The sequence below is a fragment of the Chenopodium album genome, chromosome 8, assembly GCF_948465745.1.
Source record: "Chenopodium album chromosome 8, dcCheAlbu1.1, whole genome shotgun sequence".
Lineage (NCBI taxonomy): Eukaryota > Viridiplantae > Streptophyta > Magnoliopsida > Caryophyllales > Amaranthaceae > Chenopodium > Chenopodium album.
The window spans coordinates 12,992,024-13,064,112 of NC_137841.1; the positions used below are offsets into that span (position 1 = coordinate 12,992,024).

The following is a 72,089-nucleotide window of genomic DNA, read 5'->3' on the forward strand; positions in this document are numbered from 1 at the left end:
CGAAGATAATTCCGCTTGAAATCACCTCAAGTTGTTTGTGACAACTCTCTGCAAGCTAGGGAGCGCTGTCGAAGATATCCTTGCCTGAAGCTATCCTCATTCGTTGCGATAATATTCCGAGAAAAATTACCGAAGACCCACGCTTGTCGATCTTTAAAGATCGCTTGAACTTTGCTTCCGCTATGCCAGTACGTCGGCGCTTTTACTGCTTTTGAACCTGTACGTCGGTGCCTTCTTAATAGTGAACCAGTATGTCGATGCCTTTGCTGTATAAACCATTAAGTCGGTGCTTTTGCTATATGAACCATTATGTCGGTGCTTTGCAATGAGTCAATGCTTAGGCGCTTTAAGCTAAGTGAGACGATCATTCATTAGGTCGATCACTTTATGCAATTGTAATCAAGTCGATTACTTAATCATGTCAAATTGCTTAGAGGGGCTAACTGGCGTACCAAGGAACCCAAAATCGCTGTAAGTGGTCGAAATGACCACACTGAGTGGCTGAACATTCTGTCGCCACTGAAATTTTGCTGGCGCCAAATTATTGGCTCTATTGCAGGCGCTGGAACTAGCGCTAGGCGCTAAACCTTATCGTCTGGCGCCAAAGCCTGTCGCTTAGCACTAGAGTCAGGATTTCCGTATATATCCCTTTCTTCGTCATTTCCGCTACTGCTGCTTGCTTTTGCTCGAGAAATCGCTGGTGAAGTTCAATTCACTCGTTCTTGCACGTTTCTCAACCGAATTTACTCAAATTTGTTGCAAATTGAAGCTTATTTCATCTACTTTCCCGACCTACCTAAGTTTTCTCCAAACTCACTCAAGTTTTGATGAATTTTGCACATGTTTGTTCACGAATTTCTTAAAAAATCAAAATTTATAATGCTTAATTCACTTTGTTTCTCAAATTTTATGCCATGAAATTGCTTGATTATGTTCATATATTTCCTTAGGAGTAATTTGAGACTTGTTTGACTCAATTTGGTGAAGAAACGAGCAAATCATTATTGGACCTCTTAAGGTCGGGAATACAATGTAGCTTGTTCTTGGTGTTCTTGCTAGCAATTCTTGTCCAATTTGTTATAATAATTACCATAGTATCGGAAGAAATTGTTTGATTGCTTGAAAAATGTCGTGTATGGTCAATTTGAAATTGTGTTCTGTTTTAGTACTACGTACTCTATTTTTTTGCGAACATAGTATCATGCGGCTAGGAAAACCTTAGATACTATAGAACCTTAATTTATAATGATTTTTCACAATGTAGCATGACTAGACAGCGAGGTTCGGGTTCACGGTCCCGAGACACGCGACGGGAGCATGAGCCCATAGAGGAGGACGCCGACCCGTTCACTTCTCTTGGTCCCTTCCCCGAGTGGGATAAGCGGACTCTGTACTTCTCCCCCGTCCACCTTATTTCTGAGAGGGTGCGACGTGGGATCATAGTTGGTAGGACGCGCTACCACGGCTCAGGCTGCGACACCCTAGGCGACCTGTATAGGATGCATATCAGTGTCGATGGAGAGGTGAGACTTCTCTGGGAGTCTTGCGTGTTGACTGCACTGTTTGAGACCTCGGAGGCCATGATTGTTTCTAGCGGGGGTCACCACGTGGCTCGTGCCCTGGTGGAGTTCTTTTGGGACACCACCAACACGTTCCACTTCCCTTAGGGTGAGATGATGGTCACCCCAACCGACTTCAGTCTAATTACGAGATTGGAGTATAGTTCTATTGCGCTGTCGTTCGACAACGAGATCAGTGTCTTCTCTCCTGAGGTTGAGGAGCTGTTGGGTCTGATTGCTATTCGGGCTCATGCTAAGGTAGAGTCCACCCAGTTTAGCGCCAAAGGCATTCGCCGATCGACTCTGGCGGCAGCTTTCAAGGATGGTGCGACCACTCGAGAGCAGCGGGTGCGCATCTTTGTGCTTATCTTGCTGTCAGGGACGTTTTCCCCTGACAAAAGTGTAGAGTGCTGCTTTACTACCTACCCGCGGTCCGTGATCTTCACTTGATCGGGACTTACGACTGGGCAAGCTTAGCCTATGCTGACTTTGTTCGGGCGTTACGAGACTCGTGTTGACACCAGTCCTTCACGGGAAACGTCTCTTTGTCCGGCTTCTGGAGAGTAGTAGTGGTATACTTTATCTCCCATAAAGTTTAGCTCTAAGCTTTGGTTAGCACTTGCTGATACTTTTTGCCTTTTGTAGATCAGGTTCTATGAGTACTTTCCTTCAGTTGCACCGGCGAGACCGTCGCGGCGCAGGTTTCCAATGAGTGCCTGTTGGGGAGGCCGCCTCGTTGGGAGGTCTACTGCCTATGTCTGAGATCAGATCATCTCTGTATGGTTCTTTGTATAGTTAAATACTTTCGTATTACCTTTGGTAGATTCTTATCTTATAGGCGTTCTTTGCAGGAGCCTAACGTGCAGTACTGGCCGTGGATCGGCTTGGTTGTCCCTGGGTTAGCTGCGCAGTACACCGCTGAGCGTCGCTACTTCTTAGGGACATATAGAGCGATTGCATATCTTGGAGAAAGGGTTGCTATTTAGCATTCCTCAAACACTTTCGTCGTTTTTGCTCCTTCGCCGCGTCATATGTTCAATGGCGCGAGGTTGGTGAGCATGTTAGAGAGAGCTGGTACCCCTTGGCAATTTTATACGATCCCTGGGCGGTGGTATGAGGAGGAGCTGCTGCCACTGTTAGCTCCAGCCCCTGTTTTTTCTGAGGAGGTGGCGGTATGATTTTCATCTTTTAGCTTTTGTTAAGTAGCCCCCAAGTAATATTTTAGTGAATTTTATTTGCTTTTGTCAGGCTGGATCTACTGAGTTCGTGCCACCTCGTATGTCCATCCATTATCAAGGGACATACGGGCCGATTGAGGAGATGTTTCCTCCGGCTCCTGAGGATGAGCGCTTCGTGGAGCGGTCGATTCCTTGCCACCAGACTCGAGTAAGCTTTATTTATTTGCAATTTAGTTCATGTATGTTATGCATTGTTGTTGACTTTATTTCTTTGAAAGTTCTAGCGCGAGGTGGTCACGACGATGGTACGCTCGTTCGGATGAGGAATGTGGCTACGTGTCGTCGCGACGACGCCGTTAAAGAGGTAGTTTTCCTTCTTATTTTTGCATTACTGCTTCTATTTTCATTGTTTCTGACTTAGTATCTTCTTGTAGGGTCAGCCTATTCCTTCTTGTACCTGGACGAGACATGAGGTACGGAGATACCCGGCGAGGTCTAGCTCGAGATGTCGTCGTACTGGTTCTGGCGGTCAGGGTGGTCGTTCTGAGGCTGCTCGGACCGAGGCGGTGGAGGGCTCGGGTTCCTCATCTGAGGGTGCACGTGCTGGGCCGGTAGGCCAGGGAGAGGTTACCTCGGCTCTTAGTGGTGGTGGGATGTACGAGGTCCGCTCGTCATCGCAGCAGCCTCCGCAGCCTCAGCCTCAGGGTGACCTTGGATTGACGGGTCCTGAGTTGAGTTTTCCACCTCCCGAGGAGACCAAAGATGGAGCTGGTGGAGAGGTTACTCCTCGTACTACGTAGTTTAATGATATGATGGGCGTCTCTTATCATCTGCGTCCTCCGGCGCCATAGTTTATACCTGTGCTTTTTTTTTTTACTTGTATAGAACTTTGCCTTTATTAGACTCATTTACTAGACATATCTGTATATACATACCAATATGAGTTTATTTATTTAACATTTATTTTTATTTTTTATGTGCTTCTTTGTGTGTGCAAAGAACTGTGATAATTAATAATTTTGCGCAAAAATTCCGTCATTTTTATTATTGATGGAGGGTATCCGACTTTCTCTCCCGAAAAGAAAATGAATATAAAATATTGGATTTATAAAAATCTAAAAAATTAAGTCTAAATAAAATTCAAAAAATATAATTAATATAATTGATATACTTAATTAAGAAAATTAAAAGGATAAAAGATCGTAAAGTCATTGTTCAGACTCGAATCAGCTAGAAAAACGCGGTTTTTGAAAAGCTTGTATGATAAGACACGTCAGCGCCATCTGGCGCCACGCGTTTTGCGTTAGCGCCAGACACTAATTCTTAGCGCTTGGCGCCAAGCTCTGGCGTCTAGCGCTGACTCCGAATCCTTTCCGGATTGAAACTGTGTCGATGTTGTGTATAAATAGCCCTCTGATCAACCGATTTTCTTCATAATTTCAGCAGATTAAATATTGTCTTACTTTTCTTTGAAAAGAAATCAATCATGTCTTTAATCACTAAGAGTTTTACCAACTTCACTCATGAATGGTGTCGGTCTCTAACTGCCAAGGAAAGAAAAGAATTAAACTTTTTCCATATGGGGGGTATTTATGGTGTCAAAGGGGTAGATCTTGATATAGACTTTATTCATACCGCCTTAGAATATTGGGATGTGGATACTCATTGTTTTAGACTAGGGTGTGATGAAATTAGCCCTTTGCCGGAAGAATTCGGTGCTATCTTAGGCTTCCCTGCATTAGATCTTGCGGTAATCCCTAGAATAAATGAATATTATTATAAGGATTTTGAGCGCTTCTTTAATTTAAAAGACAAAGATCTAACAAATATAATAGATGGTAGCATAGTTAATTTAAAAGAATTTGCACGCCATTATTTTGATTGACCATATTCTGAGTCTTTTCATTTTTATAGAAGAAGGGCTTTTCTCTTTTGCATGCTTAACCAATATCTTCTCACTAGCGGTAAAACTAATGAGGGTCAAGCAATTATATCAACTGTTTTGGAGCAAATTGAATCTGGGAGAAACATAATGCCACTAATTGTTGGAGAGACTATGCTTAGTCTTGACGAATTAAAGAGAAATCCAAAAGCACCTTTTCGGGGCTCTCAATTTTATAACAGGTAGAAAAATAATATTTTCAATTATAGAAATCAAAAAAAATATTTTTTCATAGTAATATTTATTTATTTGTATTGAATTTTTTTTTTACAGATGTGGCTAATGGAGGGACTAGAAGTAATTAGTCCTCCCGGCAACGTTGAAAAATACACTCCAAATTGCTTTGTGAGAAGGAAGAAATGCTTCTCGAAAATGGGGCGCCATGAATGGAAGAAGGTCTTTGCCTCTTGCAACTATTCCATTGAGTGGGTCATCCCTTGGCGAAAAATAGAGAAGATGGTTGGTATCAACAAGCAACCCTTCTGCTGTCTTCCAAGCTTATCCAAGATGACTTTTTATTACCCTTGCAGGGTAAAAAGACAGTACGAATTACTTCAAACAATTCCTTCTAGGGATCTTCGTCGTCCCTATGAATTCCCTTTTTCTCAAAAAGTGGAAAAATTTGATGCTTATTGGAGCGCTAGACCTTTATGGGAAGTGATTACCCAAAAGGTTCCTCCTTCCTTGCCCAATGATGTGAAGAAGTGGCTTCTCAAGAAACCTTCAAAGGACATGAAGAAAAATCAGAGTAAAACTGATGTGAAGAGTCGTCTAGGTGACAAAGTGCTTCCCATTAAGGAACGCTTGGGTGAAAAGGTTGAATTCAAAACACCTACGATGCCTAGAAAGAAGAGCTCTATGAAGGATAAAGGGAAGAGAAAAGCTGACACTTCAGAGAAGAAGGCTTGGGTAGAGAAGAAACATGAAGTCCTAGCTAAGGGACAAACTATTTACTCCAAAATTGAATGTAGGTCCTTTAAAGGATGCCTACTAGCTAAAGTCTTGGATGATGAAGAGGATGCAGACAAAAATTGGAAGAGAGCAAAGAAAGAGAAAAAAGATTAAAGCATTGCTTAACTTTCAATTATTAGACTTAGTTTTAAATTTAAAGTTAATTTGTTTAAGCTTTATTTAAATTCCATCAATAATGTAATTTGTTATTTTATTTTATTAATGAAATTTCACCTTTTAAATTAAATCATCTCCTTTAAATTTAATTTATTAAAGAAATGAAAACTGAAAATTTAATTTTCCAGAAATTTTTTCGAGTATAGAAGTCGAAATTTTTTTGAAAATCACCGAAATATTCCCAGGTACTCCCAGAAAAATGGCGCCGCTTTTTCACGACTGGCGCCAGCTGCGGCACTCTAGCGTCAGGCGACAAACATTGTTGTCTGGCGCTAGAGTTAATCGACTGGCGACAGAACCTTTTCTGTGACGCCGATGATTCGTCGAATTTCTGTCAAATATATTTTTAAATCTGGGATAAAAAGTTTGTAAAAAGTAAAGTGGCCACACCTATAAAGGGTTGCCTACGTATCCTTTCTTAAGGAATCAGGCCAAACGTAGCTCTCTTGAGTATCCTACTCAAGTAATTATGGGTAGTATTTTTTAACTTGGTCAAGATTTGCCATGTTCGAGAACTCATTGTCATCCATATCAATTAATTTTGCTACACCTCCTGATAGGATTGTTTTGACGATATAGGGTCAAAACCAATTAGGCCTAAATTTTCCTCTCGGATCTAAGACATTCTTTCTTAATGCTTTTAGTACCAAGTCTCCTACTTTGATGTTTCTTTTCTTGTAACACTCCAATAATTCCCCCTTTTCCAAACCACTTACTTTAAATAAAAATAGAGGAGAACCATTGGCATGTTACCACCACGTGTTAAAACGTTAAGGCTTTATCAAAGTATTGCAGCGGAAATCCAACTTAAATCTTAAAGTAATATAATTTAGAAATCTGTAGACACCCAAATGTGTCTCCCCAAAACCAAACCCAGTGATGAGTACCTTTCACGTCAAGTCATAATCGAATGAAACGAAAGTGTGGAAAGGTCTAGTGTTGCAGAAAGTTTTATTTCTTTTCTTTTCTCTTCTCTCTGTTTTTGAAAACTTTATTTTAAGAAAATAGACAATCCAGTTTGGTTGGTCCATGATATGGGTCCAATAGTGGTGTAGTTGGATGGGGTTTGCAAAGACCTTTCCAACGATATATTATAAGCCCAATTCTGATGAATATTGAGGAATTTATGGCCAATTTACTAAACTGGGCCCGGTTTGAGTTTTAAGTACGGCCCAATGATCTAGGGGAGGGCCTAATATGATTTATCATTCCTAATGTAATTAGGAATGGTTTTGGTCTTCTAGAACATTCTAGAAGGTTTTATCATTCTTAATTCAGTTAGGATTCTTCAGAGTTTTAATTAGATCAAATAGCATTTTCGACTGAGATTATATTATTTTATCTTCCAGTACGGGAAATTTATCAGATTTTCGAAAACGCGTTGAAATCCAAATTGGCGTCCAACCCCAGGCCTTGGCACCTGGAATCAGGATTGGCGCCAGACGCCAGCCATTGGCGCCTGGCGCTAGCCACTGGTCCTGGCGCCAATGAGCCAGGGCTGGCGCCAAGTTAGTTTTTCGATCTTCAGACTCTGTTTTGATAAATTATCTTTTTTGGATGATTTTCTCTATAAATATCGTATCAAAAACTCCGGTTTCAATCATCAACAATCACTTTTTTCAATTACCAATATTCAATTCTTTTTTACATCATCCATTCATCAATTTTCAATAACATTAATTTATGCATTCTTTCTTCTTTGCTTTTTAATACAAAATTCCGCATTCATTAAATCTAGAAACACCTAGCCATATTCGAAGTTGCCTTCGCCCTAGACGTGAAAGGTTTTAATTTCTGAGGGTTTGGTCCCAAATCTATATTTCAATTATTTAATTTAATTGTTTTGTTTATTATTTTCCTTGAAGTTACTAACGTGTGTCTTTTGTAATTAGAAAGAGGTACGAGGCATCCAAGTAAGTACTTTAAAGGTTTAATTGATATTATGATGTAGAAATCATGCTTAGATTGTTATTTTGATTCCTAGTATCATGTCTAGGGTAACTTTAATATCAAGTATGATTAAAAGTACGATGCTTCCTATATTCTTCCTAATATTAATTCATGTTAGTATCATGTTAGGGCTAAAGATTTGATTTTTATTGCTTAGTGACATGCTAGGGTTTGTTATTAATCTTGTTAGTATCATGCCTAGGATCTTGCTATTTCTATTATGCTTTAATATTAACATGAACATGATTATGATTATAATTGTTATAATTTATGTTTATTATGATTATTTATGATTATTTATTTATTATGTTTCTTGATACATATTATTTTATATTGTTATTGCTTGATCACCTTTATTGCATGTTTAAAGGGAATTTGGTACTTGTAATCACGCTTAATAAGATAATTAATAATCTTGTTAGGTTAACTTTGATTATAATTCAAGTGATCGCCAATGATAGTTTATTTGTGCATTAATGTTCAACCAACATAGATTAAACAGGTTTAGGGTTAATCCTATTGATTGTATGTTAGTCAGAAAGCGCACATGAATACGATCAGAATAAAGTAGAGGCCTATTATTAGGGCAGGTTCAATCTCTTTTAGGTTGGATTTGTACCATCATCCCCGAACCCTTATTTGGTTCATGACCTTATGGAGTTGACGATCTCTTGGATCGTTAAGGGGTGTAACCTTCACCTCGTGAACGGTTTACAAGTTCCTTAAAAACTTGTTGGCGACTCTTTTGCTCTATCTTCTTCCCTTTTGGACGCCACCGTACTTTAGTGTATGATCACAGTGGGGTTCAAGTTAGTGGGATTTTAAAGGCTTGAAACTATTCCCTCAGTTTTTGGCGACTCCACTGGGGAGGATTTCTATTTTAATTCCTGAATTTGTTTCGGCAATGATTTAGAATGAGTGGATGAGACTCGAAAAGTTCTAAGTATTTCATGTGCGTAATTTTGATTAACATTGTGTCATATGCATAAAAAGGTTCTCATTGGAAAGACCATCCGTAATGAGTCAAAAACATAAGATTTTTACACGTAGGAAATTTGAGAAATGTCTTTCACAACTAGGACTGAAATAACACCACGCGAAACTGGATGATTTTATTGAGCACAGAAAGCTGCTGAGGCATGTGGGAAGTAGCATCAGGGGCCAGAGCTTGGCGCCATACTTTTAGCCGTAGCGCCAGACGCCAATATTGGCGCCAGACGCTACAGTTAAAAGTTGGCGCCAGTCTCCGTTTGCTGGCGCCAATTTCCCCCAATACCGAGCCAGAAATATGCGTTCTAATTTCGACCGGTTTTTCGTATTGTTTGCTCGATCCTACTTCCTGATTGAATTTTTTCTCACTTTTCTGAAACCCATATGTGTTCTACATATGGACATAACCCTCTGGGAATTTATGCTCTATCTACCCGATTGAACGCTCCTGGCAACAAAGGGTACATCTGAGATGTTGAATTCACCAAACCATGGAAGTGAGTTTTTTCTAAAAACTCGCGGTGTTCTATCCACACGCGTTAACCCTTCACGGTTAGGCTTCTACGCGGTGCATCTGGACAATTAACCATGGACCCTATTTGACTAAACCATATCTCGAACTTTAGAGAACTAGAGCCAAGGTTAGGTTGCGAACTCATTGCATCATATTGTGCCTACTTGCCTAATTGTGCATTATTTGTTGTGCATATATATTCTATGCTCCTCCTAACCGTTTGTTGATTTGTGTTGAGATTAAAATTAATGACTTAAAGAACTTTGCCTAATTAATTAATTAATTAATTAAGTCGAGTCAATAAAGTTTTTTTTTCTTCTTTTAATCGGAATTGACTTAGTACGACTTTAGGCATACCCCAGTTGACTAATAATATCGAAAACAGTCCCAGACCAAGGCTCCAATATTGGTGCCAAAATCTGGGCTGTAGCGCCACTGTATGGTGTGTAGCGCCAGACATTTATTAAAAAGTCTGGCGCCAACCACCATATTGTGACGCCAGTCCTGTCGCTTGGCCGACAGTTCGGATTATTTGTCGAGTCATCACCTAATGTCTAATTAATCAGTTTCCTGTTTAATTCGGTTAATTTTGCTGGCAATAATGCTTAATTGAATCAATATTCGAGTTTAGGCACTAAGTCCCATGGTCTTACACAAGAGTCCAAGCATGTCACTTACACTCAATACACACACCAATACACATGTCTTGACCATGATTAAGGGAGTCTTGTGTGCGCGCGTCATTTTTCGTCATTTTTTTAGGGGGGTAAGTCGGATATTAATCCTCCAAATAAATAATAATACTTAAGTTCCCTAAACACATGTACATTATTGCTCCCTAAAAATATGCATACTTTTTTTTAAAATAAAAGCCATAAAGTCAAACTGATTCGAGTCAAGTAATTAAAACGCAAACTGGCTTAATTTACAGCGCGTGGTCAAGAAAGGAAGGACGATTAATCAAAGATAACCTCTTCGTACAAGTCCAACTTTTTGACAAACCTATAGCTCGCAAGAGGAAGGCAAGAGTTATAATGGCAACTCAGGAAGAAGTTAACGATCTCAAGAACCAACTGGCTACTGTAACTGAGACACTAAAGCTTCTCGCACTTAAGATCGAGGATCCTGCGAAGCAACAACAAATGGACCTCATGCAAGAAAGCCTAAGCAAGTTGTCCAGCGACTACAAGTTTCAAGAACTCACATCCCAAGGGGTCTCGGTGGATAAGGATCTTCTTCCACAGAAGTTCAGTGCCAACGACATCCCAAAGTTTAGAGCAATCGACAACCCCTACTTCCATCTAAGGGCATTTGAAACAATAATGAGTATCAAGGGTATCGATAAGAAAGTTTTCCCTTCTCTGTTCTCGCTATCTCTCGAGACCGTTTGCCAACAATGGTTCTTTTCTCTTGAAAAAAAAAAGATCTCTACCTGGGAATCCATAGCAAACGCTTTCGTTGATAGGTACAAATGCAACGTTCAAGTCGAAACTGACCATAGAGAACTTGAAATCCTCAAATAGAAGGAGAATGAAGGCTTCACATCTTTCTTTAACAAGTGGAGAGAAACCTCAGCTAAAATGATTGAGGTACCAAGTGAAAAAGAGTCCGTGAGATTGTTCATTAAAAACCTCCAAGAAAAATATTCAAAACATCTTAAATATCAAAATAACCTTCATACCTTTAAGGATGTTTATGATATTGGGATTAATATTGAAGAGGACTTAGCTAAATCTAAAGCTGCCAACAATAACTCCAACAGTGGCTGGAAAGGAAAGAAGAACGACAATCCTTCTTCTTCCAAAACCGCCCACTCAAATAATGTTAGCGCCTTTAATCTGGGAGAAGTCCTCGCCATGAACAACCAAGGACAAAAGAAACCGTTTAGGAGTAACTTCACTCCTATTGGCATGAGTTATGACACCGCGTTTGATCGGCTAAATGCAAAAGGTCTTATAACTCCCATTGGACCATTTGGAGATCCACCAGTCGAGAAGAGGTCGCCTAATTGGAACCCCAATGCGCATTGCAAATATCATCAAGGTAGGGGCCATTCTACTGAAAGCTGTTGGAAGCTTAAGGAAGCTATTCAAGACTTAATTGACAGTAACAAGCTGCCTTTGCCTCCTGCCAGTAAGAAACCGAGTATTGACAATGCACCTCTAGCCCACACATTGGCTATCTCCGATGAAGAAAGCGAAGTTGACCCCTCATCTCTCATTAAGCCTGTCAAAGAAACCAATGTCGAAGAGGAAGAAGAAGAGACCTTTTTCGATGTCGAAGATAATCTTCCAGAACCAGCAAATGAGGTAGAGATACGAATACTCACACTGTATCTGAGGGAGACATCGCAACTATTACATGAAAATCTCAAAATTTTGAATGAACTTCACAAGGAATATGATGAAGAACCTAAGAGATAATTCACACCAGTAAAAATGACTTATGAGGCAAAATACTTTCCCTTACAAGTCACCGAAAGACCCAAGAAGAGCAATAAAGTTTATACTCCAATTAGGATCCCGTATGCACAAATGTTTAAAATGCTCTCCGAGAGTGGCAAGGTCAAACCTCTCGAACCGAGACCATTTGAATCATTAAAAAGGACAGATAGATATTACTGTCAATACCATCAGTCAGGAGGACACACCCTAGAAAACTGCTTCAAGTTCAAGGATTTGGTGCAGAAAATGATTGACAGAAAGGAATTAGTCCAAGTTCAACAAGAAGAGGATATAAATGTTAATGGAGTATGGGACGGTGACGAAGAAGATGTCTATCTAAAAGACATATTAGGACATTCACCTTCTGTATCATACACCACGGACGACATTTGGGCTGAAGAAGATTCATCAATAGACGTCCTCACAAGATCCGGGAGAATACAACCTCCCGTTTCAACACAACCTATGCCTACTGTACAACAAGTTCCCATACCTATCATCGAAGACAATGACATCGTTAAACAATTCAAGAAAAACAAAAGTGGAGATGAATGTATGGAAGCTTCTGGCAACATCTCGAGAACATAGGTTGGCTGTGATGAATGCCTTGGATAAAATCGGGATAGATTTTGACACTACTCCTGAGGGACTAGCTAACTTCCTCACGAGTGATCTCCCTAGTCCAATTAATCTAATCACCTTCTCTGATAAAGATTTACCCCCGGAAGGTGACAAGCACTACAAAGCGTTAAACCTCACAGTAGTCTGCAAAAGAATGAATGTTCCCATGACTCTTGTAGACAATGGATCGGCTATTAACGTCTGTCCACTTAGGACTGCGAGGATGCTCGGCATAAAGGATGAGGATTTAACTCCGTCCACACAAGGAATAAGAGCCTACGATAATACTCGACCTCAAGCTCTTGGCTAAATAACTCTAAATGTGACGGCAGGAGCAATAGAACACGCTACTACTTTTCAAGTGGTAGACATCAAAGCCTCATTCAATCTGTTGTTAGGACGCCCTTGGCTCCATGATCTAAAGGCCGTCCCTTCATCTCTCCACCAACAAGTGAAAGCCATAGTTGGAGGAATACCCATCACCATTGATGCTTCGCCAATGAGGATCAAATCAATAGAGAATCCAATCATTAATGTAGAGCACGACGAAGATGATGAAGACCTATGGGGCTTTAACGAAGAAGTCTCCTTAATCCAAGAGGATGAAAGGACATCTCTTTTCCACGACCCCCATTCCAACATGATTATCAACACTATGCTAAAGAAACAAGGACACTTCCCTGGGATGACCTTAGGAAAGAAGAAGGGGATAGCAAAATCGATAGAGTCACCTGGCCTCCCTAAATTAGATATTTTCGGACTTGGTTTCGAACCGACTCGGAAAGATCTCAAGCGAGCCCAGGACAAATTGAAAGCACGTAGGAACGCTCGCATTCAAAAGAAAGCAATTCCAATGGATCAGTACCCTCTTACGCTTAATGGACAGTTTATAAAAGAAGGAGAGGACTATCCATGCCATGAATTTCCCGAACCATTTGTTGTAAATGGCATACGACAACCAGGATTCGAGATTTTCTTGGATTGCTACTTCACTGACGAAATCCCAACTCCCGTCCACAAGGAGAAAGCACCCCCATGCTTTGAATTTAACGTCATGGGATTACTGTTTGGGCGAGAAAAGAATGAGCCAGTTTATGAGGAAGATAACTCCTCACTCATTCAAACGGTCCTACAAAGCGAAAACTTCGACCCCTCAAAGCTAATTACTCCAGCTAAAGGATCACTGCAAGGGTGGCGCAAGATTATCAAGGTGACCACTCCGAGTGGGAGGAAGATATCAATCACGACAGGACAAGGGCCGATGTTTGAAGAATCGTCAGAGTCAGAGTCAGAGTCTGAGTCAGAGTCTTTCCCCATAGGATCTTCTGGGTCTTTAACTATAACGCCTCCCCTTCCTATTTCTTCTCCTAGGATAGTTAGTGATCCAGTCCCTGAGGATATATTACTCTTTGATGTAATGATCTCAGAGTATAATAATATCGCTCATTCTCCTTACTTCTCGTGTTTTTCCCTAACCCAAGATGACGAACATTGCTTAGCTAACGATGAAAAAGATAAAGAAATTATTAAAGCAATGGAAACACTAGAAAAGAAAACACCAGTAATTGAAGAGACTGAAACAGTTGACATCTCAAATGATTCAACTCATAAAAGAGAAGTTAAAATCGGACTAACATTGAATAAACAAGAAAGAACCGATTTAATTAACTTGGTTAAAGAATTTATCGATGTATTTGCTTGGTCATATGAAGATATGCCAGGCATTAACAGAGAAATAGCTCAACACACTATACCATTAATCCCAGGAATGAAACCTTTAAAACAAAAGTTGCGTCGAATGAAACCCAACGTAGCACTTAAAATAAAAGAAGAAGTTCAAAAACAAATAACTGCAGGTTTCATCAAGGTATCTAAATACCCCGAATGGGTCGCCAACGTCGTCCCAGTTCCAAAGAAAGACGGAAGGGTAAGGATGTGTGTCGACTATCGAGATCTAAATAAGGCAAGTCCAAAGGACGACTTCCCTTTGCCACACATCGATATTCTGGTAGACAACACAGCAAATCACGCGCTTCTCTCATTCATGGACGGATACGCAGGGTAAAATCAGATTCTCATGGCGGAAGAAGACATGGAGAAGACAACTTTTATCACACCATGGGGCACTTACTGTTACACGGTAATGCCATTTGGGTTGAAAAACACAGGTGCTACTTACCAACGTGCAGCAACTGCCTTGCTCCATGACATGATGCACAAAGAAGTTGAAGTATATGTCGACGACATGATTGTGAAATCAAAGGACTGTCCAGGCCATCAAGTAGCCTTAAGGAAATTTTTCGAAAGGTTAAGAAAATACAATATGAGGTTGAATCCATCAAAATGTGCTTTTGGAGTCACCTCAGGCAAGCTCTTGGGGTACGTCATAAGCTCTAGAGGAATAGAGATAGATCCAACCAAGATTAAAGCAATCATGTCAATGCCACCGCCCAAGACCGAGAAACAGATTCGAGGATTCATTAGCCGGTTGCAATACATAAGCAGGTTCATATCAAAACTAACAACGATATGCGAACCAATCTTCAAAAAGCTCAAGAAGAATGTACCAGTAATATGGGATGACGAATGTCAAGAAGCCTTTGACCGGATCAAAGTCTATCTCGCAAATCCTCCCGTATTAGCGCCAGCACTTCCCGGAATACCTCTTAGGTTATATTTGACGGTTACCAAAGAGACAATGGGAGCCATGCTAGCACAAGAGGTAGAAAACAAAGAGAATGCAATCTATTACTTAAGTAAGAAGATGCTCGAATACGAAACACGCTATACACCACTCGAGAAATTGTGCCTCGCTTTGGTGTGGGCCACAACTAAGTTAAGACATTACATGTTGGTGCATACCGTTTTCGTGGTATCTCGATTGGATCCACTCAAATACTTGTTCGAGAAATCAACACTCAATGGACGTATTTCAAGATGGATAGTCAACTTAGCCCAGTTCGATGTGCGGTTTATGCCACCAAAAGCTATTAAAGGATCCGTGGTGTTAGACTTTCTGGCAGATTTTCCAATAGAAGACTCGACACCAATACAAGACAACGAATTTCCAGATGAAGATTTGATGGTCACCGAAGATGATACTTGGACCTTGTATTTCTACGGAGCCTCAAACCAAAAGGGATGTGGTGTCGGAGTGCTACTAGTATCACCTAAGGAAGAACACGTCCCAATCTCAATAAAACTTGATTTCGACGTTACCAACAATGCTGATGAATATGAAGCATGTGTGGTAGGCCTTGAAACAGCTCTGGCATTGGGAGTAAAGAAGTTAAGGATATTCGGAGATTCCTCTCTAATCATCAATCAAATATCTAAAAGGTGGAAAGTAAGGAGCGAAAGCCTAGCCCCTTACCAAACTTATATGGAAACTCTTACCGATCAGTTAGAGAAGGTAGAATACACATATCTACCTAGCGAAGAAAATCAATTTGCTGATGCCTTGGCAAGATTAGCCTCAATGGTTAGGATTCCCATGGATATCGAGCAAATGCCTCTAACTATCGAAAAAAGGCACAAACCAGCAAATATACAGGCTATAGAAGACGACGACCTAGTCCAAGACGAAGATGAAGAACAAGAAGAAGAACCATGGTACACAGACATTCTCAACTATGTCACCAATGGAGAATACCCTCCTCATGCTGACAAAAGAGAAAAATGAGCCTTGAGACTTTTGGCTTCTCAATATGTACTCATAGAAAACGAGCTACATAAAAGGGTACCTAAAGGTCGAGCCCTCCTATGTGTAGGGAAGGTGGATGCACAAAGATTAATGAGAATGGTCCACGAAGGAATCTGTGGAACTCATATAAATGGCAAAATGTTAGTCCAGAAAATAATGCGAGAAGGGTATTATTGGACTACCATGAATAGAGACTGCCATCAATATGTGAAAAGATGCCCTAAGTGTCAAATTTATGCCAATTTACAACACGTTCCCCCATCTTTGCTCTACACCTACACATCACCATGGCCATTCTCTACATGGGGAATTGACATAATTGGCAAGATCACTCCTCCAGGGACAGGAGGCCACAAATTTATTCTAGTAGCAATTGATTACTTTACAAAGTGGGTTGAAGCGTAATCATACGCTAAACTCACCGCAAAACATGTAGCACTATTTATCGAGAGAAATATCATTTGTCGATATGGAGTCCCACATGAAATGATTAGTGACAATGGAACTCACTTTCAAGCCGAATGTGAAGAATTGCTACATAAATATGGTATCCAACATCATCATTCGTCCCCTTATAGACCTCAAGCAAACGGAGCAGTCGAGGCAGCTAATAAGAATTTAAAGATTATCATCGAGAAAATGACAGAAAATTATAAGGATTGACCTGACAAGTTTCACTTTGCATTGTGGGGTTATCGCACGTCAATCCGTACGTCAACAGGAAATACACCATTTTCTTTGGTATATGGAATGGATGCCGTACAACCTGTCGAACTAGAAATACCATCTTTACGTATTGCGCTAGAGAGTAAACTCGATGAAGTCGAATGGACTAGGGCACGATATGAAGAATTGATCCTACTCGACGAAAAACGACTAGAAGCTCTACATCACACTCAGTGCTATCAAACTCGTATGGGTAGACATTTTAATAAGAAGGTCAAGACAAGAAATATCAAAATAGGAGATTTGGTATTAAAAGCGCTAAGGAAAAATGTTTTAGATCCAAGGGGAAAGTTTAGACCTAATTGGTCTGGCCCCTACATTGTCAAAACAATCCTGTCAGGTGGTGCAGCAAAATTAACTGATATGGATGGCAATGAATTCTCAAACATGACCAATCTTGACCAACTTAAAAAATACTACCCATAATTACTTGAGTAGGACACTCAAGAGAGCTACGTTCGGCCTGATTCCTTAGGAAAGGATACGTAGGCAACCCATTATGGGTGCGGCCACTTTATTTTTCGACATCTCCGCGTTCCAGAATCAACAAAAGTTAACAAAAGTCGGAAAAGCAACTGGCGTCACAGAACAGAGTCTGGCGCCAGCCAAAAGCCATTAGCGTCAGACGATGGAATTGGCGCCTGGCGCCAGACCTCAATAGTTGGCGCCAATCTGCAATTACTGACGCCAATTCAGTCATAAAATCTGGCGAATTTCGGTGTTTTTCGGAAAATTTTCGACTTCCGTACTCGAAAGGTTTCCGAAAATTAATTTTTTTTCGGTTTTTCATTTCTTTAATAAAATAAATTTAAAGTAACAATTTAATTGAAAGCTGAAATTTCATTAATGAAATAAAATTGCATTGTTAATGGAATTTAAATAAGGCTGAAATAAATTAACTTTAAATAAAAATTAAGAATCTAATAAATCTAAAGCTAAGCAATGTTCTAGTCTTTCTTCTCCTTCTTTGTTCTTTTCCAATTCTGTTCCGCCTCCTCCTCTTCATCCATTACTTTAGCTAGTAGGAATCCTTTAGAGGACCTACATTCAATTTTCGAATAGATTCTTTCTCCTTCAGCATGCACCCCATGCTTCTTTTCCACCCAAGCCTTCTTGTCTATAGCTTTCCTTTTCCCCTTGTCTTTAGTAGTATTCTTCTTCTTAGTCATTATAGGTGTTTTGAACTCAATTCTTGCACCTAAGCGTTCCTTGGCCGGTGTCACCCTGTCACCTAGACGATTCTTCACATCGGTTCTACCCTGATCAATTGAAGACTTCTTCAGCAACCACTTCTTTACATCATTAGGTAAAGAAGGGGGAACATTTTGGGTAATCACCTCCCATAAAGGTCTAGCGCTCCAGTAAGTGTCAAATTTATCTACTTCTTGAGATATGGGATACTCATAGGGAGGACGAAGATCCCCGGAAGGAATATTTTGAAGCAAGCCATATTGTCTCTTTACTCTGCAGGGGTAATAATATGTCATGCGAGACAAGCTTGGAAGACGGCAGAAAGGTTGCTTGTTAACACCAACCATCCTTTTTATTTTCCACCATGGGATGACCCACTTGATAGCGAAATCACCTGATTCAAAGACTTTCTTCCACCCATGGCGCCCAATTTTAGGGATGCGCTTATTTCTTCTCACAAAGCAAGTGGGCGTATAACTTTCAATGTCGTCCGGAGGGCTAATTAATCCTAGCCTCTCCATTAGCCACATCTGTAAAAAATTCCAATGCAAATAAATTAATATTACAATACAAAAATATATATTTTGATTTCTGTAATTAAAAATATCATTTTTCTACCTGTAATAAAATTGGAGAACCGCGAAGAGGTGCTTTTGGGTCCCTTTTCAACTCATCTAGACTAATCATAGTCTCTCCAACTATCAATGGCATTGGATTTCTCCCTGATTCAATTTTTTCTAGCACAGTGGTTATAATTGATTGACCCTCGTTAATTTTACCACTACTAAGACAATATTGATTAAGCATGCAGAATAAAAACGCCCTTCTTCTATATATGTGAAAAGTTTCAGAAAGCGGTTTATCAAAATAATAGCGTGCAAATTCTTTTAAGTTCACCACATTGCCATATACTATCTTTGATAAATCCCTTTCCTTCAAGTTAAAAAAGCGCTCAAAATCCTGATAGTAATATGCATCTACTCTAGGGATTACTACCAGGTCTATTGCATGGAAGCCTAACATAGCACCAAATTCCTCTGGCAAAGGGCTAATTTCATCATACCCTATTCTAAAACAATGTGTATCAATGTTCCAATATTCTAAAGCGGTATGTATGAAGTCTATGTCTAGATCTACCCCTTTAATACCATATATTCCCCCCCAAGTGAAATAAATCCAATTGTTTTCTTTCTCTAGCATTGAGAGATCGACACCATTCATGAGAATATTGGGTAAACGTTTTAGTGGCTAAAGACATGATTATTATTTTTTCTAAAGAGAAGAATAATTTTTTCGCTGGAATTATGTGAAGAATCGGCTAAGCAAGGGGCTATTTATGCACAAAATTGCGAGGAATTTCAATCTGAATGAAATACGGAGTCAGCGTAAATTGGCGTCACCCACCCAGAATTGGCGTCACCCATCCGCTTTTGGCGCCACACGCTAGGTGTAGCGCCTGGCGCCACGCGCCATAGGCTGGCGCCAAGTCAGCAAGACTACCGCGCGTGCTCAGTTTGCGTTTTGATATTAAATTGGAGTCGGTTAATGACTTTATGGCCCCGTTTTTATTTTTCTAAATATTTTTCTATTTATTAATTAAATATAACAGTTATTTTTTATTTTTATTTCTTTTTTTGAATTAATTTTCAAAAATCCGCCTTTTTCTCCATTTTATTTTCCCTTTTATTTTTCCTTTTGGGGGAGGGAGTCGGATAATACCCTCCATCAGTAATAAAAATGACGGAATTTTTGCGCAAAATTGTTATCACATTTGCACACACTAACATACACTAACATAATAATAGATAAATTCACAATAACAATAAAGTACAAGTGTCTAAATAACAAGTCAAAGGCAAAGTTCTATAAAAAGTCAAAATAAAATACATATACAGAAATGAACTACGGCGCCGGAGGACGTAGGCCCATCATGCCATAAAACTGCGCCGTCCGAGGAGTCACCTCTCCACCAGCTCCGGCCTCAGCACCAGCTCCAGTCTCCGTAGGAGGAGGGAAACTCAAAACAGGACCGCTCCAGCCAAGGTCAACCTGAGGCTGAGACCGCGGAGGCTGCTGCGATGACGAGCCAACCTCGTACATCCCACCACCTCTGAAAGCCGAGGTAGCCTCTCCTACCGGTGCAGCAGGAGCACCCTCAGAAGAGGACCCTGAGCCCTCAGCAACATCGGCTCGAGCAGCCTCGGAACGACCACCTCTACCTCCTGACGAAGTGCGACGACGTCTCGAGCTAGACCTTGCCGGCTCTCTCCGCCCCTCAAGCCTCGTACGGGTGTGAGAAGCAATCGGCTGACCCTGCAAAAAGAATTAAATCAGAAACAAGGTAAAAAACTAAAGCCATAATGCAGATATAATGAGTAAAGAAAAGTGACCTCTCGGACAGCGTCGTCTCGACGACAGGTAGCCGCGTTCCTCATCCGGACGAGTTGGCTCCGGAAGGCATCTATGCATCGTGCCATAGCCGAAACCACCTCACGTGAGAACTGTCAAGGAAAGTTAAATCAATAAAAATGCATGATAACTGAATACAAGATTCTGAATTAGAACTAGGCTTACCCTACTCCGGTGACGAGGAATCGACCGCTCCACGAAGCGCTCGCCCTCAGGAGCCGGAGAAATCATCTCCTCGATCGGCCCGTACATCCCCCGGTAGTGGATGGACATACGGGGTGGCACAAACTCAGTGGGACCATCCTGCTAAGACAGAAAGAAATCAGCAAGGTATCACTTGGGGGCTACTCAGCGAAAAACAAAAGTTAAGGATCTTACCCTCACATCCTCGGCCGGTACAGGGGCTGGAGCTAACAAAGGAAGTAGCTCCTCAGCATAACTCCGCCCAAGGATCACATGGGACCGCCAAAGGGAACCAGACTCCTCAGCCATGCTCGACAACTCTCTCTCGTCAAACATGTGACGTGGTGGAGGAGTAGGAACAACAAAAATATCGAAAGAGTGCTGTCTAGCAACTCTCTCTCCTAAGTATACAACCGCTCCATAGGTCCCCAAAAAGTAGCGGCGCTCAGCAGAGTATTGTGCGGCTAATCCAGGGACTGTCCAACCACCCCATGGTCAGTATACTACCTCAGTTCCCTATAAGAATACCAATCAGGTAAGAACATGTATAAAACGTCGCAGAAGATCAAGATAAACACTAAAAGTCGTACCGAGATGATTCGACTCCGAACACGTGCAGTAGACAGGTCCACATGGTGGCCGCCCCAAGAGGCGCTCACCGGATACCCCCTCGGCGATGGTCTCGCCGGCGCAATGGAAGGAAAGTACTCATAGAACCAGATCTACAAAAAAGCTAAAGCATGAGTAAATGCTGCCTAACATATAGGGCTAAACTTTATAGGGAATAATGTTTACCTCTACGACTTTCCAGAAAGCAGACAAAGCAACATTCGTCCTAAAGGACCGGTGGCGACACGAGTCCCTCAGCGCGCGAACGAAGTCAGTATAGGCCAAGCTGGCCCAGTCATAAGTCCCGATCCGCCGGAGATCGCGAACAGCAGGGAGGTAGTAAAGCAACGCCCTACTACCCCTGTCACGGGAGAATGTCCCTGACAACAACATCAGCACAAAGATGCGCACCCGCTGCTCTCGGGTGGTCGCATCGTCATCAAGAGCCGCTGCCAGCGTCGAGCGGCGAATCCCCCTAGCACTGAACTGAGTCGTCTCGACCTCTGCTCGGGCCCGAACAGCAATCGGCCCCAACAGTTCCTCGACCTCTGGAGAAAAGACGTCGATACCGCCGTCAAACGACAGCGGCACAGAAGAGAACTCCAGTCCTGTGATGAGACTGAAGTTTGTAGGAGTGACCATCATCTCACCCCAAGGAAAATGAAAGGTGTTGGTGGTGTCCCAGAAGAACTCCACCAGAGCGCGTACTACGTGGTGACCCCCGCTGGAGGCAACCATAGCCTCGGAGGTCTCGAACAGGGCAACCAGTCCGCAAGACTCCCATAGGAGTCTTGTCTCTCGATCTCTGGCGATATGCATCCTATACAAATCGCCTAGACCATCACAGCCAGAGCCGTGATGTCGTGTCCTCCCAGGCTCGGTTCCCCGTCTCACCCTCTCAGAAATGTGGTGGACAGGGGCAAAGAACAAGGTCTGCTCATCCCACTCTGGGAATTGACCAAGCGAAGTGGACGGTGTAGTGTCGTCCTCCACGGGCTCATGCTCCCGTCTAGTGTTTCGGGACCGTGAACCTGAGCCTCTTTGTCTAGCCATGCTACATTGTGATGAATCATCATAAATTAAGGTTCTATAGTATCTAAAGGTTCGTCTAGCCGCATGATACTATGTTCGCAAAAACAGAGTACGTAGTACTAAAACAGAGCACAAATTCAAATTAAGCATGACAGTATTTTTTCAAGCAATCAAACAATTTCTTGCAATACTATAGTGATTATTGTGACAAATTGAACAAGAATTGCTAGCAAAAACAACAAGAACGGGTCTCATTGTTCTTCACGACCTTAGGAGGTCCAACAATGGTGGATTGCTCGTTTCTTCACCAAATTGAGTCAGACAAGTCTCAAATTACTCCCAAGGCAATATACAAACATAAACAAGCAATTTCATGGCATAAAACTTGATAAACAAAGCAAATTGAGCATCATAAGTTTCGAATTTTCATGAAATTCGTGAATGAACATGCCAAAAATTCATAAAAACCGGTGTGAGTTGGAGAAAAACTTACATAGATCGGGAATATGGATGAAAAGAGGTTTGATTTGCAACAAATTTGAGCGAATTCGGTTGAGAAACGAATGAGCAACGATCAATTGAAGTTTTCGGACTTCTCTCGGGCTGTTTCGTGACGAATAGAGCAAGAAATAAAACGGAAAACTATTTTTAAAGAAGAATCCGTGCTGGCGCCAGTCCCTAGGCATTGGCGTCACATTCTTTCCTTGGCGCCAGACGCCAATTTCAGCGCATGGCGCTAATGCCATAAGTCTGGCGCTGATTGATTTTCAGCGACGCCAAAGCAGCCAGCCACCTGATGGGGTTGTGCTAGCTTTCTGCAATATATTTTGGGTTCCTTGGTACGCCAGTTAGCCCCTATAAGCAATTTTACATGATTAAGTAATCGGCTTGATTACATAAAGTGATCGACCTGATGAAAAGATCGTCTCACTTAGCTTAAAGCGCCTAAGCATTGGCTCATTAGCAAAAAGCACCGACATATAGGTTCAAGAGCATAAAGCACCGACATACAGGTTCAAGAGCAAAGAGCGCCGATATACAGGCATAGCAAAAGCAAGGTTCAGGCGAACTTTTAAAGATCGACGGGCGTGGATCTTCGGTATTTTCCTTTGGGAGATTATTGCATCAAATGAGGATGACTTCAAGAGAAAATGTCTTTGGCATCATTCCCTAGCTTGCGAAAAGTTGTCACAAACAACTGAAGGTAATTTCGGGCGAAGTTGTCTTCGATCATAATTCCTGAGGCATGGAAGATGATCATAATGCGGATGAGAATTATTTCAAGAGAAATAATTTTCGATGATATTCCCTTGGACGTGGAATATTATCATAGCGGAGAGGATAGTTTCAGGCAAAGCAATCTTCTAATTGGAAGCAGTTACAAGGCGTAGCGGTTTTCAAGCGGGATGGCATTCTCTAGCTTGCAAGAGGTCGTCAAAACACAAAAACAGCAGCAATCGGTTACTTTCAGAGACGTGTGCTCGACGGTGCAAGATACGCGTTTCTTAACTCTTTTATCTGTTTAACGAATGCTAGTTTTGCAGGTATCGGCATTATAAGATTGATTTAGGATCGCAGAACGTTCTGAATCATTCTCCGTCCCTATCGATACTTTGGCTTTCGTTTTCGAAACTTGCGTTTCTCCAAACTCAGTCAAAGTGGGGGCTTCTGTAGACACCCAAATGTGTCTCCCCAAAACCAAACCCAGTGATGAGTACCTTTCACGTCAAGTCATAATCGAATGAAACGAAAGTGTGGAAAGGTCCAGTGTTGCGGAAAGTTTTATATCTTTTCTTTTCTCTTCTCTCTGTTTTTGAAAACTTTATTTTAAGAAAACAGCCAATCCAGTTCGGTTGGTCCATGATATGGGTCCAATAGTGGTGTAGTTGGATGGGGTTTGCAAAGACCTTTCCAACGATATATTATAAGCCCAATGCCGATGAATATTGAGGAATTTATGGCCAATTTACTAAACTGGGCCCGGTTTGAGTTTTAAGTACGGCCCAATGATCTAGGGGAGGGCCTAATATGATTTATCATTCCTAATGTAATTAGGAATGGTTTTGGTCTTCTAGAACATTCTAGAAGGTTTTATCATTCTTAATTCAGTTAGGATTCTTTAGAGTTTTAATTAGATCAAATAGCATTTTCGACTGAAATTATATTATTTTATCTTCCAGTACGGGAAATTTATCAGATTTTCGAAAACGCGTTGAAATACAAATTGGAGTCCAACCCCAGGCCTTGGCGCCTGGAATCAGGATTGGCGCCAGACGCCAGCCATTGGTGCCTGGCGCTAGCCACTGGTCCTGACGCCAATGAGCCAGGGCTGGCGCCAATTTAGTTTTTCGATCTTCAGACTCTGTTTTGATAAATTATCTTTTTTGGATGATTTTCTCTATAAATATCGTATCAAAAACTCCGGTTTCAATCATCAACAATCACTTTTTTCAATTACCAATATTCAATTCTTTTTTACATCATCCATTCATCAATTTTCAATAACATTAATTTATGCATTCTTTCTTCTTTGCTTTTTAATACAAAATTCCGCATTCATTAAATCTAGAAACACCTAGCCATATTCGAAGTTGCCTTCGCCCTAGACGTGAAAGGTTTTAATTTCTGAGGGTTTGGTCCCAAATCTATATTTCAATTATTTAATTTAATTGTTTTGTTTATTATTTTCCTTGAAGTTACTAACGTGTGTCTTTTGTAATTAGAAAGAGGTACGAGGCATCCAAGTAAGTACTTTAAAGGTTTAATTGATATTATGATGTAGAAATCATGCTTAGATTGTTATTTTGATTCCTAGTATCATGTCTAGGGTAACTTTAATATCAAGTATGATTAAAAGTATGATGCTTCCTATATTCTTCCTAATATTAATTCATGTTAGTATCATGTTAGGGCTAAAGATTTAATTTTTATTGCTTAGTGACATGCTAGGGTTTGTTATTAATCTTGTTAGTATCATGCCTAGGATCTTGCTATTTCTATTATGCTTTAATATTAACATGAACATGATTATGATTATAATTGTTATAATTTATGGTTATTATGATTATTTATTTATTATGTTGCTTGATACATATTATTTTATATTGTTATTGCTTGATCACCTTTATTGCATGTTTAAAGGGAATTTGGTACTTGTAATCACGCTTAATAAGATAATTAATAATCTTGTTAGGTTAACTTTGATTATAATTCAAGTGATCGCCAATGATAGTTTATTTGTGCATTAATGTTCAACCAACATAGATTAAACAGGTTTAGGGTTAATCCTATTGATTGTATGTTAGTCAGAAAGCGCACATGAATACGATCAGAATAAAGTAGAGGCCTATTATTAGGGCAGGTTCAATCTCTTTTAGGTTGGATTTGTACCATCATCCCCGAACCCTTATTTGGTTCATGACCTTGTGGAGTTGACGATCTCTTGGATCGTTAAGGGGTGTAACCTTCACCTCGTGAACGGTTTACAAGTTCCTTAAAAACTTGTTGGCGACTCTTTTGCTCTATCTTCTTCCCTTTTGGACGCCACCGTACTTTAGTGTATGATCACAGTGGGGTTCAAGCTAGTGGGATTTTAAAGGCTTGAAACTATTCCCTACAAAATCCAATAAGTCAAAGCTTACAAATTGAAACCATAAAGGCCCTTATTTAAAACCAAAACCAATATTCAACATCCCAAAACATAATTAAAATAGTAAAACATAAATAAGTTCAACACAAAGAACGAATACTCTCAATCACACCAATCCCTTGACAATGGGTATGTCAAATCACCGAACTTCACATCATCAAGCTAACCTGTGCAATACTGCTCCCCAATAATACAAGTGTAATAATTGGATCATCACAGGGTCATTGAAAGGCGAAGGTCATGACCAAAAGAAAACACACAAAAGCACGCAATCAGCAAAGCTGAGTACATACAAGCTACAACGCACCAAACATGACATGCTCAACTAATTAAAGTAAATAAACATACAACTTGAATTCATTAATCAAGACTCCACACTTAAACAATTCAATCGACTCAACATACTTGCTAATAAATTCCAAACACTTGACTCTTTATATTTAATTTAATTAATTTAATTTGGAGTAAGCAATAGACGAGGTTGTCCAATCCACCAAATCATTTTGGTCCCAAATGACCATTTAAAATAAAAGTTTAGCGCGATGCAAGAATGGTTAATCACTTAAATAAGGGCCTTTATGGTTCCAATTTGTAAGCTTTGACTTATTGGTTTTCTAAATTACCTTCTTATTAAAATGCCTAGCCATACGAGTTTGATAGCATTGAGTATGATGTAGAGCTTCCAGTCGTTTTTCATTAAGTAGAATTAGCTCCTCATATCTCGCCCTAGTCCATTCAACTTCATCGAGTTTGCTTTCTAATGCAATGCGTAGAAATGGTATCTCTAGCCCTACAGGTTGTACGACATCCAATCCATAAACCAAGGAAAATGGCGTATTTCCTGTTTATGTGCGAATTGACGTGCGATAACCTCATAATGCAAAGTGGAGTTTGTCAAGCCAATACTTGTAATTTTAAGTCATTTTCTCAATGATAGTCTTTAGATTTTTATTAGCCGCTTCGACTGCTCTGTTTGCCTGAGGTCTATAAGGAGAAGAATGATAGTGTTGAATGCCATATTTTTGTAACAATTCTTCACACTCAGCTTGAAAGTAAGTTCCATTGTCACTTATCATTTTATGCGGGACTCCATACCGACAAATAATATTCCTTTCGATAAAGAGTGCTACATGTTTTGCAGTGAGTTTAGCATATGATTGTGCTTCGACCCACTTTGTGAAGTAATCAATTGCTACTAGGATGAATTCATGACCTCTTGTTCCTGGGGGAGTAATTTTACCAATAATGTCAATTCCCTATGTAGAGAATGGCCATGGTGAAGTGTAGATGTAGAGTAGAGATGGAGGAACATGTTGTAAGTTGGCGTAAATTTGGCACTTATGTCATCTTTTTACATATTGATGACAATCCCTGTTCATGGTAGTCCAATAGTATCCTTCTCGCATTATCCTTTGGACTAGCATTTTTCCATTTACATGAGTTCCACAAATGCCTTCGTGAACTATCCTCATTGCTCCTTGAGCGTCCGTTTTTCCTACACATAAGAGAGCTCTACGTTTAGGAACCTTTTATGCAATTCGTTGTCTATGAGTACATATTGGGAAGCCAAGAGTCTTAATGCTCGTTTTGCTCTTTTGTCGGCAAGAGGAGGGTATTCTCTTTTGGTGAAATAATTAAGTATATCAATATACCACGGTTCTTCTTCTTCTTCTTCTTCTTCTTCTTCTTCTTGGATCACTTCATCATCTTCTATAGCTTCAATATAAGCCAATTTATGCCTTTTTTCTATAGTTAGAGGCATTTGCTCGATTTCTGTAGGAATCCTAACCATTGAGGCTAGTCATGCCAGGGCATCAGCAAATTGATTTTCCTCTCTAGGTAGATACATGTATTCTACCTTCTCTAACTGATTAGTGAGAGTTTCCAGATAAGTTTGGTAAGGGTCTAGACTTTCGCTCCTTACTTTCTATCTCTTAGAGATTTGGTTGATGATAAATGAAGAGTCCTAGAATATTTGTAATTTCTTCACTCCCAATGCCAAAGCTGTTTCAAGGCCTACCACGTATGCTTTGTATTCAGCAGCGTTGTTGGTAACGTCGAAATCTAGCTTTATGGAGATTGGAACATGCTCTTCTTCATGTGATACTAGTAATACTCTAACGCCACATCCTTTTTGGTTTGAAGCTCCATCGAAGTATAAGATCCAAGTATCATCTTCTGTGACCATCAAGTCTTTTTCTGGAAATTCATTGTCGTGTATTGGCGTTGAATCTTCTATTGGAAAGTCCGCTAGAAAATCCGAGACCACAGATCCTTTGATAGCTTTTTGAGGCATGAATCTTACATCGAACTAGGCTAAGTTGACTATCCATCTTGATATGCGCCCATTGAGTGTAGACTTCTCGAATAAAAACTTGAGTGGATCCATTCGGGAAACTACAAAGACTATATGCACGAGCATGTAATTTCTCAAGTGGTGTGTAGCGTACTTCATACTCGAGCATCTTTTTACTTAGATAGTAGATTGCATTTTCTTTACCTTCTACTTCTTTTGCAAGCATGGCTCCCATTGTTTCTTTGGTGACTGTTAGGTACAACCTAAGAGGTATTCCTGGAAGTGCTGGTGCTAATACGGGAGGATTTGCGGGATAGGCTTTAATTTTATCAAAGGCTTTTTGACACTCATCGTCCCATATTACTAGTACATTATTTTTAAGCTTCTTGAATATTGGTTCACATATTATTGTCAATTGTGATATGAACTTGCTTATGTATTGCAACCGGCCAATAAATCCTCAAATTTGCTTCTCGGTTTTGGGCGGTGGCATTGACATGATTGCCTTGATTTTGGTTGGGTCTATCTCTATTCCTCTAGAGCTTATGACATAACCCAAAAGCTTGCCTCAGGTGACTCCAAAAGCACACTTGGATGGATTCAACATCATGTAGTATTTTCTTAGCCTTTTAAAGAATTTTTCCATGGATACTTGATGGCCTGGGCGATCTTTTGACTTCACAATCATATCTTCCACATATACTTCAACTTCTTTGTGCATCATGTTATAGTGCAAGGAAGTCGTTGCTCGTTTGTAAGTATCACCTGCGTTTTTCAATCCGAATGGCATTACCGTGTAGTAGTAAGTAACCCATGGTGTTATGAAGGTTGTTTTCTCCATGTCTTCTTCTGCCATGAGAATTTGATTATACCCCGCGTATCCGTCCATGAACAAGAGAAGGGCATGATTCGCTGTATTATCTACCAAAATATCGATGTGTGGTAAAGGGAAGTCGTCCTTTGGACTTGCCTTATTTAGATCTCGATAGTCGACACACATTCTTACCCTTCCATTCTTTTTCGGGACTGGGACGACGTTGGCCACCCATTTGGGGTATTTGGATACCCTGATAAAACCTGCAATTATTTGTTTTTGAACTTCTTCTTTAATTTTAAGAGCTACGTCGGGTTTCATTCGACGTAACTTTTGTTTTACAGGTTTCATTCCTGGAATTAGAGGTATGGTGTGTTGAGCTATTTCTCTATTAATGCCTGACATATCTTCATATGACCAAGCAAATACATCAATAAATTCTTTAAGTAGATTGATTAAATCGGTTTTCTCTTGTTCATTAAGTGTTAACCCGATTTTAACTTCTCTTTTAATGGTTGAATCATTTGAGATATCAACCCTCTCAGTTTCCTCAATTATCGGTGTTTTCTTTTCAAGTGTTTCCATTGCTTTAATAAGTTCTTTGTCATTTTCATTGTTAGTTAAGCAATGCTCGTCATCTTGGGTTAAAGAAAATCACGAGGAGTAAGCGGAAGAAGACATATTATTAAACTCAGAAATCATTACATCGAAAAGAGATATGTCCTCAGGGACTTGATTGCTAACTATCCTAGGGGAAGAGATAGCAGAAGGGGGTGCTATGACTAAGGACTTATATGACTCTATAGGAAAGGACTCTGACTCTGACTCTGACAACTCTTCGAACATTGGTCCTTGCCTTGTCGTAATGGAGATTCTCCTTCCACTTGGAGTAGTCACCTTGAGTGTCTTGCGCCATCCTTATAGTGATCCTTCTGCTGGAGTGATGAGCTTTGAGGGGTCAAAGTTCTCACTTTGTAGGACCGTTTGGATGAGCGAGGAGTTATCCTCTATGTACTTCGGCTCATCTTTTTCTCGCCCAAATAGTAATCCCATGACATTAAAGTCAAAGCATGGGGGTGCTTTCTCCTTGTGGATAGGAGTTGGGATTTCATCTAGAAAATAGCAATCTAGGAAAATTTCGAACCCTGGTTTCCTTATGGGTGAAAATAGCAATCTACATTAATTATTGGATTTTCTATAGATTTAATCCTCATGGGTGAAGAATCGATCGTAATAGGAATTCCTCCAACTATGGCTTTTACCTGTTGGTGGAGAGATGAAGGGACGACCTTTAGTTCATGAAGCCAAGGGCGTCCCAACAATAAATTGAATGAGGATTTTATATCTACCACTTGAAATGTAGTAGTGTGTTCTATCGCTTCCGCCGTTATATTAATGGTAATCTTACCAAGAGCTTGACGACGAGTGTTATCATAAGCTCTTATTCCTTGTGTTGACGGGGTTAAGTCTTCATCCCTTATGCCTAGCATCCTCTCAGCTCTGAGTGGATAGACATTAGTTGCCAATCCATTGTCTACAAGAGTCATAGGGACATTCATCCTCTTGCAAACTACTGTGAGGTTTAGTGCCTTATAATGCTTTTCACCTTCTGGAGGTAAATCCTTGTCAGAAAAGGTGATCAAGTTGATAGGACTAGGGAGATCACTCTTAAGGAAGTTATCCAACCCCTAAGGAGTGGTGTCAGAATCTATCCCTATCTTATCCAAGGTATTCATCACTGCCAACCTATATTCTCGAGATGTTGCTAGAAGCTTCCATACATTCATCTCAACTTTAGTTTTCTTGAACTGTTTGACAATATCATTGTCTTCTTTGATAGGTATGGGAACTTGATGCGTAGTTGGTATAGGCTGTGTTGAAACGGGAGGTTGCATTCTCCCAGATCTTGTGAGGACGTCTATAGATGAATCTTCTTCATCCCAAAAATCGCTTATTGGATATATGATTGAAAGTGGAGGTTCTTCCATATCCTTAAGATAAACGTCTTCATCGTCGCTGTCCCAAACCTCATTAATACTTATGTTTTCTTCTTGTGGGATTCGGACTAATTTTTTGTCATCACTCATTTTCTGAATTAAATCTTTAAATTTAAAACATTTTTCAATAGTGTGACCCCCTGATTGATGGTATTGACAGTAGAATCTATCTGTCCTCTTTAGCGATTCAAATGGTCTCGGTTCGTGAGGTTTAACCCTGCCACTCTCGGAGAGCATGTTGAACATTTTAGCGTATGAAATCCCAATTGGAGTATAGAGTCTATTACTCTTCTTGCATCTGTCAATTACTTGTAGATAGAAGGGTTTCCTAGTTTTCTCACTAGCTAGAGGCAATGGGATCTAGTTTGCACTACGTGAAAAAATGAAATTGGCACCGGTTCAAACCCGGCCTAAGACACCGGTTTGAACCAGTGTCAATGTGGGGGTGCCAATAAGTGGTTTAAAAAGGCACCGGTTTGGCACCGGTTAATTTATTTCATTGTTTTTGGCACCAGTTAATCGGTGCCAAAAGTGCCCAAAAATTTTATATGTATATATATATATATATTTGTTTGTTTTTGTTTTTTCCACTTAAAAATTAAATAGACTAAAATAAATAACATCAAAACATAAAGCGAATATCAATCAATATCATCGACAATTTGCAATATATAATAAAAAAAAAATTACAATATAGATCAATAAAATAGTTCGATTACAACATATAAATATAAAAAAATATTACAATATAAATACAAAAAAACCCCCCTTCAAGTCTAAATCAATATTCTTGTATCTTCTTCGATTTAAGATCTAAATAACATACCTGCACCAATTATAACAAAAAAAAAAATCGATTAATATAATTAAGCTTCGAAAAAAAACCCAGAAATTTAATCCCAAAAACTCAAACCAAGAAAACAATTGAAATCGAAAAAACCCAGAAAAAAACTTGAATTCGAAAAAAACCCAGAGAACAAAAAAAATTGAAATCGAAAAAAAAAATTAAAATCTGAAAAAAAAAAAAAACAAAATCGAAATTGATTAAAAATTTGATTAAAACAAAATTGAAATCGAAAATAAAATAAACCCAGAGATAAAAAAAAATGAAAATCGAAAAAAAACCCTATTAAAAGAGAATTGAAATGGAAAAAAATAACCCAGGAAAAAAACATTAAAATAACGAAAATAAAAACCCCAAAATCGCATGCATTAACCAAAAATAATCAAACCCAGAAATAGAAATTGAAATCAAAAAACAAAATCAAAATCGAAAAAAACACAATCAAAATTTAAATCGATAAAAAAAACCAAGAAATAAAAAAAAACAAAATCGAAAAAAGAAACCCAGAAATCAAAATTAAAAAAATCAAAATCGAAAAAAAAACTATTAAAATCGAATTATAAAAAACCAGAAATCGAAAAAAAAAATCAAAATCGAAATATATTGAAATTGGAAAAAACCCACAAATCGAAAACACCCAGAAATCGAAATAATTGAAATTGAAAAAAAATTGAAATCGAAAAACCCAGAAATCGATTGAAATGGTAAAAAAAAACCAAGAAATCGTTTAAAAAAATCAAAATCGGTGTTGCATGTTGTTGTCTTTGAATTTTTGGTGGTTTTCGAGTGATAGAAAGGAGGAGGAGATCCAGAAAGAGAAAGAAATGATGGACATCGGTGAGCAAGAAGGAAAGAGGACGAGAGGAGAGAGAAAGAGGAGGAGGAGAGAGAAAGAGGAGGAGAGGAGAGGAGAGGAGAGAGAAAGGGATGAGAAAAATTAGGGTTGTGGGGGAGTTGAATGGGGCGATTTTTTGTTTAATAATTAAACGAACCGGTTCGTAAAGGCACCAGTTTGAGCTGAACCGGTGCCATTTCTCTTTGTTTAAAAACCCGCCCATTTTTAGGCCGGTTTTGCCACCGGTTTGGCCTGAACCGGTGGCATTAGGGGGTTGCCTATTTGTATTTCTCTACTAGTGTTGCTACTATGAGATCTTAAATAAGATTTTGAAACCTGTAGCATTCATCAGTGGTATGAATGTTTCCTTGATGGTACTTGCAATAGGAATTGGGATCCCATCTTGAAGATCGCTTTTCTGTTGCTGGATCCTCGGTAGGGCCAATAGGTTTGATTAATCCTCAATCATAGAGCCGATCAAAAGCAGCATCATAGGTCATTCCCATGGGTGTGAACTCTCTCCTAGGTTTCTTTTTCGTGGGTGGAACCTTGTCACACTTTTTCTGAAGCTCCTCTAATTATTTCTTCGCAACTTTGAGAGCTTCGCGTAGCAAGTTTGATCCCTTCCACATGGACAATGTAAGCTACCGTACATCCTCTTTACTTGCTGGTTCAGGAAAGTCATCCATGGCATCGAGAAAGATCTCCTCCTCTTCTTCGATAGCATGGATTTCTTCGATAGGCTTGATGAGAGATAAGGGATCAACCTCGTTTTCTTCATCAGAGATGGCCAAGGAATGAGCAAGAGGCGCATTGTCAATGCTCGGCTTCTTACTGGCAGGAGGCAATGGCAGTTTGTTGTTATCAATTAAATCTTGAATAGCTTCCAACAATTTTCAGTTTGATGGGCCCTACCTTGGTGATATTTGCAATGTGCATTGGGGTTCTAGTTAGCTGTCCTCTTCTCAACCGGTGGGTCCCCAAATGGTCCAATAGGAGTTATAAGACCTTTTGCATTTAGTCGGTCAAATGCGGTGTCATAACTCAAACCGCTAGGAGTAAAATTCCTCCTAAATTGTTTCTTTTTTCCTTGGTTATTCATAGCAAGGACTTCACTTAAGTTAAAGGTACTAACATTGTTTGAGTGGGTGGTGTTGATGAGTGGCATTTATGCCATTCTTTTATCCTTTTTCTCTAAGGATTCTCCCCTCGTTTGCACTTGTTTGGCCCTCTTTCTAAGCATTTTTACTTAGCTTTGCTTTCTCTTTTCTTTCCCCTTTATCCTCCCTTTTCTTAGTCTTCCCGCTTTGCTCTTATTGTGCTTTTCATGCTTATGCTTTGTAGGAACCATCGAGATTTTCAAGAGGAGGAAGCTAAGCTCAAAGGAAGCTAGAGGAAGCATGATTCAGAAGAGGTTCGGCCGAACCTCCTGATGGTGTGGCCGAACCAAGGTGTGGCCGAACCTGCTCAGTGGTTCGGCCGAACTTCGAGGCAGGGGCAAGATGAAAATTGGCAGTTTTGCAGGAGTGGCCGAACCACAGGAGTTCGACCAGACCAGGATCAGGGAGGTTCGACCGAACCTACCCATGGTTCGGCCGAACCTACCCTGTAGTCCGGCCGAACCTTCCCATTTGTTCGGTCGGACCTCTCCTTTTCTCAGCTGACTCTGTACGGACTATATAAGTCCCTTTTTAGAACGTTTTGGGGGATTAACTTAGTTCTAATTTTCTACATTTTTAGCTTAATCTAGAGGGAGAAACTTCATTAGTAGAGAGAGAAAGTGTGGATTTCTATTGATGAACTTGGATATTGAAGAAGGAGTTTGATTGAATCTTTGTAAATCTTCATCTTCAATGAATGAGCAATCTCTTACTCTCTTTCTTTACTTTTGTATCTAGTTTAGTTTGCTTATTTTGATTTTCCTTCTTTGCTTATTGATCATGTTGAAGCTTATTGATTTGATGATTGATATTGTCTTCAATATGATTTGTGAGTAGTCACCTAGCCAAGGGTGTGGGGATGGTGTAGTTGTTAATTGATTCATGCTTATGATGTTGGGGGTTATGTTAATGGTGATTAAAGTCTTTGTATGCTTGATATTCTTTGATCTTTCTTGCAAGTGCACATTGTTAGTTGATCAAAGATGAGTCTTTACTAACAAGTAACGGAAGTTGACTTAGTTGAGATTCATTACTATCGATAATTCTTTGTTTGCACCTTCTAATATATGGTTCTAATGTGGAAACTTAGAGGCTATGTTAGGAGAAATCGATTAACCCCGGAAGGCAGTTAGATCGAGCTTTATTTCGATATTCTTGCATGCTTAGTTTACCATTGCTTTGATTCTGTGTTGTTGCATGATCAAGTGGCATCTACATCTACCCACTTCCCTTGGTGTTTAGTTATATTGATCTTTAATCATTCTTAATCCTTAGTTTAATCTCTTAGTTATTCATACTTCTTGTCCCGAGATAGCTTAAAGTCTTAAGTAGTGAATGCGGTGTTTATGCATGTCTCCCTGTGGTTCGACCCCTCTATTTACCCTATACACGTATTAGGTTGGTAGAGTGTTATAAATTAATTTGACTTAGGTGTAGTCGCTCGACGACACGATTATTCCCTTGTCAAATTGGCGCCGTTGCCGGGGAGACGGTTTCCATTGCTATTTCATTGCTTGTTTAAGACTATCTCACCTTTATTTGTTAGTGTTTGCTACTTTTGTTACTTGTCGGTGCTTACGTTCTTCTTAGCTTTGTTGTATGAACAGAGGACAAACCCGCTCAAGATCTTTAATTCCCATCGATCCAGAGCTAGAGAGGTCTTTGTCCCTACTTCGAAGAGAAGCAAGAGCAAGGAGTAGAAATTCCCGCACTCCAACGAGAGGAGTAAGAGAATTAGAAGATACTCCACCCTCTTCACCCTCAAGTGAAGAATTAGATATCCCTAAATCATCTTCGAATTCAGAAATCAACCCTTTCTCAACCTATAAGTTTGAAAGTAAAGAAGGTTCTAAAATGGGAGAGAACACGCCTTTGAGTCGTCTTGGGGCCCCCGAAGCTTTTAGAGTGCAAAGTGGGATCCTAACTCCTACTACTCAAGCCAACAATTTCGAGATCAAGCCTAATTTGATTGCCTTGATTGAGAGGAAACAATTCTCGGGTGGAAAGTTTGAGAGTCCTCATGAGCACCTAAAAGAGTTTGAGAAATATTGTGACACAATAAAGGCCAATGGAGTGACTCAAGAATATATTCGCCTCAAAATGTTTCCATTTTCGCTAATTGGGAGAGGTCTAGAATGGCTAGAGAAGGAGGTTCCCCCTAGTTCCCTCACGACATGGGACCAAGTGACTACGGCTTTCTTGAGGAGGTTTTATAACCATAGGAAGACCGCCGAGGCTCGGTCTTTGATTCAAGGTTTTCGCCAAAAGAGTGGTGAGTCTCTAAGTGCGGCATGGGAACGATACAAAGAGCTTCAACGTCAATGCCCACACCATGGGATACCCAAGTATCAACTCATTCACACTTTCTATGGAGGTATCACACCTCAAGGAAGAACAAGCCTAGACGCCGCGGCCGGTGGTCCAATTATGAATAAAGGAGAGCATGAAGTGGAGTGTATTATAGAGGAAGCCGCAAAGCACTATGATGATTGGTACGAAGGAGAAAGGGATGCTACTTCTAGCAAGGGCGTTTATGCATTGGAGCAAGCCAACGCAATCAACAACCTTTCTACCCAAATCTCCAAAATGACCAAGCAAATGGATGAATTGATGAAAGAAAGGTCCAACCCTCATGGTAATATCTCCCCTTCAACCAAGGGAGGCAATGGTATGGATACTTCCTCCCCCTCTTCTTACAATACAATGCCCCAAGGGTGCATGTTTTGTTCTAATTGTGAAACCTATGATCATGATACCTCTCAATGTGTCTATGCTTGTGAAGTTCAACCCCCTTCCCATGAACATGATAGTAATATGGAAAATGTCAATGCTATGAATTTTGCTCCTAGAATAGGAAATGTAGGAAACTTGAGGCCAAACTCCAATCAAATGGGGAATTGGAATCAAGGTGGAAACCGTGGTTGGAACCAAAATGGTGGTGGTTATGATAACCAGTACCATGGTGGGGGAGGCCCTTCCAATTTCAATGGAAGAGGCTACTCTAACCAAAGAGGGTATGGTAATCAAAACCAACAACCTAATCCCCGATACCAAGAACATCAAAATCAAAATTTTGGTGACCAAGGTAACACGGGAAATAATCAACAAATCAATGTTCCTAACCAAGGCACCGGAGGCAATAGGGGCCAATTTGCTTCTAACTATGCCCAAACTAATAGGCCTCCGGGTTTCCATCAACCCCAACTTCCTCCACCTCAACAACCTCTTCAAATTGAAGCCCCTCCAATAGATCCCGTGATGGCTAAATTAGATGCTCTTTTAAAAATGCGTGAGGAGGATCAAAAGAAACATGAAGAGGCTCAAAAACGAACCAATGCTCATATGAAAATGCTTGAGACTCAAATTGCTCAACTTGCATCTAATTCATCCCCTTCTTCTTCTTCTCCTTCTTCTTCTCACATCCCAAGTCAAGGAGTCAACCCAAAAACTTTGTATGCCATGACAACAAGGAGTGGGAAGGTAGTAGGGAGTGACCCTTTGATTGAGGAAGAACCCCAAGAAGAGGCGGAGTTAGAGAATGAGGGTGAAAAACCCAATGAGCCATTGAGTGTTGAAAAAGAAAAACATGTTGAGGTGCTCAAGGAAAAAGAAGCCACCCCCTTGCCCCTAAATCACCAACCTAGAGAGGAGAAGCTACCCTTTCCACAACGATTTATGAGAGCTAAACTTGATGCCCAATTTGGGAAGTTTTTGGAAGTCATTAAGAATTTGCATATCTCCGTCCCTTTTGTTGATGTTATGAAGAAAATGCCCCACTATTCCAAATTTTTGAAAGATCTTTTGAGTGGGAGAAGGGAGTGTGAGACGGTGAGTTTAACCGCCAATTGTAGTGCGATTCTTTCCAACAAACTACCTACCAAATTGAAAGATCCGGGTAACTTTTCTATCCCTTGCTCTATCAATGGCATTGAATTTGATAAAGCCTTGTGTGACTTAGGAGCAAGTGTGAGTCTCATGCCCTATTCCGTTTACCAAAAGCTTAGTGTAGGAACCCTCTCTCCCACTAACATTACTCTCCAACTAGCGGACCGTTCCGTTAAGTTCCCCATGGGCAAAGTTGAGGACATTCCCCTTAGGGTAGGAAAGTTCACATTCCCCGTGGATTTCTATGTGCTAGAAATGGATGAGGATGAGAGGATTCCTATAATTTTGGGTAAGCCATTTCTAGCCACTTCTAGAGCTATCATCGATGTGAAGGAGGGGAAGATATCCTTGAAAATTGACAATGATTCTATTGAGTTTGATTTGAACAATGTCATGCAACAACCCTCCTCAAGTGGTGAATGCTTTAGGGTAGATATTCTTGATACGCTTCTTGATGAATTTTCTCGCTCCCACTTGCATGCCACTAATGATCCCCTTGAAAGTGTGTTGTTGAATGAATCAAAGATAGGTACTCACAAAGAAGACATACAATTCTATGAGGATTTGCTTGAGGAAAGCAAGGAGTGCAAGGGCGCGAGCATGGAAGAAGAAGCTCCTTACATTCATGACCTCTTTCAAGTTGAAGAAAGAGAAGAGAGCCCCAATGGTAAGGGAGCACCAAAGGTAGACTTGAAACCTCTATCTTTGGGCTTGAGGTATGCATTTCTTGGTCCCAATGAGTCTTTCCCCGTGATTGTAAATTCTAACCTAACGGAGGAGCAAACCTACCTCTTGATCAATGTTTTGAGAAATCACAAAAAAGCTTTGGGCTATACCATTGATGATATCAAGGGTATAAGTCCATCTTTATGTATGCACAAAATTGATCTAGAGGGAGATGCCAAACCCGTCAGGCAAAGGCAAAGAAAGCTTAACCCTTCCATGCAAGAGGTTGTGCGGAAGGAAGTGGCTAAGCTTCTTGATGCGGGAATTATTTACCCAATTGCTCATAGTGATTGGGTATCTCCCGTGCAAGTTGTGCCTAAGAAAGGGGGCATGACGGTAGTGAAAAATGATCATGATCAACTAGTACCCACTAGACTTGTTACCGGTTGGCGCATGTGTATTGACTATCGCCAACTTAACACAAGTACATGCAAAGATCATTTTCCACTACCGTTCATTGATCAAATGTTGGAAAGGCTTACAAAGCATTCCTTCTATTGTTTCCTTGATGGTTACTCGGGATTTTTCCAAATCCCAATTGACCCTAAGGATCAAGAGAAGACAACTTTCACATGCCCCTACGGTACTTATGCGTATCGTAGGATGCCTTTCGGGCTTTGTAATGCCCCCGCAACATTCCAACGTTGCATGATGTCCATTTTTAGTGATATGATTGAGGATGAGATAGAAGTCTTCATGGATGACTTCTCCGTTGGAGGAGCCATCTATGAAGATTGTTTATCTAATTTATCTCGTTGCTTAGAAAGGTGTGAGAGGGCTAACCTCGTGTTGAATTGGGAAAAGTGCCACTTTATAGTCGAAAGTGGGATTGTTCTTGGGCACAAAATTTCCCATGCCGGCATTGAGGTTGATAGAGCCAAGGTTGAGGTCATCGAAAAACTTCCTCCCCCCACCAACGTGAGGGAAGTGAGGTCTTTTCTTGGCCATGCCGGGTTCTATCGGCGTTTTATTAAAGATTTTTCAATGATCGCTAAGCCTCTCACATCCCTATTGCAACAAGATAAGGAGTTTGTGTTTGATGATGCTTGTCATAAGTCCTTTTGTAGGTTGAAAGAAGCCCTTTGCACCGCTCCTATTGTCCAAGGTCCGGATTGGTCTCTTTCATTTGAGCTCATGTGCGATGCAAGCGACGAGGCCATTGGATCGGTTCTTGGACAACGAAAGAATGGGAAACTTCATGTCATACATTATTTGTCTAAAACTCTCAATGATGCCCAACGAAACTACACAACTACCGAGAAGGAGTTCCTAGCGGTTATCCATTCATTCGAGAAGTTTAGAACTTACCTCATTGGTTCTAAGACAATTGTGTATACCGACCACTCAGCTCTCAAATACTTGATAGGGAAGAAGGAAGCTAAACCAAGGTTGTTGAGATGGGTTTTAGTCCTCCAAGACTTCGATTATGAGATGAGAGACAAGAAGGGAGCCGAGAATGTGGTGGCGGATCACCTCTCAAGGTTGGGCGGTGCAAGGTTTGAAGATGATGGCTTGCCAATAGAGGACGCTCTAAGAGATGATGTGCTTTATGTCCTTGAAGTGAAATCGGAGCCTTGGTATGCAGATATTGTGAATTACTTAGCTTGTAGTGCCATACCACCAGATTTCACTTCACAACAGCATCGAAAACTCAAGCACGAGGCCAAGAGATACATTTGGGATGATCCCATTTTATTGAAAAGAGGGGTCGATGGTTTGTTGAGGAGATGCGTCCCTAACGACGAGGTTCAAAGTGTTCTCCATATGTGCCACTCTTCTCCTTGTGGTGGGCATATGAGTGCTCAAAAGACCGCCTCAAAGGTCATTCAATCTATGCTCTTTTGGCCTTCTCTATTCAAGGATGCGTGGATATTTGTCAAAACTTGTGATAGATGTCAACGGATGGGGAATATTTCTAGAAGGGATGAAATGCCGCAAAATCCCATCCTCGAGCTTGAAGTTTTTGATGTGTGGGCTATAGACTTCATGGGCCCTTTCATTTCTTCACATGGGAACAAGTATATTTTGGTCGCCGTTGACTATGTATCTAAGTGGGCGGAGGCCGTGGCTTCTCCAACGAATGACTCTAAGGTGGTGGTCGACCTTTTCAAAAAGGTGATCTTCTAGAGATTTGGTGTTCCAAGAGCAATAATTAGTGATGGGGGATCGCATTTCAAGCACCACACCTTCGTTCGACTACTTGATAAATATGGGGTTTCTCACAAGCGAGGGCTTGCATACCACCCTCAAACGAGTGGCCAAGCGGAGGTCACCAATAGAGAGCTTAAGGTGATTTTGGAGAAGACGGTTGCTAGGACAAGGAAGGATTGGTCCTCCAAACTTATTGATTCACTATGGGCTTATAGGACCGCCTTCAAAACCCCAATAGGGACCACTCCCTACAAGCTTGTCTATGGGAAAAATTGTCATTTGCCCGTGGAGATGGAGCATCGAACGCATTGGGCAATCAAGCAAATCAACTTTGATCTCCATAGTGCGGGTGAGCAAAGGCTTCTAGAGCTACATGAGTTAGAGGAGTTGAGGATGAATGCCTACGATAGCGCAAGCATGTATAAGGCGCGGACTAAGTCTTGGCACGATGCTCAAATTGTCAAGAAGGCATTCGTCAAAGGCCAAAAAGTCCTCCTATTCAACTCCCGCTTGAAGCTTTTCCCGGGCAAACTTAGGTCAAGATGGAGTGGGCCGTACATTGTCACGGAAGTGTTTCCCTATGGAGCCTACGAAATTTCCCAAGACGGCCACTCCCCTTTCAAAGTCAACGGTCACCGTCTCAAGCCCTATCATGAAGGATTCCCAAGTGATGAACCAGTTTCTGTGACACTTCTTGATGTGCATCGTCAATTCGACCCTCCTTGATCAACTCAAGGAACGTCGAGCTAACGACGTTAACCAAAAGCGCTTCCGGGAGGCAACCCGAGTTTCTAACCCTTTTATACTTTTTCTTTTCATGTTGCTTCTATTTTTCCATCTACGACTTTGGATTGTTTGGATTTTTGGGTTTTGATTGTGCTTGGGTTTTAGATATACTTTGCATCTAGCATGATTGTAATGTGTTTAGATGTGTGTTAACGGACTATTTTTACTTGCGTGATTCTTTATGGAAGTTTGGCCGAACCACTTCATGTTCGGCCACTGCAGCAATTTCAAGGATTTATGGCAACATTCTGCCAAAAACAAAAATATTGAATTCTGGCAGAAGGTTCGACCGAACCCATGGGAGGTTCGACCGAACCCATGGGAGGTTCGACCGAACTTATACTGTAGTGCGGCCGAACTTCCCTGGGTTCGGTCACTCCTAAATTTTTAGAAATTTCCAGCAACTTTCTGCCAGAATCTAAAAATTTGCAGTTCCAGCATAGGTTCGACCGAACCCAAGTATGGTTCGACCGAACTTAATTCGTAGTGCGGCCGAACTTCCCTGGGTTCGGTCACTCCTCTCTTTTTGCGATTTTGCTGGAACTTTCTGCTCGGATTTTAAAATGTAGAGTTTTGGCAATGGTTCGACCGAACCACAGGGGAGTTCGGCCGAACTTTTACTGTGGTTCGACCGAACATACCCTCGGTTCGGCCGAACCTATCTTAAGAGTCGAAAAAAAAAATGCTGCCATGTTTTCTATTTTGCTGCATTTTCGTGAATATCACTCCCATATTCGTCACCTACCCCATTCTTCTCCTTCTCACTCTAAACCTCCATTGCACCTCCCCTTACAACCTCAAATCTCCATCAAAATCACTCCAATCTTCATCCTTTCTCACTTATTTTCCATCCTTCACTCAACTTTTGCAATCTCTACCAAAAATTCCTACCAAACAAACCCATCTTTCCATTTTCCCCAATTTCAAGGGTTTAGGTGCTTCGGTGTTTTTGGGTTTTTACTTCCTTCCAATCAATTGTGGTATGTTTGTTCTAGCTTTTGCAAGTTTATTTCTTTAATTTCTTATAGTTTTACCATGTTTTACATATTTAAGTGTGAATTATGGTATTCTTGAAATTATTAGTAATGACTTGTTTATTTCATGTGGTTCTTTGGATTGACTTGTTGCAATTGATTGGTTGTTCATAGTAGAACATGTTCTTATGATGATTATGCATGTTTACCTTGGTTTTATTTTGATCTCAATGTAATTGAATGTTGATTTCATACTAGGGTATTCATGTTACCATTTTATGATTGAGAAATGCATGAGTTGGATGTTATTGGAGATTGTTATTCATGGTTTTGGCTTGATTTTGATGGTTTGATGATTGGATATCATGAAAATAAGGGGACATCATGCCAAATTTCACCTAGACCTTGTTAGGACTAATTTAGGAATGACATAGGAATCCTTATTCAAACCTTGGTCCAAATGTATTCTTGCATGCCTTGAATTGTATACTCTCAAGCATACACTTTTACCTTGGTTAAGTACTTGGCTTCTTATGTCATTTCCTATCAATTTGTTCTAATGATATGCTCTTGGTGAATTTGTAGAATCACGATGTTCGGCAAGGGAAAAGGAAAATCAAAGAGGAAGAGGGTGGGAGAATCCTCAGCAACGCAATTCCCACCTCCTCCCGGCATCAACGATCATGGCATTATTGCTCCGGACGAGCAATTTTGGCCTATATATGCATCACTCATCAAGCGTCCGATTAGGTCCACAAGGTTCTTTTGCCCTCAAACTTTGAGGAAGCTGGGAATATTGGATGAGGTGACTAGGTTGGCTCAAAACTTTGGTTGGGGCGACTTCATCCACCTCCACGCTCACACTTACGAGCGTGTGACCTTGGAATTCCTTGCCTCCCTCCGCAAGGAAGTTTTTGAGCCGGAAGATGTCGATGAGGATCCTCAACTCATTATACACTTCAGGATGTTCAACGAGGATCACTCTCTAACGGAGAGTGATCTAAATAAGATCTTCTTTTGGCACGCCACTGGCCTTGATCACCCGTCTGAAATGACCTCCTCCCATCGCATTCCTTACAACGAGCAAGAGTGGTGGAGGAGCATCACAAACAAGGATAGGTTCCAAGCTAATACCTCAAAGGTCAACAACATCATCCATTTAGCCTTGAGGTATTTTGTACGGCTTCTACAATACGCCGTGTTCTTCAAAGCCAACCTCGGCTCTATGGTAAAAGACGAGGTTGCTTGCCTATTCTTGGCCGACAATCCTCAACGGCTAAAATTTCAATGCTCCTCCACCTTTATCCAACGACTCTTGGATACTAGGGACAACTGTCTAGGTGATGAGATATTTATGGGTGGTATGATTACCATCATTGCTCTCTCTTTGAAGGGTGGAGCATACAAGGACCAAATTGAATTGCTCCCACCCGTGCACCAAAACCGAGAAGAGCTCACCGACGAGTTCCCTCCCTATGCTCTATCCATAAGCGCCCTCCGTCACAGCCGCTTCCTCAATTTCACTACTAGCAAACGCCGTTTTATCCTTCTGGTCGATAGGGAGATCAAATGGTGTGTCCTCCTGGACCCCGACCTCACTACGGTGGACCACTCCGCTCCTCTCAAATGGAAGATCCCTCAGCAAATCATCCCCAATGAGCTGAGGCGAACTAGAGCCCGGGGTGGAGCTCCTCAACCTCCACCGGTCCTCCATCAAGAGCAAATCAATCCCCCCCTTAGCGGGGGAGGTGAGGCATCTTCTTATTCTTCCTTTCCTCCTTTTGATTTAAATGCCCTTCGTAGTACCCTCGACGATATTCGTCGAGACAATCAAGCTTCCATTGAGCAATGGGGGTGCTACGCGAGGGCAAATTATGACAATCTTGTGCAAGCGGGCATTCAAGCGCCCTATGTGAACTACCCCTACCACCCTCCTCAAGAGGGTCCGGTCAATCATTGGGGACCCTATGACCCTCAACACCCCACCCCCCCTTGCTACGCCTATTGGGAAGGTCCCATCGACCCTACCCAACGCGTTGGCACCCCCCCATACGACCCCTATCGTCCGGGTGGGTGTGATCCGTCTTATGACCCGGCATCTGCATCCACCCCCGCTCCTTTTGATGGTGGTTGGGGTTCCCAAGGGTGGCCCTATGAGCACTTTAACCAACCCTTCCACCCTTTCATAGACACTCCCGAGTTTGATCCTAACAACCCCCCTCAACCTAGGGGGCGAGGAGATGATAACCAGTGATGCTGTGGGAACTTTTCCCTTCCCCCCGATCTTCTCACTTGTCACTTTTGCTCGGGACGAGCAAAAGAATAGTGTGGGGGAGGATGTCCTTTTGGTTGGTTGAAGTGTACATAGGAAGGTATGGTGGTAGGGTAGTTGCTTGCACATAAGGAATATAGTGAGGATAGTGGCTTTGTGGTATTGATGTGGCGTTGTGGCGGTGGTGATGATGTTGGTGATGTTGTGATGGTTATGTGATGAGATGGTGATGTTTTATGATTATTGATGTGATGATGATGATGATGTTTTATGGTTATTTTTGCTGATTTCTGATGATTTTCTTTGATGATCCTCGAGCCTTTGTAGGTGGAGATGCTCCCGAAAAAAAAATCCAAATTTCCCGAAACTCCAAATCCCCTTAATCCAAACTTTGTAGATAGCTTTTTATTAATTTTTCTTCTTTTTGTTTGTTTCTTTAGTCTTTTTCTTTGTTTTCTAACCTTTTCTTCTTTTGTTTTAGTTTCTTTTGTTTGGCTCACCTTTATTGAAGCTGGAAGCGGAGATGTAGGACGTTAAGGAGCAACACTAGCTCCCTTGGTGAGAATTGGATATATTACCTTGTCTTATATTTCAAGCGGCATTCGGTGAGACCTTTCCTCTCTTTCTTTTTTCTTTTTCTTTGAGTGCTTAGTTTAGGTCTAGTTTAGGAAGAGTTGAATGGTTCGAGGTTGATTGATTTTGGTTCCAAGGAACCTGGGATCGTTGATGTTGATATCAACGATCACTTGTATGTCGATTGGGATTTATTTGATTTACATGCCTCGATTATGAACCTTTTTAATTTCTTCCTCCCTTTTGTGTGTTTTTCTTGTTCTCTTTTGTGTAACGGGCATGACTATGACAAGTTGAAACATTTTTGATGTGGATTTGCTCATTCATTTGGATTCAAGAATTTATGTGCCTTTTTGATGACATGGCTTTGAATGCTTACCTTCCTAGTTGATGAGGGTTTACACGGTTTAAGAATGCTTAAGGTTGAATTAGACACATTATAAGCTAAGGTAGCCCGGTTTAGAACTCTTGATGACGTTTGAACCCCTTAGTTCACGGGAAAGTGGTAAGATGGTGTTGCTCTCCGTAGTGAATAGGATTCCCTTGGTTGGTATTTGCTTATTTTTATCCCGTGTGAGCGTCATTTGTTCTAGCCTTCATCACTCTTGTGAGCGGCATTTTGGATCCTTAACTATGCATGTCTTAATCTTTGTGTTGGTATTTAGCTCCCGAGATCATGACCAAACAACTTTAAAGGAGGAAGAGGGCATTTCTTCTCATTTTTCTTTGTTTTCTTTGTGTTTTGTTATAAATTTGGTTTTCATTTTTACATCCACCCACTTGCTAACCAATTTGGGCCTCATTCCCCTTTCTTGATCTAGCCATATTACAAACCTTTCGGCCTATGTTCTACCAACCCTTGTAGTTAGTGAAGCATTGGTTTTTAAGGCTCGAATTCGAGAGTGTTGGTTTTAGGGCAAGAAAGTTGTGAATATTGGTTCAAGTGAGATTTTGAAAGTTGTTCATGAAAGGAAATATTTGCAAAAAGTTTGTGAGGAAGGATGCGACGTATGAAGTTCAAAATAAAAAAAAAAGATAAAAAAAAAAAAAAAAAAAAAAAAAAAGGGAGAGAGGGGGAAGGAAAAGGAAGAGGAAATGATGAGAGAAATGAAGTAATGTTATGAAATTTTGTATTGAAGGTTGTAATTTGAATTAAGGTTCAATTCTTAGGTGGTTCTTGAGAGATGGCCACTCTTTTGCTTCACTTAGGATTTGCCACCAAAAATTTTCAAATTAATTCCCAACCTTAACCCTTAGCCATGACGTTACAACCCAAGTTAAGACCCTTGGACTTGGAGAAGTGCGGTCAAAGAACGGTGGAGGGAGATAGATTTCAACCCTATGGAAAGAGTGTGCATAGTTGAGATGTCGGGATAACCTTATGACTCCACAATAAATTTCTTTTTCCGGTTACCTCGAGGAACCATGAGGAGCTAACTTAGGGATGATTTGAAGCTAGTGGAGAGAATGCGGACCGTCTTGGTTGGAGCTAGAGAAGAGGATGAAATCATTAGTTCTCTACGCTTAGCTTAGGTTTGTCTCCCTCAACCATGAGAATCTTAGAACGTGTTCCCCCTCTTTGAGTTGAGAAAAGTAAGCATTATTTGATTCATGTCCCTATGTTAGAGTCCATTTGGAGCATTTCCCATCGTGAAACTTGATTGATTTTCTTAACCCTTGTCATATTATGCTTGTTGTGTGTTGTCTTTTTGTTTTAGTATTCCTTGCTTGAGGACAAGCAAAAGGCAAGTGTGGGGGATTTTGATGAGTGGCATTTATGCCACTATTTTATCCTTTTTCTCTAAGGATTCTCCCCTCGTTTGCACTTGTTTGGCCCTCTTTCTAAGCATTTTTACTTAGCTTTGCTTTCTCTTTTCTTTCCCCTTTATCCTCCCTTTTCTTAGTCTTCCCGCTTTGCTCTTATTGTGCTTTTCATGCTTATGCTTTGTAGGAACCATCGAGATTTTCAAGAGGAGGAAGCTAAGCTCAAAGGAAGCTAGAGGAAGCATGATTCAGAAGAGGTTCGGCCGAACCTCCTGATGGTGTGGCCGAACCAAGGTGTGGCCGAACCTGCTCAGTGGTTCGGCCGAACTTCGAGGCAGGGGCAAGATGAAAATTGGCAGTTTTGCAGGAGTGGCCGAACCACAGGAGTTCGACCAGACCAGGATCAGGGAGGTTCGACCGAACCTACCCATGGTTCGGCCGAACCTACCCTGTAGTCCGGCCGAACCTTCCCATTTGTTCGGTCGGACCTCTCCTTTTCTCAGCTGACTCTGTATGGACTATATAAGTCCCTTTCTTAGAACGTTTTGGGGGATTAACTTAGTTTTAATTTTCTACATTTTTAGCTTAATCTAGAGGGAGAAACTTCATTAGTAGAGAGAGAAAGTGTGGATTTCTATTGATGAACTTGGATATTGAAGAAGGAGCTTGATTGAATCTTTGTAAATCTTCATCTTCAATGAATGAGCAATCTCTTAATCTCTTTCTTTACTTTTGTATCTAGTTTTGTTTGCTTATTTTGATTTTCCTTCTTTGCTTATTGATCATGTTGATGCTTATTGATTTGATGATTGATATTGTCTTCAATATGATTTGTGAGTAGTCACCTAGCGAAGGGTGTGGGGATGGTGTAGTTGTTAATTGATTCATGCTTATGATGTTAGGGGTTATGTTAATGGTGATTAAAGTCTTTGTATGCTTGATATTCTTTGATCTTTCTTGCAAGTGCACATTGTTAGTTGATCAAAGATGAGTCTTTACTAACAAGTAACGGAAGTTGACTTAGTTGAGATTCATTACTATCGATAATTCTTTGTTTGCACCTTCTAATATATGGTTCTAATGTGGAAACATATATGCTATGTTAGGAGAAATCGATTAACCCCGGAAGGCGGTTAGATCGAGCTTTATTTCGATATTCTTGCATGCTTAGTTTACCATTGCTTTGCTTCTGTGTTGTTGCATGATCAAGTGACATCTACATCTACCCACTTCCCTTGGTGTTTAGTTATATTGATCTTTAATCATTCTTAATCCTTAGTTTAATCTCTTAGTTATTCATACTTCTTGTCCCGAGATAGCTTAAAGTCTTAAGTAGTGAATGCGGTGTTTATGCATGTCTCCCTGTGGTTCGACCCCTCTATTTACTCTATACACGTATTAGGTTGGTAGAGTGTTATAAATTAATTTGACTTAGGTGTAGTCGCTCGACGACACGATTATTCCCTTGTCAGGTGTTTTGGGTGTTTTTGTCCCTCGGGAGAGTTACAACACGAAGACTGATCCGGAGTGAGATGTATCAGCAAAACAAACGGAGACACCGGTTGGGTGGTGTTCCGCCTCCGACGCACAAGTTAGAAACTTGAAGGGAGAAAAAGGTGCGGAAATTTAGGTAGGGATCTGCTCAGATTCCAAGCTCAGGATGTCTTTATCAAAGAGTAAAATGTGTAATAAATGGTAAAAACGTGCCCTCAAAAAGAGGGACATCTCCCTATTTATAGGGTCTTTGGGATTTGTGCCCCTAATTAGGTCACTGGACCCTAATCATTGGTGGGTTGCACCGCTTTGCGGCTTTCTCGGGATTTGGGCCCTTAGGCCGCCTTTTTCCCTTAATTTCTTGAGTGACACGTGTCAAGCATGGATTGGTCCACTTTGGGCCATCCTGAGGCTGACACGTGTCATCCTTTGATTGGACCACGTGGCGGGGTAAAATTACCCAAAACATTTGCCCCTCACAGATGTGACGTGGCACGCCACGTGGCATCTATGACATTTGTCACGCTCCGATTGGTGGTAATTTTACCATTAAAGAGTAACCGTTCACCTTCCGGGTAAATTACGGAAATGTCCCCGTATTTACCCTCTATATATAGCCGTTTACCCTCATAATTTTGGTACGTTTACAAAAAATTTTCTAAAGAGAACTTTGAGAGAGCAGAAGTCATCCGTTTGAGTCAGGCGCAAGCAAGAAAGCTCGTCCTCCAGAGACCCAGCCAAACCCGCCTAGTTTCAGATATCTCTTCAAAAGGTACCGTCTCTGCCTCTCTTAGCACTTTTTCTTTTTTCACCGCTTGTACATTTTTCTTGCAATAAATGGATGCATCACCAACACACACGGCACAGCCTAGGTTAGAGTCCAGCCGGTCACCAGGGACGGCTGAGTCTAGGACTGGGAGTGCCGTCTCGGGGTGTTGGGACCACCCTTTGCCTTTGATTCCGACCAGTTACGTGTCTGTGCAGGACACAATGGCTCGGATAATGCAGACGGCGAGTGATCCAAATTACAAGAGCGAAGCCTCAGGCGGCCAAACGCTTGAGGGAGAAACGTCTTGTCAGGGAGACCAGACGGCCAAGCAGCGAGCGACAGATGCTGAGACGGCCCGGAAGAAGGCGAAGGAGGCCTAGAAGAAGGCTGATGAGGGTGCCAAAAAGGATGATGAGGCGCTCAAGAAGGCCCAGACGGACCTTGGCAATCTTCAGGGTGTTTTTGAAGAGAAAACCAACCTGAAGATCAAGGTTCAAAAACTGGAGAAGGAGGCTGCTCAGGCTCAGAAGAACTTTGCAGCAACCCTGGAGGCGGAGCAAAACCGCCTTGTTGCTGAGAGTGACGCTGATAATGTCGCCCGAATGAAGATCGCCTGGGCTGCCTTGTACCCGGACGCGGATTATGGCGTCTGGGCACTAGCTCACAGGTACGCCAAGGACATGGTGTACCTGAGAGAGAAGGGTGATCCAGAGCCTGAGTCCTTCGACGCCTGGGTTAATGCCAACAATGAGCCCCTCGTACCTCAGCTACCTGGTCCGGGTGAAGCGCAGGAGATACCCTCAGATGATGAGGAGGAGGACCAGGAGGAGCCGCCTACAGGCCAGAAGTGATTTTTCAGCGGCAGTATGCCAATCCCTCTTTTTTATTTTTTCTTTAGTTCTGCGGCAGTATGCCAAAACTTGTTTTTCCGGCCTACGTGCCGAGTATATTTGTATTTACCGGCTAAGGAGCCGGGTTAATTAACAATCTCTTTCTCCCGGACAGGGTCCGGTTAACATTTTAATCCACTACAAACGTTTGGTTGGGTGGACTTTACGAAATGCACTGACTGAGTCGGTTTTGATCATTTTGCATCTGAATTTAATTTTTTGAAAATTTTAATTTTTCATCTTTGCCTAACTTATCAAAAGCATGCGGCGATTTTTCATTTTTCCTAACTAATCAATAGTCTGGCTGTCCTTGCCCCTGGACGGCTGTGTGATTGGTTTCAAGTGGAGTTGGTTGATTGACTTGAAAGCGTCTGATGCTGCAAGGAGCATGATACGTTTGTAAGTCAATCAATCACAGTAGTGATTGCCCCAAACCAAGTGCACAGTCGTACACCAACAGGCGTTCCAGTCACTACCTAGACGGCGTTTGTCCGTCTCGGTAGAGATTTCATAGCCATTGAACAACTCTTTTGCCCTAATTGGGGTTGGAAGTGCAATTTTGGCATAAATAACCTAAGTGAGAATTTCAGCCGGTGATCGACTGATGCCTCTGGGCATCCGGTATCTGGAAACTTTATCGTTCTTCATAGGTCATTTCGATCAGACGACTATGAGTTGACCAATTTGGTCGTTCAATTTTTGCCGTCTGCATGGGTACATAAAACCGACAAATAGTCTGTTCTCTGCGACGATTGCACCCGGAGGGGTGTCGCCGGACACCTCTGTCCATGTTGGGACAGGCGATTTTATAAAATGAGCAACCATCCGGCCATTTTAGCCTCTGGTCTTGTTTGAGACCGGTTGTATAGCCACTAAACGTTTTTGTGCTTAGTTTTTAGTCGGAGTATTGAATTTACACTAAGTATCGAACTTAGTTGTTTAAACAAACGAGTCTGTCTGGGTATTACTTAGACGGACAGGCAATTATTTAATCTTACCAAGTATCAGAATTTAGTTAGGTAAATGAAAAATCCGTCTGAGTATTACCGAGGCGGACAATCAAACTTAGTTAAATAAACAAAGTATCAAACTTAAATAAACAAGAGATCCGAGTATTACCCAGGCGGTCAAACAAATGTAACCTTTACTAAGTATCGAACTTAGTTAGGTAAATGAAGAATCCGTCTGGATATTACCCGGATGGATAATCAAACAATAAGTCAATTTTGCAAACAAAGTCTGAATCTTCATTAATTGACTCACTGTTTACAAAAAATTTACATTCTCAGAAGTAGTACTTTTTTAGATTGTCTACATTCCAAGTTCTAGGCAGACGCCTGCCGTCTGGAGTTTCCTGGCGGTAGGTGCCATCCCTTACTTCTTCATAGATCCGGTAGGGGCCTTCCCAATTTGGGGTTAGCTTCCCCAGCTCATTGGCCCTACCGGTTGCCTCCATTTTTCGTAACACTAAGTCGTCAACTTTCAAAGGACGCTTGTGTACTTTTTTGTTGTAGGCTCTCGTCATTCTCAGACGGTAAATCTCATGACGCAAGGCGGCATTGCCCCTACGCTCCGGGAGTGAGTCTAATGCCAGGCGCATTGCTTCCCAGTTTGCCTCTTCATCATATAGCATGACTCTGAGAGTCGGCTCGTAATGTTCGATGGGCAAGACGGCTTCAGCACCGTAAACCATGAGAAATGGGGTTTCACCTGTTGCCCCCTTTGCTGTTGTCCGGATGGCCCATAGGACATGGATTAACTCTTCTGCCCATAAGCCACCGGCTCTTTCTATTTTCTTCTTAATGCCGTCTGAGATGAGTTTATTCAAGGCTTCAACTTGGCCGTTTTCTTGGGGCCGGCCAACAGATGCAAAATAGCTTGAGATCCCCTGATCTCCCAACCAAGTTTTTAGCTGAGGCGTCTCAAACTGAGGACCATTATCAAACACCATAGACATAGGTACCCCATACCGGGTGATAATGTTTTTCCAGATGAAGGAAATCACGTATGAGGTTTTGATGTTTTTAACCGCCTCAGCTTCTACCTACTTGGTGAAATAATCCACAGCCACCAAGATGTAGCGCTTTCCGCCTGGAGCAGGCGTGTAAGGACCTAGAATTTCCATGCCGCATTTTGCAAACGAGATTGGGCTGTGGATGGCCGTCAGATCAGTAGCCGGACGGTGAATGAGTTTGCCAAATTTTTGGCACTTGTCACATTTCTTTACCAACTCCTTGGCGTCTGTCTCAAGAGTGGGTCAAAAATAATGTCGTCTAGCTCTGACGGCTAGGCACCTGTCGCCTATATGAGAGGCGCAGAATCCCGAGTGCAAGTCTTCGAGAACTTCTTTCCCCTTTTATGGGGTGACACACTTCAACAAAGGCTTCAAAAACCCCGCCTTGAAGAGTTCTCCATTTTTCAACTCGAAGCTTGCAGCTCGCTTTTTCAGGACGGCTGCTTCCTGTGGCGAATCAGGAAGTGTACCGTCTGAGAGATAGGCCCGGATGCCATCCATCCAGGTAGAGCTTCGGTCCAGAATTCCAATGGGATCCTCATAGATGCTTCTCTTTTAAAGAACTTCCCAAAAGAATGACCGAGGCGTATCATGGCAGGCGGAAGACGCCAGTTTTGACAATGCATCCGCCTGATTGTTTTCTGACCTAGGCACCTTATTCAGCCGGAATTCCTCAAGTGCCTTGGTCTCTTCTTTGACTGCCTGAAGATATTTTACCATAGCCGGATGGGTAGCCTCGTAGCTTCCCTCATACTGGGTAACAACCAATTGAGAATCAGAGTAGGCGTCAATTTTCATGGACCCTGCCGCCTTACACATGCGAATGCCGGCTAGCAGGGCTTCATATTCCGCCTCATTGTTAGAGGCTTGAAATTTGAAGCGTAGTGCATACTCAAATTTGTCCCCTTCCTCGTAAATTACGCCTGCACCACAGCCGTTTTTTGTAGAGCTCCCGTCTACATACACTTTCCAAACCTGATCAAGATTATCCGGAGCCACCAAACGGGTCATTTCAACAATGAAGTCGGCAAACGCCTGACCTTTCACTGCCTTTCTTGGTTCGTAAGTGATTTCAGGACTTTGCATTTCAATAGCCCATTTCAACATTCTCCCGGATGAGTCTAAGGTAGACATTGGCCGCTTGAGTGGCTGGTCGGTGTAAATCACCACCGGATGTGCCAGAAAGTAGGGATTCAATTTTTTGAAAGCCATATACAGAGAAAGGCCAAATTTTTCAACCATGGGATACCGGAGTTCAGCATTTTTAAGAACATGGCTAATGAAGTAAACCGGGAGCTGCACGCCGTCTCGCTCAGCAAGGAGAACGGCACTGAGGGCATGATCTGAGACGGCTAAGTACATGTACAACGTCTCCCTAGGTAAAGGACTGACCAACCTAGGTAAAGAATGTAAATGCTCTTTCAACCTCTGGAATGCCGCCTCAGCATCATCCCCCCATTCAAATCTGGTCTTCTTCCTGATTGCTTGGAAAAAGTAGAGGCACTTGTCGTCTGACCGGCTGAGGAACCTCCCCAAGGTGGCCACACAGCCGGTGAGTCTCTGCACTTCCTTGACAGAACGAGGTGACTTCATGTCTATCACCGCCTGTATCTTTTCAAGGTTAGCCTCTATCCCCCTTTGATCAATCAGGAATCCGAGAAACTTCCCAGACTCAACACCAAAGACGCATTTCTTAGGGTTTAACATAACCTTATGCCGCCTGAGGGTGGTGAATGTTTCTCGGAGATCAGCAAGGTGATCCGTCTTGAGCTTGGATTTGACTATCATATCATCAATGTACGCTTCCACATTCCTCCCAATCTGATTAATGAAGACCGTATTAATCATCCGTTGGAAAGTGGCAGGCGTATTTTTCAAGCCAAACGACATCACAGTATAACAGAATAACCCCTGATCAGTGACGAAGGCCGTCTTCTCTTGATCCTTTTGCCACAGAAGTATCTGATGAAAGCCGGAGTAGGCATCCATAAAGCTCATCAAGGCGTGACCGGCTGTAGAATCGACCAGACTGTCGATCTTTGGAAGCGGGTAACTGTCCTTTGGACATGCCTTGTTGAGGTCTGTGTAATCAACACACATGCGCCAGGTCCCATTCGGTTTCTTAACAAGGACCACATTGGCCACCCAGTCGGGAAAGTTGCAGGGCCGAATGAACCTGGCGTCAAGCAGCTTTTTGACTTCGGCAGCTGCCGCCTGACTTATTTCCTTACCGTGGTTTCTTTTCTTTTGCCGGATGGGCTTCTTTTTAGGATCCACGACGAGTTTGTGGACAGCAAGATCCGGGCTAACGCCTGTCATCTCTTCCACTTCAAAGGCAAAAATGTCTTTGAATTCCTTCAGCAGAAGGTGCAAGTCTGCACCCAAAGTAGCATGAGCAACCGTCCCAACCTTTACAGTGCGTTCCGGACGGCTGTCATCCAGAACGAGATCAATGCTTTCACCAGCCGGTTGGGGACGGAGCTTATTTGACCGTTCACCGGTCACTGATTGCTATTTTTTCTCTTTCTTCACCTCCACCAGCAGAGGTGCCTTTCTTTTCTTTCCGGCTGCTGGTGGGACAGGTGCTAGATTGGCATCCTTGACATTGTCAAGGTCAATTGTTTCCTAACCGCCTAGGGCCACGGTATCTCAGACGGCTGAGAGATAGCACTCTCGGGCCGTCTTCTGATCCCCATTCAGGGAACCAACAGAGCCGTCATCCCTCTCATATTTTATGTGCATCAGAGACGGGATGATTACTGCCTTGGCTACGTTGAGAGTTGGCCGGCCAAGGATAATGTTGTAGGCGGTCAACTCCTCAACGACCAAGAATCTGACGACAATATGTCGTCCCTGGCCTTTCTCCCCCAACCGGATGGTTAAGTCAATTCTTCTGGCTGGGTAGACCATCCTTCCCCCAAAACCAACCAAGGGGTGGGTGACCGGATGCATGCTGCTGACATTGTATTTCAGCTTTTGCAGGCACCGGAGGCTGATGATGTCTGATGAGCTGCCGGTGTCAATAAGGATTCTTCCAACTAGTTGGTTGGCAACCTTACATTCAATGACGACCGGGTCATCATGCGGACGGCGAACGCTGCCCCTATCCTTCTCAGTGATCAAGACGTCTGGGAAGGAGGTGCTTGCAGACGCCTGCTCATCATCATCCTTGTCCATCTTTCGAAGATGGCTCTTGGTGCCCCGGATGGTAGGGCCACCACAGGAGAACCTGCCTGCTATTGTGTAGACCGGCTCCTTGTCGGTATCCGAGCTACTAGCAGGCTGGGGGGTAGTCTTGCAGGACTGACCCTTGTTTTTCTTTTTTGCCCCGGCTGGGGACTTAGAAATGTAGGATTTCAACAGCCCTTTGTCAGCCAGACGGTCCAACGCCCGCTGAAGACTGAAGAAGTCGTTGGTATCATGGCCGACCTCCTCATGGAACTGACAGAATTATTTTTATTCTGTGACTGGACAGAACTCTTCATAGGATTCGGCTTCTTAATGGAAAGCCGGTCCTTTACCTCCATGAGGATGGAGTTGCAGTCTTTATTAAACTCGTACTTGGGGAGGTACCAAGTATCAAACTTAGTTAGGTAAATGAAAACTCTTTCTTTTTCTTCTGAGACGGCTGGTCAGAATCATTAACTGCCCAGATTTCTTTTCTTTTCTTGCTCTCTTCTTTATTTTTGGTCGGCTGAGCAGACCGGCTGTCTTTCGGTTTGTCGGACTTCTTGGAGTCCGACTGGTTACCAGGCGAGCAGAGGTCGGTAGCTTGAATGTAACTTTCTGCCTCCCTCAGGGCCGCCTGTAAGGTGAAAGCCCCTTTTCTGACTAAGTCGAACTTAAAGGTCGACCCGTCTCTCAGACCCTTGAAAAAGTCTGTGAAAGCTACCTCATCAGACAGTCCCTGAATCTGAATTCTAATCAGATTGAACCGCCTTACATATGAGCGCAGCCCTTCTCTCTCTCCCTGCTTAACAGTGCTCAAATCAAGGCTTGTTTTCTTAGCAGGGATGTTCATTGAGAAGTTGGAAGTGAACAGGAAGGCGAGCTTCCTGAAACTATCGATGGACCCGGCTAGCAGGTTACCAAACCATTGTTGGGCAATGCCCTTCAATGTAGCCGGGAAGCACCGACACCAAGTGGCATCATCCAACCCCTGCAGATACATGAGGTTGGTGTAAACCATGAGATGGTCTTCCGGATTGGTGGTACCATCATAGGCACCAACCAATACATTCTTAACCTTGGCCGGCTGGGCCGCCTCAGTTATCTCCCGGGTGAACGCAGAAGGTTGTTCACCCAAGCGAAGAAGACGAAGCTGCCAGTCCAATGGCTGGACATTTGGATATGCCGCCTGACCTCCAAAGAGGGTCGGCTGCCTGAAGTGAGGGTGATACTGTCCGTAAGCCTGAGTAGGCACATACGGTACAACTCCAATCATGTGAGGGCCAGAATGGACGGTATTACCGCCTGTTTGGCTTTCATGCAAGGAGGGTGCGCTCCCTGCAGAAATGTTGTTGAAGCTGTCTAGAAAGTTCGACGTTGAAGCCGACTCAGACAGCGATTGGTTTCTCTTCCGGTTTATGATCTCCCGGGCATCAAGAGTTGATTTTTTGCTTCCCACCGGCTGCTGAGTCCGGCGGGTGTTGTTGTTGTTTCTTTTAGGAAGGAGAATTTTTTACCAATCAATGGTCCCGGCTGCCTTCTCCTTTGGATGAGGAGTGGGCTGCCGGTTTCTGACTGACTTCCCCTTCTCTGGAGGAGTCTTCTTTGCCGACTGACCTTTACTTGGGCTAGCCCGGCTTTGGGTGATCAGCTCCTTAATTTCACCCATAAAACTTGTCATGAATCTCATGAGTTTGTCTCGGGTGACAGGGGCTGATCCAACGGCCGTTTGGGTTTCCCCTTCCGGCTGTCCAGAGGGTCGGCTTAGACCCGCCTGGGAGGCACCCCGCTCCAGAGTCTCTCTGGGCCGGATGCGCTTGATTCCGAGAGAGCCGTCTTCGGCTGTAAAGGTTTCAACTTGAGGATCTTCATCCTCATAGTCTGTAAAGACTTCTGGGTCTTCGCCCAGACGGTTAGGGGGTGGTACAGACTTTGAACCATCTTCGAGGTACTCTCTCCATAGACGGCGCCAAATGTTTTGGGTGTTTTTGTCCCTCAGGAGAGTTACAACACGAAGACTGATCCGGAGTGAGATGTACCTGCAAAACAAACGGAGACACCGGTTAGGTGGTGCTCCGCCTCCGACGCACAAGTTAGAAACTTGAAGGGAGAAAAAGGTGCGGAAATTTAGGTAGGGATCTGCTCGGATTCCAAGCTCAAGATGTCTCTATCAAAGAGTAAAATGTGTAATAAATGGTAAAAACGTGCCCTCAAAAAGAGGGACATCTCCCTATTTATAGGGTCTTTGGGATTTGTGCCCCTGATTAGGTCACTGGACCCTAATCATTGGTGGGCTGCGCCACTTTGCGGCTTTCTCGGGATTTGGGCCCTTAGGCCGCCTTTTTCCCTTAATTTCTGGAGTGACGCGTGTCAAGCATGGATTGGTCCACTTTGGGCCATCTTGAGGCTAACACGTGTCATCCTCTGATTGAACCCAAAACAGGTGGCTTTGGAAGGAGCAGGATTGTCGTTCTTCTTGCCTTTCCAGCCACTGTTGGAGTTAATATTAGTAGTTTTCAGCTTAGCCAGGTCGTTTTCAATATTAATTCCAATGTCATAGATGACCTTGAAGGTATGGAGATTATTTTGGTATTTGAGATGCTTGGAGTACTTCTCTTGAAGGTTCTTGATGAACAACCTCACAAATTCTTTCTCACTTGGTACTTCAATCATCTTAGCAGAGGTTTTTCTCCATTTGTTGAAGAAAGAAGTGAAGCCTTCATTCTCCTTCTGCTTGAGAATTTCAAGTTCCCTATAGTCAGTGTCAACTTGAATGTTGCACTTGTACCTATCAATGAAAGCGTTTACTATTGACTCCCAAGTAGAGGTTATTTCTTTCTCAAGAGAGAAGAACCATTGTTGGCAAACGGTTTCAAGAGATAAAGAAAACAATGAGGGAAACACCTTCTTGTCAATACCCTTAATGCTCATTTTTGTTTCGAAGGCTCTTAGGTGAAAGTAAGGGTTATCAGTCGCTTTGAATTTCGGGATTTCGTTGGCATTGAACTTCTGCGGAATAAGATTTTTGTCCACCGAGACCCCTTGTGAGCTAATGCCTTGACATTTATAGTCACTAGACAACTTGCTCAAACTTTCTTGCATGTGGTTCATCTGTTGTTGCTTCACAGGATCATCGATTTTGAGGGTTAAAACCTTCAACGCCTCAGTCACAGTAATCAACTGGTTCCTAAGTTCATTAACATCCTCTTGAGTTGCCATTATTGTCTTAGCTTTCCTTTTACGAGCGATTGGTTTTTTCAAAAGTTTAACTTGAATAAAAAGGTTGTCTTTGATCAAACAGCCATCCTTTCTTGACCACGCGTTGTAAATTAAACCTTTTTATTTTTAATGACTTGACACAAATTGTCTTTGACTTTACGCGTTTTGAAAAAGAAAAAAGCAAAAATAGGGTTCATATCTTTGGCAAAAATAAGGTGTATATTTTTGGGAATTAAGTATATGGTTCAATCAAAGTTCAATCAAATGGTTTAAATTGGAGGATTAATATCCGACTTACCCCTCTAAAAAAATTGACAGAAAATATGCGCATACAAGACTCTTTTAGACATGGTCAAAGTGTGCATTAGTGTGTACTTTATATGTTGAGTGCAATGCTTTGACTTTTGTGTAAGACCATGGGACTTAGTTCCTAGACTCAATTAATGACTTGACACGGTTTTATTACCGGTAAAAATTAACCGAATTGTTTAGCAGGCAGTTCAAATGGACACGAGGTGATGACTCGAGCAATAAACCGAATTATCGCCAAAACGACAGGACTGGCGCCTCTCTTTTCAGTGTAGCGCCAGACGACAGGACTGTCGCCAGGCGCTACGCTCCACAGAGTGGTGCTGCAGTTTAAATCTTGGCGCCATTGCTGGAGCGTCGATCTGGAACTGCTTTCAGTATTATTAATCTACAGGGTATGCCTAAAGTCGTACTAAGTCAACTCTGATTAAGTTATTAGACTTTAATTACTCAAATTAATTAATTAATTTATTAGGCAAAGTTCTTTTAGTCATAAATTAGTTTATTTATTCTTAACACAAGTCAAACAAACGGTTATGAAAATCACATAGAGTATGCACAACCAATAATGCACAATTAGTCAAGTAGGCACAACATAATGCAATGAGTTTGCAACCTAACCATGGCTCTAGTTCTCTAAAGTTTGGGATATGGGTTAGTCAAAGAGGGTCCATGGTTAATTGTTCGGATGCACCGCGCGGAATTCTAACCGTTAAGGGTTGGCGCGAGTGGATAGGACACCGCGAATTTAGAAAAACTCGCTTCCATGGTTTGGTGAATTAAACATTCTCGGATGTACCCTTTGTTGCTCAGAGCGTTCAATCAGGTAGATGGAGCATGAATTCTCAAAGGGTTATGTCCATATGTAGAACACATATGGGTTTCAGAAAAGTGAGAAAAACTCAATCAGGAAGTAGGATCGAGCAAACAGTGCTAAAAACTGGTACAAATTAGAACGTCTATTACTGGCTCGGTATTGGAAGAACTTGGCGCTAGCAAACAGAGGTTGGGGCCACAATTTGGCTTTAGCGCCTGGCGACAGAAGCTGTCGCCTGGCGCTAAAGTCAAATAAGTGGCGCTAGACTTTGTTTCTTGACGCTAGTTCCTACATGCCTCAGCAGCTTTCTGTGCTCGATAAAATTTTCCAGTTTCGCACAGCATTATTTCGGTCCTAGTTGTGAAAGATAAACCTCAAATTTCATACGTGTAAAAATCTTATGTTTTAACTCATTACGGATGGTCTTTCCAAATAGATCTTTTTTATGCATATGATAATAATGTTAATCAAAATTACGCACATGAAATACATAGAACTTTTCGAGTCCCATCCATTCATTCTAAATCATTGCCGAAATAAATTTCAGGAATTAAAATAGAAATCTTCCAAAGTGGAGTCGCCAAAAACTGTAGGAAATATTTCAAGCATTATCCCTAGCTTGAACCCCACTGTGATCATACACTAAAGCACGGTGGCGTCCAAAGGGAAAGAAGATTAGGTAAAAGAGTCGCTAACAAGTTTTAGGAACTTGTAAACCGTTCATGAGGTGTAGGTTACACCCCTTAACGATCCATGAGATCATCAACTCCAATAGGTCTGGAACCATGACTGGTAGTTCAGGGATAAAGGTACAAATCTAACCAAAAAGATATTGAACCTGCCCTAATAATAGGCCTTTACTTTATTCTGATCGTATTCATGTGCGCTTTCAGACTAACATGCAATCATTAGGTTTAACGTAAACCTGTTTATCTATGTTGGTTGAATATAAATGCACAAACAAATATATTATTGGCGATCACTTGAATTATAATCAAATTAACCCTAACAAGATTATTAATTATCTTATTAAGCGTGATTACAAGTACAAATTCCCTTTAAACATGAATAAAAGGCGTGATCAAGCAATAACAATAAAAATCAAGCAACATAATAATAATCATAACAACAATAATAATTATAATAATAAATCATGTTAAAGCATAATAGTAATAGCAAGATCCTAGGCATGATACTAACAAGATTAATAACAAACCCTAGCATGTCACTAAGCAATAAAAATCAAAGCTTTAACCCTAAAATGATACTAACAAACAATATTAGGAGGAGAATAGGAAGCATCATAATAATCATAATTATCATATTTGATATTAGAAATTATAACTATTACCCTAAACATGATACTAGGAATATCAAAACGCCCTAACATGACACTAGAAATCATAATAACAACAAAGACACGATTTCTATATCATAATATCAATAAAAATCAATTAAAGCACTTACTTGGATGCCTCGTACCTCTTTCTAATAACAAAATACACGCTTTAGTAACTTCAAGGAAAATAATAAACTACAATTAAATTAAATAATTATTGAAAGAGAGATTTGGGACCAAACCCTTAGAAATTAAAACCTTTCACGTCTAGGGTGAAGGCAACTTCGAACTTGGCTAGGTGTTTCTTGGTCTTGTGAATACGGAATTTTGTAGAGAAAGCTAGAGAGACTTGGTACGCCAGTTAGCCCCTCTAAGGAATTTGACATGATTTAGTAATCGGCTTGATTACAATGGCATAAAGTGATCGACGTGATGAATGATCGTCTCACTTAGCTTAAAGCGCCTAAGCATTGGCTCATCACAAGGCACCGACGTATTGGTTCATAATTCAGAAGGCACCGACATACTGGTTCAAGATACAGCAAAAGGCACCGATATAATGGTTCAAAATTCAGAAGACAGCACCGACATACAGGTTCACAAGCATCAAAAGCGCCGACGTACTGGCATAACGGAAGCAAAGTTCACGCGAGCTTTTAAAGATCGACAAGCATGGGTCTTCAGTAATTTTCCTCGGAATATTATCGCAACAAATGAGGATATCTTCGGCAGCGTTCCCTAGCTTGCGGAGAGTTGTCACAAACGACTGAAGGTGATTTCAAGTGAAGATGTCTTCGATCGTGTTCCCTGGCTTGCGGAAGATGGTCACGAAGTGCTAGAAGGTCGTTTCAAGCGAAGCAATCTTCGATGGGGTTCTCTAGCTTGCAGAAGTCTATCATGGTAGAATTGGAGGCAGTTACAAGCATAGCAGTCTTCAGGCAACATTCTCTAGCTTGCAGGAGGTCGTAAAAAATACAGTAATACAACAATTCGGCAGCAAATCAGTTACTTTCAGAAGCGTGTGCTTGACGGTGCAGGATAGCGTTTCTTAACTCTTTTATCTGTTTAACTAACGCTATTTTGCAGGTATCGGCGTTACAAGAATGATTTAGGATCACAGAACGTTCTGAATCATTCTCCGTCCCTATCGCTACTTTGACTTTTGTTTTCGAAACTTGCGTTTCTCCAAACTCAGTCAAAGTGGGGGCTTCTGTAGACACCCATTTTTGTCTCCCCAAAACCAAACCCGGTGATGAGTACCTTTTCACGTTGAATCATAATCGAATGAAGTGAAAGTGTGGAAAGTCTAGTGTTGCAGATAGTTTTAATTTCTTTTCTCTTCTCTCTGTTTTTGAAAACCTATTTTAAGAAAACAGTCAATCCAGTTTGGTTGGTCCATAGCAAGGGTCCAATAATTCTGTAGTTGGATGGGGCTTGAAAAGATCTTTCCCGCGATATATTATAAGCTCAATTCCGATGAATAATGAGGAAGTTATGGCCAAATTACTAAACTAGGCCTGGTTTGATACTTATATGCGGCCTAATATGGATTTATCATTCCTATTGCAACTAGGATTGATAAACTGGCTTTGGTTGACTTTTTAGAGTTTTTAATCAGAATAAAAGTATGTTTTTAAGGAAAATACGATTTTGCCCTTCTATACGGCTAAATTTTATTTGAATTAAGAAAACGCGTGCAGATAAAAGTTAACGCCTGGCGCTAACTTCTTTTATCCTCATCGAAACTCTTATTTGTTTTTCCATTCGTTTGGCTGATTTTCTCTATAAATAGCCTCTTAAAACCTCCGTTTTTAATCATCAAATCATCAAATATTCTCAACTATAAACAACTCTCTAATTCTTTTCTCTCTCTAAGCTAAAGCTTTCTTTCTCTCTCTTTTCTAAACCAACCCCTTTTGCAAACAAAATTCCGCATTCACAAGATCTAGACACACCTAGCATAGTTCGAAGTTGCCTTCGCCCTAGACGTGAAAGGTTTTAATTTCTGAGGGTTGATAAGTGACTTTTATGTCACTTTTAGGGTGTTTATTGAGTCGTATTCCGGCTTATTTTCCAATAATTTCACCTTTTTTATCCTTTATTTCTATTATTTTATTATTCTCGTCTTTTATCTTTATTTTGTGTATTTTTGCCCTTTTTATTAGTTTTTAGTTTATTTTTGTAGTTTTAGTTAATAACTTCCCGCTTCTCTCATTTTATTTATTTTCTTTTAGTTTCTAGTTTATTTTATTTTATTTTATTATTTCTTTAGTTTTAGTATTTTATTTTACTTTATTTGTTTTATTTTATTTTATTTTAGTCTTTGTCCCGATTTCCCCTCATGTTTGGGTTTGTTTGTAGGAACGTTCGGGTCGAGACTTGGTTATAATCAAAGTCATGTTCGAAAGTCCAAGGTCAAATGTTCTAACGAGCAAAGTCAAACTCCCTCACTCCCTTGCCAAATTGCAAAGCTGCTCAATTGCCCACCTCTTAACCTACACCACCCCATTTCCCTATCCTTCACCACACCTTCCGTCACCATCTCCCCTGCTCCCAGCTCCTCAACACCACCAGCCCTCACAGCAACGCTGCCCACTCACACCATCACCAACAGCAACAAACACAACACCATCAGCCCAGCTCTCCAATCAACCACCACGCAACTCCCTTACCACCTCCAATCAACCTCCGCCAAAACCGCCAATCGCCTATCAATCAAACCACCAATTTAAACCACCAGCTGCCGCAAACAGAAGCGCCACCTACGACCTCCATCTCACCACCATTACTTACAGCAGCCACGCATTCTCACAACTCCTCCCCGCATCACCAAACCGCAACAATTCACAGCAAGAGGCTACCCAGACCATCGCGGGCACACAGCCCTGTCAGAAAGCGCACGAAATCGAGTCCAAAATCGAGTTGAGGCAGAAGCTTTGCGCGACTTGCTGTGCAACCTCTGTGCGGGCGCGCAATTGTGGGTCAATCACGAGCTTTTCACGTGATTTTTATGAATATCGGACGGCCACGATTCCTTCAATTAATCCAAAGGCTGCGATTTGGTGATGCTAGATGATGACAATGTTGATGAACGGTGATGATGATTTGTGATATGGTGAATGGGAGCAGCCACTAAGAGAAAGGGGGAAGATGAAGGTAGTCTGGTGGGGGGGTTTTCCTGGGTTTGTACGGGAATTGTGGGTTTTGGGGGAAATTAGTGGGTTTGGTTTGTTTTGTTTTTCTTTTTCCTTTTCATTTTCCTTTTATTTTATTTTATTTTTAGTTTTGTTTTTTTGGTTTTTAAGTTTAGTTATTTTAATTATTTTAGTTTAGTTTTTATTTCTTTTTAGTTTTCTCTTTTACTTTATTTTATTTAGCCTTGTATTATAAATACCCCTTTGGGGTTATTTTCTCATAACTTTCAACTTTCAACTTTCAACATTCAATCAACATTTTTAATTCTACCCTAGATTAGATTAGAGTAGTTTTAGTTCTTTATTTTCTCTCTCTTAGGGTTAGATTAGGAGTTTCTCTCTCTAGTTTAGGAGTAGTTTAGAGAGAGAAAGCTTGGATTTTTCATAGAGTTTTGGGATTTTGAAGAAGCAAATTTGTGGATTTTTCTTCTCATTTATTCAATGAGTCTTCCTAACTTTCTCTCACCTTTATTGCTTTCATTTATTATTGTTTTTGCTTATTTATTTGTTTATTTGAGTAGATTAATTAGTTTAGTTGTTGATTCTTGCTTTTATTATTATTTTACCTTGTTTTCCATGTTTTTGTTCACCATGTTAGCTTAGGTCTTATTCTAGGGAATTGGATGAAGGTTATGTTAATTAATTTAATGATTGATTGTGATTAGTATGAAATTATTTCTTGATTATTGTGTATGGATGATGCTTTTTTGGATTAGAATCTTTCTAGCTAATTGATTCTATGTTCTTAATTGTGCTTTCAATCAATTGCGCGAGAGTGAGTTGGTTGAGAGCCCTAAATTCTTCCATACCTTTGCTAGGCTAGTTGCACGAGAGTGAATTAGTTTAGTAGGATAATTAACATGCTTAATTGTGCGAGAGTGAGTTAAATGTGTTGATTGTTCCTAATCAAGGTCATTTTCATCTAATTGTATGATGTTATTGAATGCATTGATGTAATTGGATTCCACTTTCCCTAGTTTTAGTTATTTGTTCTTAGTTGTGTTTAGTTGAACCTCTCTCTATCTCACAAGCCTTCCTAGTAGTCTAATTAGCACAAATTGATACACTTGGTCCTTTTGGGTTCGACCCTTTACTTGCCACTAACTAGTTTAGTGTAAGTTTAGGTATTATAAATTGTTAATTTGATTAGGGTGGGGTAGTTTAACGACCTACCTTAGCCGATCAAATTTTGGCGCCGTTGCCGGGGACTAAGGCGTTCATTAGTTTGTGTTGATTAGATTAGCTAGGTTCTTGTATATTACTTGATTTTTATTTGCTTTTCTTTGTTCTTTGTATAAAAATGGCATGCTTATCTTTTCCTCAATTTGATGGTGAACCCTTTTATGCTTACTTTGAAAGACTAGATGGTTTTCTTAGTTACCATGGGTGTTCTCTTAGTGATGCTTGTGGTATAGCTTATTGGGGCATGAATGAGTATACTAGGGGAATGGTTGAGGACATGAATAATGGTAGATTTTGTCATTTGTCTATGCATGATGCGTGGGATTTCTTCACATGGCTTGCTAAGGATTCTTTAGATAGAGAATCTCATGTTTCTTATTTTGATTCTCAATGCCAAGATTCTTTTAATTTTTGCATGAATCCTCTTGATACTTCTTATGTGCCTAGTGATAATCCAAGTATGCAAATTGATACCTTTCCCCCTTATGCTCATTTTGATGAGGTTTGTGCTAATTTTGATGATGTGCAATTTGACTTTGATCATGAACCTCAACCCAATAACATTGATGCACAAATTCTTTCTCAAATGCAATATCTCACCCAACAACTCCAAGAGCTTCAAGAGGAACATAAATTGAGAGAAGTGAGGCTTGCCCAAGTGATGAGTGCTTTGGTTGATGTAAATGGATGTGAGGCACCTCATTTGGAGTGTGAGAGTGTTTTTGAGAATGATGTGGGCCAAGGGTGTGAAGTTGAGGGGAGATTTTCATGTGATGAGAGGATTTTTGAGGATTTTGATCCTTTTCATTCCCCATTTGAGCTTGAATGCCATCCTTCCCCTTATTTACCCCCTTTGAGAGCTTCCCTTGGTGAGGATGTGAGTGAGCCATCTTCAATTTTGAATGAGGGAGATCATGAGGATGATGATGATGAGTTTGAGCAATCAAGAGAGATTGAGAGTCCCTTGAGTGATGGTGGAAGAGTTGTGAATGAAGAAAATATCGATTTTGAGGTTTCCAACCCCCTTCCCCATCTTGATGAGTCTACTTTGCATGTTGGTGACCCTTCTATCCATGAGTCTTTGGACTCATTTGAGGTTATGGCTAGTATGTTCATTGCAGGTGTAACAAATCATTATAGCCTCTTGAAAGAGTTCATTGGCAATGCTTCATGGGAAAGGGATGAATTTGAGAGAAACCTTTATCCTTTCATGCATGGTTTAGAGACTCTAGGCTTTGAGGATCTTGAGGGAGTTGTTGTTCATCGTTGTGATAGAGAGGAGGATGAGGTTGTTTCTATTGGAGAGTTTTTGTTTGAGGGAGATGTGAGTCATGAGTGTTCTTTTGAGGATTCTATGATTGATTTTCATGCCCTCGTTGATGATGTGAGGCTTTGTGAGACCATTGTTTCTCCTCCCCTTCCTCATATCCCTTTCTCAAGGAAATTTGACCACATCTCCTACTATCCCATGTTCCTCCCTTCTTTTGTCAAAGAGCCTATTGAGGACCCTCTCTTGTTTGATGAGACTTTTCCTTTTCATCCTCCTATTATTGAGGAAATGGGTGATTGTGCCACCCAAAAAGATTTTGAGGAGGTTGTGCCTTTTTATTCTTTTCCTTATTTTTCTTCTTCTTTCTCTTCTTATTTTCTTGATTTCACTTTTGATTTTTCTTCTTTCTTTTGGCATCTTCCTCCTCATTTACGTGCAATAATCTGGTTGCACGTCCTCCTCCCGTCATTTGCCTACTTGTTATCATATGAGATGTGTAGTAGTGCATTTGATAAGCTCTTGCGTTCGTTGCAATATTATTTACTAGAGCGGTCTCGCTTGGACGTTAAACAAGCCTTTCTCGGGAAGTAACCCGAGGTTTTTATTGCTTTCATTTTCTTTTCTTTTTAGATTAGATTTTCTCTCATGGAAATGTTTGTGTGCCCCTTTCTAGGTACATAACTTGATATACACTAATGCATTGGTTTGGATCAAGAATCAAGGAAGTTTGATGCCTATTTTTGCTAGCATATGGAAATCGAGATTCAATTCAAGAGGAAATCGGCTTTGAAAGGTTAAACTGGTTCATTTGCGGGTAATTACACCCACCAATATCCGGTAATATCTTTCTTAGCTCTTTCTCTAATGGTTGGTGACTCGTTGGACATGTGTTGGTTTGTTGGGTTGATTTCTTTCTTTTCCCCTCCCATGGTTTATTTGGTTTATGTTTGAGTATATTGTCTCATTCAAGCTTGGGGGGAGGGTATTCTATCATGTTGGGTAGGATGTTGATTCATTTATGCCATGAACTTGAGTATATGCATTTTCATGTCTTTTCTAATATTTTGAAAAGTCAAAAAGATTTTTGTTTACTTTCAAGGTAATTTTGGCAAAATGTGTTTTGTTTGTTCTTATTTTGGACATTTTGTTTTGGAATTGCATTCTTGAATGTTTTTCTTCCTAAGTGGTAAATGTATGCACGGTTTGAGAGTGTCATTGGTTGACTCTAGGATACTATATGTTAAGGTAGCCGGTTTAAGAACTTTTAGGGGTCCATGAAGCCTTAGTTCACGGGAATGTGGTAAGATGGAGTTGCTCTCTATAGTGGATTTGAAACCCTTGGTTGGTATTTGTTTGGTTGTAATCCCTTGTGAGCTTCATTTGTTCTAGCCTTCATCACCTTGTTGAGCGGCTATTTAGGATCCTTGACTATGCATGTCTTAATCCTTGTTTTGACCTCTAGCTCCCAAGATCGTGACCGAGCCACTCTAGGGGAGGAAAAGGGCACCTTTTCTCATTTTTCTTTATCTTCTTTTTATTTTGTTACAAATTTGATTTTCTATTTTGCATCAACCTACTTATTAACCAATTTGAGCCTAATGTTTCCCGCTCTTGTTTAAACCGCATTACAAACCCAATGGCCTATGTTTACCAACCCTTTTAGTTAGTGAAGCATAGGCATGTGAGGTTTGAGTTTTGAGAGTGTTGATCATGAGCAAGAAATTTTTTTGAGAATTGGTTTAAGTACGGTATTGAAAGTTGAGCTTGAAAAGAATATGCAAGAAAAGTTTGAAAAGAAAGATGCAATTCAAGAAAACCAAATGAAGTTTCAAGAAAAAGTCGTCCATAAAGAAAAGGCAAGGACACATAAAAAATAAAAAAAAATAAAAAAATTAATAAAAAAAAAAACACAAATATATTTTAGTTTAGTTTCGTTTTCTTCCCTTGTTCAAGCATTGGGGACAATGCTTCGTTCAAGCTTGGGGGGGAGCGTTCCTTCATTTTTTTTTTATATATATTGTGTGTTAGTGTTGAGTAAGCTTGGGGGAAATGGCATTATTGGTATTTTTGTTTGATATTTTGTGAATTCTTGAGTTTGTTTTTGAGAGTAGGCCACTCTTTTGCTTCACTTAGGAAATATCACCAAAATTTTCAAATTTTTACCCCGCCTTAACCCTTAGCCTTACGTTACAACCTAATAAAAGTCCCTTAGACTTTAGTGGGGTTAGGTCAAAGAACGGTGGAGGGAGATAGATTTCAAACCTAGGGAGAGAGTATGCATAGTTGAGATGTCGGGATAACCTTCTCAAAGTTATTCATTTCTTTATCTTTTTCTGGTTCCTTCGTGGAATCATGAGAAGCTAGCTTAAGGGTTAATTTGAAGCTAGTGGAGAGAACGCGGCCCGATTGGTTGGGGCTAGGGTGGATTGAGTCCTCATTAGTTCTCTATGCTTAGCATATGTTATGTTTCAATCAACCATTGACATCTTGGAACGTGCATACATTTGTCTATTTAGAAAGGTTTGCATCCATCGGTGTTTGTTCCTATCTCTTGTCCAAATATGAACTTGTGTTTTTCTTTCTCGTTTTATGTTTCTTTTTCTTTTATTTTTATTGCCTTGCCTTGGTTTTTATTAAGAGTTGTGGGTTAAACTCTTAGGACACCCTCACGAGAGCACACTCGTCCTCTAGGGCGATCTAGGGGTTTAAAGGGCTTGTCTTTAGTTGCTAAAATTGACCGTGATTCCTACGAAAGTGAGTTAGTGTACATTCTTGTCTCCTTTAGTGTCTTAGCTTTGCTTGAATAAATCATTCTCCTTCTCCCGTGTTTCATGTTAATTTGCTCGAGGACGAGCAAAAGGTTAGCTTGGGGGAATTTGATAAGTTACTTTTATGTCACTTTTAGGGTGTTTATTGAGTCGTTTTCCGGCTTATTTTCCAATAATTTAGCCCATTTTGTCCTTTACTTCTTTTATTTGCTTTTTCTCGTCTTTTATCTTTTTATTTGAGTATTTTGTAGTTTTTTATTAGTTTTTAGTTTAATTTCGTAATTTATTTATGTTTCTTATTCTCTTTTGTTCTTAGTCTAGGTTCTTGTTATTATTTTTCTTCTCGCTTTCCTCTTATCTTTCTTTTATTTTCTAGTTTGTTTTCTTTCTTTTATTTTATTTATTTTCCTTTGATTTTGTTATTTCTTTTAGTTTTAGTATTTTACTTTAATTTATTTTATTTTTATTTTAGTCTTTGTCCCGTTTTTCCCTCGTGTTTGTTTTTGTGTGCAGGTATGTGTGCGGGTCAAGGCACGGATTTCAAGGTCAAATTACCACATTGGAAGTTTGGAACCCGAGCCATTGCAAGCACATCTCACCCCCTAGCTGCTGCCCCTCACCTATATTTGCTATCACCTTATCCTCCACCACACACACACCTTATCCTCCACTACACACCCCAGCAGCAACCAACACCTCTGCTCGCAACCCAGAGCATTAACCACCTCCAACCACCATCAATCCCCACCCACCAGCCAAAACAACAACAACAACAACAGTTACAACAACAGCCACAAAAACCCCCCAAAAACATTTCCCCTGCGCAACCAATTCCACCACGCAACCCCACATCGCACCACCACAATCACACCCACAAACCAAACTCCCACGCATCTCCACCCCACTCACCAGAAACTCCTATCAGCCACGCAACAACCACCAGACTACCTTCATCTTCCCCCTTTCTCTTAGTGGCTGCTCCCATTCACCATATCACGCATCATCATTTGATCGGCTAAGGTAGGTCGGTAAACTACCCCACCCTAATCAAATTAACAATTTATAATACCTAAACTACCCTAATACGAGTATAGGGGTAAGTAAAGGGTCGAACCCAAACGGACTAAGTGTATCAATCTATGCTAATTAGAATACTATGAAAGCTTGTGAGGTAAAGAGAGGTTCAACTAAACATTACTAAGAGCAAATAACTAAAACTAGGGAAAGTGGATTCCAATTACATCAATGCATTCAACAACATCAAACAATTAGATGAAAATGACCTCAATTAGGACGATTAACACATTTAACTCACTCTCGCGCAATTAAGCATGTTAATTATCCTACTAAACTAATTCACTCTCGTGCAACTAGCCTAGCAAAGGTATGGAGGAATTTAGGGCTCTCAAACAACTCACTTTCGCACAATTGATTGAAAACACAATTAAAAGCATAGAATCAATTAGCTAGAAAGATTCTAATCCATAAAAGCATCATCCATACACAATAATCAAGAAACAATTTCATACTAACCACAATCAATCATTAAATTAATTAACATAACCTTCATCCATTTCCCTAGAACAAAACCTAAACTAACATGGTGAACAAAAACAAGGAAAACAAGGTAAAATAATAATAAAAGCAAGAATCAACAACTAAACTAATTAATCTACTCAAATGAACAAATAAATAAGCAAAAACAATAATAAATGAAAGCAATAAATGTGAGAGAAAGTTAGGAAGACTCATTGAATTTATGAGAGGAAAAATCCACAAAATGCTTCTTCAAAATCCCAAAAACTCCATGAAAAATCCAAGCTTTCTCTCTCTAAACTAATCTAACCCTAAGAGAGAGAAAATAAAAGAGCTAAACTACTCTAAAACTAATCTAGGGTAAATTAATGTTGAGTCCCAAAAATTAAGAGGAAATAACCCCAAAGGGGTATTTATAATACAAGCTAAGAAAATAAAAGAAAAGAGAAATAATAAAAAAGAAAATAAAATAAAGTAAACAAAAGAAAAAGGAAAAGAAAAAGAAAAGGAAATAAAATTAAAATTAAAATTAAAAGAAAATGAAACCCCAAATTCCCTCAAATTCCCTCAGCAATCACGATCTCCCCTTCTCTTTCATTTGGCTGCTCTGTTTCTTCCATCATCACCATCACGCATCATCAATTATCATAATCACCACCGTCAATCCTCATCGTCATCAATCAAACATCAATCAAGGTCGTTCAATTCTCATTAAAAATCACGTGAAAAGCTCGTGATTGACCAACGATTGCGCGCCCGCACAGAAGACGCACACAGGTCGCGCAAAGCTTTTGCCTCGAATATGATTATGGACTCTATTTTGTGCGCTTTCTGACAGGGCTGCGCGCCCGCGGTGGTCTGGGTATAAGTTGCGGGCTGATTTGGGGAAATTTGGGGGCTACGATTGGTGGTGATTGATGTGCTGTGAGGACGCGGTGGCTGGTGGTTGTTGGTTGTTAACTGTGGCGGGTTGCTGCTGGTGTAGCTTGCGGTGATGCGGGCTGCGACTCGAATTGGTAGCCTGGTGGTTGTTGCGTGGCTGATAGGAGTTTTTGGTGAGTGGGGTGGAGATGCATGGGAGTTTGGTTTGTGGGTGTGATTGTGGTGGTGCGATGTGAGGTTGCGTGGTAGAATTGGTTGCGCAGGGGAAATGTTTTTGGGGGGTTTTTATGGCTGCTGTTGTACTGTTGTTGTTGTTGTTGTTGTTTTGGCTAG

At 41.1% G+C, this 72,089-nt stretch overlaps 1 non-coding gene across 1 annotated transcript; it reads right to left on the bottom strand.

Annotated features, from left to right (window-relative positions):
- Positions 1-36,007: 36,007 nt before the first annotated feature.
- Positions 36,008-36,113, bottom strand: LOC145557046 (small nucleolar RNA R71). The gene has a single exon (XR_014092126.1). It is a non-coding gene; the product is annotated as a small nucleolar RNA R71 (small nucleolar RNA).
- Between the last annotated feature and the right edge of the window lie 35,976 nt (positions 36,114-72,089).